Source organism: Crocodylus siamensis, chromosome 4 (genome assembly GCF_052110815.1).
Source record: "Crocodylus siamensis isolate JL-2025a chromosome 4, ASM5211081v1, whole genome shotgun sequence".
NCBI lineage: Eukaryota > Metazoa > Chordata > Crocodylia > Crocodylidae > Crocodylus > Crocodylus siamensis.
Genome location: NC_143398.1, coordinates 8,033,423 through 8,102,948, shown reverse-complemented (window position 1 = coordinate 8,102,948; position 69,526 = coordinate 8,033,423). Strand labels below are relative to the sequence as shown.

Genomic DNA, 69,526 nt, shown 5'->3' with positions numbered 1-69,526 from the left:
CGTAGCGATTTCTTGCTCCTCCAAGCGATTTCTCCAGGGCAGGAGCGATCCAAACCAACAGGGTCATTCTGCTCCATCTGTCCGGGGACAACGTGTCGCATGTCGAGCTGGCTCAGCTCTTCCCATGTTCTTAGGTGAGATAGCAGTGGACTTGGGCTCCAGTTATTCCAGCTCTCAAAGCTAGATGGACCCTGAGGCTCACCAAAAGCTGCAGAGTAACACAGTGAGATTTCTGGGGAGGCTGTTGGGTCTTAACCCCCCGCCCCCCGTCTGACTTCGCCCGTTCCAGCTACCACTGCCCACGGTCTAGGTTACTCGGTGTCACTCTCAAAGCTGCTGATCCTGGTATTACAGAGCCGCACGACTTCCAAACACATGACGGGAGGGGAGGGGAGCTTACCGCACAGGGCGCCTGTTTTGTTTTGCTGTGCTCTCTCGGCCTTCACATTTATTTTAGGGCACCAGGGCAGGAGAGCTCATAATCGCCCATGTGAGCACATGACAGCAGAGTTGCACCCTCTGTGCAAAACATCGAAAAACTGGCTTATCTCCTGATAGCTACAGGCCTGAGTCTGCAACCGTCCTGCTCATCCTGAGTGGCATTTTCCACCCATACAGAGTCACAGAGAAGCAGTGCTACTGGCACAGATGCAGACAGTACCTGCAAGCCCCCGGTATAGGAGTTTGCACTACAGTACAAAGTCCTGCGTGTTTGTATCAGCCCCTCTGTGTGGGTGGATCATAGGCCATTGGCTGAGATTCTCCTTTAAGGCTGTCTAAATGCAGGATTTGAAGGCACCTATCTCAATGGTATGCTAGGAATATATGTCGGTGCCCCTGGGGCAGGAGGATATAAGGATATAGGTATTCCCAGGTAGCTATAGACTTGTCAGTGATTTGCCAATGGGGCGCATCATTCAGAGCAGCTGAGAATCTGACTCCCTTTGATTCCCCTGGAGCCCTACTGATTCCCACCAGCTGTGGTCCTATACGCTGTGTGCTTCAGGGATGGATGGAGAAGCCTATCAGTCACAAGATATTGCCATTAGCATAAGGCAGAATCAATAGCATGAAGTCTTTTCATCAAGAAATAAATGGGTAGATTCCTCAAGGACAGAGAGCAGAGTTTGCCATGACACACACACATGTCCACAGAGGGCATGAGCCACCACCTCCTGCCTCTGTTGTTCAGCAGAGCTCAGGCAGCCTGTTGCACCCCAAGTTCAATCAGTGCTGACTCCACCACCTGCCCCTACCCCTAGTCATGCCTTCAATAGTGACTTTCTGGGTAAAGTGCTTTTAAAAATCTACCATCATCTCAATTTTGCAGATGGAGGAACTTCCCTTCTTGAGATGCAGAAAGGGATCTTGGAGTGACTCCAAGATGAACACGGGCCGACAATGCGAGGTCACGGTTGGCAAGGCTAACTGGATCTTGTCGTGCATCCACAGGTGCATCTCGAGCAGGTCCAGGGAGGTGATCCTCCCCCTCTATGCGGCACTGGTCAGGCCGCAGCTGGAGGACTGCGTCCAGCTCTGGGCACCGCACTTCAGGAGGGTTGTAGACAACATTAAGTGGGTCTAGAGGAGGCCACCCGCATGATCCTGGGACAACAGGGCAGACCCTGCAATGAGAGACTGCGGGACCTGAACCTGTTCAGCCTCCACAAGCGAAGGCTGAGGGGGGACCTGGTGACTGTCTATAAACTCACATGGGGGGACCAGAAGGGTTTGGGAGAGACCTTGTTTCCCCTAGCACCCCCCGCATAACAAGGAATAACATCCACAAGTTGTTGGAGAGGAGGTTTAGATTAGACATCCGCAAGAACTACTTCACGGTCAGGGCGGCTAGGATCTGGGACCAACTTCCTAGGGAAGTGGTGCTGGCTCCTACCCTGGGGGTCTTTAAGAAAAGGCTTGATGTCTACCTGGCTGGAGTCATCTGAGCCCAGTTTTTCTCCCCCCCCAGGCCGGGGGTCGGACTTGAAGATCTACAAGGTCCCTTCGACCCGACGTCTGTGATTCTGTGAGGCACAGAGAGGGGAAGGGGCTTGCCCAGGCTGACCCAATAGGCAGGACTGGGAGTAAAACCCAGGTGTTTTGAATGCCAGGCCGCACTGCCTCCCTGCAAACAGCTGTTTCTGCATGCACAGAGGGGTCAGAGATGGGGAAAAGGCCTAGTGCGTCTTTTGGTCCATCCTGCCTGTAGGGGAAAATGATATGTTGGCCAGTGTATCGTCCATGGGTTCACCCACCCTAGCTGATGGGTCCTCCAGTTCGGCCACTACCACAGCCTGAGAGACTTGCCCCAATAGGCGAGCCTTCCCTTGTTGCCCCTCTCCATCTGCCTTGTTGCCCAGAGAACTTGAGTACCAGAAACATAGGCCCTCTCCCTGTGATTTCAGGTGCTTAAATGCAATCACAAAAATCCCCTGTGACCCAGCAGCCACCCAAAACCCTCAGTCCCTTTGTCCCTTGCGTGAAGCTTAGCCCGTACCTTTTTTCTTTGCAGAAGTCACCAAATCCCCTCTGCTTACCCCAAGCCTACAGCAACTAGACGCACGAGAAGGGTTTTAGCACATCTTACCTCGACGCAACACATATTTGCCTCACTTTAAAGTGTGACCAGCTGTCTGACTGAATCCTTTTCATATATTAGAGAAACGCCTGTGACATCCCAGAGCTGAGTCATTTAAGGTTTCTTCCCTTTTTTGTAGCAACTCCATGTTCCCCTGCTTTCTTTCTCCTTTTTTTGCTAAGACAGCCTGCAGAGACTGGTAGAAATGGCAAGGGCTGTAGAGTAGAAGGGAAGAGAAGTGCTCTTGTCAAGAGTAACCTTTAAAGCTTTCTGGCCTGGAGGAAGGTCTCCTTTTGCATCGGTGTGGCCTATATTGCTCACAAAAAAAAGAAGCAAGCTAGGACTTTCCATCGGCACAAATGTGCGCTTGCTGCTTTCCTTGTGCAGAGGCTGAGCAGTGAAGACACTGAGTCGAGGCAACCTTTATGGAAAGAGTTGTTCGCAGTGATGACTGCGCTGAGCAAGGCCCTCCACATTATCTCTACCATATTCTTGCCGGCCTGCTGGGATGACATGCCTTTCAGGCTCTGCAGATGGGTGAGTTTACTGTCAGGAATGTCTCTAGAAACCAGGAATGCCTGCCGAGGGGGCTGGACATGCCCCGAGGCATCCACAGCCTCATTCCTCCGGCCTAAATTAAAGAGTAGGTTGGACAGGTCCCAACACTCAGGACTCCCCCTCAGTTATGACAGATGCAATGGTGAAACCTTGAAGGGCTGGGGTAGGAGAAGGTGAGCTGCAAGGAGTCTGCTCCCCAGAGAGGAGGCTCTTCCACCCTTCATACAGAGATGAGACAGACCACAATGCAAGCCTCTGTGTAGTAAGCTCCCCCAAAACAGCCCCCTTACATCCGTAACAATCGGCTTCCTACCTTTTATTACCAAATAGCCAAGATTAGACCACAGCTACCAGCCCTCTCTCCTGCATTCATCATTGTAGCCTGCACGTAGCAGACTTTGTCCTTTACCCTAAAGTCACATTGCAGGGTCAAGTCAGTCAAATATCTCCTTACTGGACACAATAAATCAGGGCCCTACTTCCTCCCAAGTAGCTCTCTTTATCTTGCAGTAGGCAAATTACCCCATGTTGGCTTGAAAGATGCTGGGTTGAGATCAGCGTAGCATGGGCAGTGATGGAGTACAGACCTCAGGGAAAGAAAGTTTTCTAAGCGACCTTGGAAAATGACCTGCCCTGGATTATGCTAACGTAGGCAAAGGTTTTTATTTGACCAGCTAGCCCAAGGCCAAAGTTATCAAGACTTTCTGAACAGCTCCGGCCTGTCTGGTAAACAGGGGAGGCAGCCTGCACATATGTTGTGGCTAGTGCTGTTGCTGGCTCTGGGGAGCACACAGGAGCGATAGTGTTCACATATGCCTGCTTGGTCTGGGTAGGCATTGAAACGCCCCATATTGCAGACAGCATGATAGGGAAAAGGCTCTGATGCCCCAGCCCGAAGGCTGCAATCCCTCCCTTATCTGTGGGACAGGTGCAGGAAGAAGCAGCAGCAAAGCATTCCTGTGTCCTTTTCTGCCAGTGCTCCTCCACCATGCACGCAGGGACAGAGGATGGGGTTTGGGGGCCAGACCAGAGCTGACGAACATTGGCACTCGCTTCAATACACTTCACTGATGATGGGCCAGCTGGGGCCCTGTCCCAAGAAGCGTTGGGTGAGACGTTGCACTCCTGTTACTCATCGTCAGTGTAAATCCAGAGCAGATCCATCAGTCAGGCTGTAAAGCTATTGCAGCACGGTTCAAAGAGCTGTGCGGTCCCGAGAATGGCGGTGGGTTTTGCAATGGGGCACTGAAGACGGAGCTGTTTGTTCTCACTCCTCTATGTTGTCAAGAAGAATTATGGAAACCAAAGACCACCAGGACTTGCAACCACTACTTAAAATGTTGTCAACCCAACCCAGGAACAGGGTAAGAGTACCCATCTGCGCAGGTTTTGGAAGAGCCCAGAGAAGCAACCCAAATCTGGATACTAACCCAAGAAAGAAACCTATTCTCCAGAGATGTTCTGCATCAGTGACCTGAAGGGTGATCTTCATTAGTGGGGAAGGAGGGAGAGACGCTGTATTGTGTCCACATGGGTGACCAGAAACCTGCATCTCCACCACCTCTGTTTGTTCATTAGCCTGACGGGTAGTCCCGTTTTCCATCCATGTCTAGGATTCAGGAGTGGCTGTCTAGTGCCCTCCATCACAGCTAGCTGGCCTGCTTCCTCCCTGTGCTTGTTTGGGGAAATTGGTGAGGAGGGTCCACTGGCCCAGAGATCTTCAGCCATAACTGGGATGAGGCAGTGCAGGGGCAGGAGGCAGGGGTCAAAGCCTCCCTTCAGTTCATATGAATCATGGCTCTATTGACTTACAACCATAGAGAAGTTGGGCTGGAAGAGACCTCCAGAGGTCATCTAGTCCAACCCCCTGCCTGAGGCAGGATCATCCCTATCCAAGCCATCCCATACAACCATGACCTAAACGCTACATAAGCCTACCATCAACCTGGACGCAACACAGGGCTAGCGTCCTAACCTGCCACAGGTAAAGCAGGGGGATCATGGCAGCCCATGTCCTGCTTCTGTGAAAGGTGGTCAATATATATATGGGCTGCATTGGTAGGAGTGTTGCCAGAAGGTCCAGGGAAGTGATTATTCCCCTCTGTTCAGCACTGGGGAGGCTGCATCTGGAGCACTGGGTCCAGTTTTGGGCCCCCCACTGCAGAAAGGACGTGGACACATTGGAGAGAGTCCAGTGAAGGACGACAAAATTGGTTAGGTGTCTGGGGGACATGACTTATGGAGGAAAGACGGAAGGAACTGGGCTTACTTAGTCTATTGAGAAGGATTTAATAGCAGCCTTCAACTCCCTGCAGGGGGTTCGAAAGAGGATGGAGCTGGACTGTCCCCAGTGGTGCAGAAGACAGAATAAGGAGCAATGGGCTCAAGTTGCAGCAAGGGAGATTGAAGTTGGATATTAGGAAGAATTTTCTCACGAGGAGGGTAGTAAAACACTGGAACAGGTCACCCAGAGACGTGGTGGACTCTCCATCTTTGGAGGCTTTTAAGACCCAGATAGACAAAGCCTTGGCTGGGATGATCTAGTCTTGCTTTGAGCAGGGGGTTGGACTAGATGTGACCTCCTGAGGTCTCTTCCACCCCTCATTTTCTGTGCTTCTATGAAACCATGGCATGAGCTTGTAGGAGGGGGAAGCTTGTGCGAGACAAAGTGGACCTGGATGAAAGTACAAGGCAGGACAATGAGACCCCCTGTCACTCCTCAAATCGGGTGATCACATCAGACGCAGGGGTCTCACTGAGACGATGAACTGCTCTTCGGAGAGGCAAAAAACAGCAGAAAAGGAGCTGAGCATAGTTGTAGCAGCAGGGTCTGAAACAAGAGCTGTGAAATGTGGGAACAGCCCCATGCACATCACTGGCATGTTCATGCAGCACTCAACCTGCAGGAGACGAAGGCCATGTTCGTTCTGCAGCAGCTCCATGATCTGGAGCATGTGTGAGGCAATGGATGAGGCCACTCAGGACTAACGGCACAAATACGTGGCTGAGGCCACTCCAGGACCTCCCAAAGCAGCTGCTCTCAGGCATTCATTTCTGGCCTGCATGAAAACAGCCACAGCGGGACTCCGGCAAGTCCTCACCAGCATATTTCTGCATTTGAGGTCTGTGCGGGGGAGCAAATCTGTATATTGTGTTTGAGGCCTTCCTGGCCAAGACATGCTGTGGTGTGGATGTGCCCTGTGTGTGCCACGGGGAGGAGGAGAGTGCAGTAGACCCATCCCACCCATGCCCAAAGGAGGTTCAATATGGGGGACCCAACCACTGTCCATGAAGGCAGCAGGGGATGGGGGGACTAAATCCATCGTCTCCATGCTGCATGAGGACAGGGCCACAGGGGAAGCGACTCAGTGTTGTGGTGGATCTAAAAAGCCAGTCCGAGGCCTGCGGGCACACGTGGTTTTGTTTGGACTGCCTCATGGGGTGAGGAGCAGGTTGCATAAAATACCAGTTAAATATGCAACAGCTCATTTATTTCAACTAAAGGCAAAGCAGGCCAGACTGGCAGATCAGCCTGCTCAGAAAGAAGAGGGCAAGAACTGCATTAGCCCAGAGGAGGAGGAGATGAGCCTGGGCTGACCTGGATTGACCCAACCAGCAATAGCTCCTTTATGAAGCTGGCCAGGCTGAAGGCACGTGAGGGCCCACGCTTCATCAGCCACAGGGGTGAGAGCTAGAGATAAGCCAGCACCAAACTGGCTGCAAGCCTCTCTGGACTTTGTGCAGATAGAAACCAGCTGTGAAGTTTGCTCGGGGCTATGAATATTCAACTGCCCCTTCGGCGAGTAATATGTAAGTAGCTCTTATGCATTGGCGATGGTCCTAAGCGGCCTAGCATCCCACTGTTAGGCAGCTACAGCTGAGTGCAAGGTGCCAAAGAGAATCATTTCACAGAAAGCCAAGGAGTAGGATCTGAAATCTGCCCTATTTTCACCCAGAAAGGGGAAGGGGGAACACCGTTGCAGTTGTTCAATCTCTGGTTGCTGAGGATCTGGCAACACTTCCGTCTCCAATGAAAACCACATCCCAGCCCTTCATCTGCATTTGCAGAAGCAGCAGATGGAAGAATTTTAATGAAGTTCAGACAAATACCTGCCCTATTTTGACTAATAATCCACGTGATGCCAAGACCTACCGTGCACGAGGTATAGTTGATTTCGGCATCTTCCATGAGGTCCCCCCTATAAATATTCAACCCCAAACCCTAGTTAAGCAGCTGAGAAATGAACCCTATAGTGGCTCCATTAACCCCAGAGTTATCACTTGCCATGCTCCAGTAACAGTTTTGTATCTACAGTTTCCTTACGGCCTTCGAGCACAAGGGACTATCTGTCCAGACAGCAAGTTCCTCAAAGGACCGTCTCCCGTCACGTACACCAAGCATCCTGCCGTTATTTGCACTACTCCTACCAGCTCTTTTTTTTTTTACTGGACGTGTCTGCTGCACCATCCCTTGCCATTAAGGTCAAAAAAAAGACAGGGGAATTTACTGAGGGACTGTGGGCCCATCTATACATGCAGTTAATGCAAAGCAATAAACTCTGGAGTTTATTGCTCCTGGGCATGTCGTTTGAACACGAGTCCTCTGGTTTACTGTGCTGCAAAGGGTGCTCCAGTGCAGGGCTAGCTGGTAAGCAGCCCCCGTGCTGAAGCACCCCCATGCCCTAGCTACCAGCTACGGTTTTCAGGGCCCTAAATGCCTATCTTTAGTTCCACAAGGTTGGTCAGAAAAACATCCGGGGCAAAACCATGCAGCACGTAAGGGCCAAACCTGAGTTTTGTGCCTGACTGTCGGGAGTGGGAAAGCGGACACTTCAGGGTGGGAGCTCCCGGTCTGGTGCCAATTCTCTTGCCTATTCCTGCCTTCCCTGGTGCTTCCCGTTTTCTTCCAGGGATGCTTTTGAGCTGCCTAGGGGACTGACTTGCATGTAGTCCCCAATCCCTGGTGGGAGGGTGGGAAGCGGACACTTGGCAGGAGGAGACCCCATTCCAGGGACAGTTCTCCCACCTGGCCCGACCACCCCGGTGATGGCTACCATGGGCCTGAGCTGCACCCCCGCTTCTTCTCCAATCAAAGTGGCAAACCCACTGCTACAGAGTAAAAAAAAAAAAAAAAAAAAAAAAAAAAAAAAAAAAACCTAAAAGCTAAAAACTCATATTTACAATGACTATCCTGATGCAGAATTAATCAGTTTACTCCAGCTTGATAGGGGTGCACATGTAGGCACGTGACGTTTTACTGCAGAGCAGATTAATTAGTTGCACAGTAAGCATCTCATGGAGTTCCAGAGTTCACTAGAGATTGCAGACGTATACAAGGTCTTGGGGAAAAAAAAAAATCACCCATGATCTTTTGGTGTTTTAGTATCTGTCTGGTGACTAACCGTAGATACCCACGTGTGAGAGTTTTGAAGTGTTTAGGTGCTGAAGATCCCCCAAGTTTTCCATGAGAGCAGAATTTCTTCAGGGACGTGTCCACTGACCCCGCAATCGTGCAACACACCTCTGGTTTGCTACTCTCTGACTCAGAAGTGGCTGCAATTCAGTGGCAGTGGCTAATCCCGGCTAGCACAGGCAAATCTAGCATGTAGAACCCCTTAGACTTCAGGCCTACCCCGGGGAGCTCACTTTTCTTTGTAAGGTCTAGATATGACCTTTCGCTGCTTAAGACATATTTTGCATTTGGACTACGTGTATGAAATGCAAACATGCCTGGATCTCCCGAGTGAATTTTAACAGCCCCCATAGCAGCAGGACATTGCCTACTGTTGCCCCCTTGCTTTACCTCTGGGACAGGTTAGGGGGCTAGTAGTTGTGCAGAGGGGTTGATTATGTAACATCAGTAATAAGTTAAACAAGGATTTGTATCAGGTGGTTTGGATAAGGATGATCATGCCTCTAGAGGTCTTCTAGCCCAACTCTCTGCTAGAGACCCCTTCCAGCCCTGCTTTCCTATGATTTTAAGATGCAAGGAAGCATCTATTAGGCACAGATGGGAACTGGTAAATAAGACCAGCGTTTTCCAGTAAAGAACCATACCAAGTCTCTATTCCAACAAGATATTTTATTGGTCCGGCAACTGCAAAATATACAAATTTCTGAAAGGCATACCCTGTTTTTAAGCTGACACAGCTTTTGTCTCAGGCAATTATTCCAGACATATATACAGAATACATTTAACATACCACAAATTTAAAAAAAAAAAAAAAAAAATCCTCCCCAAAAACTAACCTTCTCTCCAAGCTTTGCAGAATACATTAAATAAATAAACACCACTTTGCTATCAAAATCATAAAAAAATAAATTCAAGTATCACAAAGGAAAACAAGTCATTGGTGTGGTTCATCAAATTCTTTTTCCTCACTCGCCCCTGTACTCTAGATGGCATTGCCCAATAATTGTGTTTTTTACAAGAAATCAGGACTGCTGTCATGCTTCTAGTGTGACAACTAATTTCTCTTCCTTCCAGCATCTTGCTCAACTCACCACCACTAAGTGTGGGGGGGGGGGAATCCATCTGCTAATTTGAAGCCATAAATAAAATCTCCCTTCTGACTAGCCAGATTAAAACAGTTAAAACAACAACAAAAAAACCCCCAAAAGTATTTTATGTTGTTTGGAGATCACATGTTTACTGTATATTGATAATGGGGAGGGCTCTGTGGATGTCGTGTTTGCGTTCGTCTCCTCCTGCTATAGGGAGATAATGCAGCAGTCACGCTCCTAGGGAAGTGGTTTCAGAAGATACAAGTCACTTGCCCTCAGAAAAAAAAAAAAAGGCTCTTAAAAAAACCCAGTGAATTTAAAGGGCAGACATTAAAACATGCACACGCACGCACGGAAAGGGGACTCTGCATTTAACATGGCTATTTTAAAAAAGTGTCTTCTCCGCTTCGTCTATACAAGAACGTGTATATGCGAACGACCTCGCACAGGCAGGTCACCAATATCATCGATGGTCAGATATGAGTGGAGAGAGCCGGTGATGGCCTCTGGCTGGTGCTGCTCGAAGACATACAAAGCATTTGCACTGTGCAAGGCTAAAGCATTAGGCACTGTGGTTTGCCTTTCCTAAGCAAAAAAAAAAGTAGCCACTTTCCAGCAGAGCCTCTCTGCTCCCATCTGCAGAAATATCACTAGCTGTTACTGGAAGCAAGAACAAAAGGAAAGAGAGAGACAGGGACAAAAGTTGCCCCAACCCCATTATCCCAGCTGAGGGTCCCCCCCGCTTAGCTAACGGACTGTAGAGTGCATCCTTTCGGCACATGATTTAGTTGCACATTACGACGAAGAAGTATTGCTTGAGCTCTACTCTGATTTTTTGTTTTTTGGCTCTGCGCTTGTATGCTGGACAGGACGCATGGTAGGCTCCCACTGAAGCCTAGGGGTGAGCAAAACAAAATAAAATAAATGTATGTCCTGGGTGGAGGGGAGAAAGCTAGGACTGCTTCAAACAAAGTCTCCCCGGTGCTTCTGCCGTGAGGAAGGAATCCCATCTGTGGGGAAAAAAAACAAACACACATACATGCACACACAGACACGCACACAAATTTCTGCACCATCACATAGTAGTGGTTCACCTTGGTCTTAAACCCCTTAACCTAACCAGTGTGCCAAGAAGGGATTTGCACACACAACACTTGGGCACCCGCCAGTTCCTACAGCTGCTCTATAAACAAAAAATTAGTAGCTCACACCTCACCCCACCCTGTTAATACTGTCCCTATCCACTGCTTTGTGGCCTTAGCTCTTCAGCACATGCAAGACAGGATCTGGGGATTTAGGCTTCACCTGCCAAGGGCAGGATTTGCCGAAAGAAGAAAAATAAAATCATGCTCCTGCCACACAAAGTGCAAAAACCAAGAGATTTTTAAAAAAAGAAATGAGTGTCTCCTATTGTGACTTCTTCTAGATCTACACATGCATTCCTCCCTCAGAGAACTTGCTTCTCTTGGAGAGGCCTCCGTACGCCTCAGACTCACGTGTCTGCAAATGCATCTAGCTTAGTGTGGACACCTAGTTTTGAAAAGGCTGCCCTGGTCCTGCGGACATGCAGGCCAAAATCCATCTAAAGAAGGGGAGGGCAGGCAGATGGATTACAAATGAAATATAAATACAGCGCGCGCTTCTTCGATCACGTAAGTCTCTGTCCGCACCCCACCCCACCCCACCCCACCCCTCGCCCATACAACCCAAATTCAATTCAAAACAGCAACAACAAAAAAATTCAAGGGCTTCCCACAATACAAGCTGAGGTGCCACTTCAAGTCAGCCAGTGGCCAAAAATCACCTCCTAAGCTAGCACCAGGGAAGCTGGGTTTTATGCTAAAGGCAGCTTAACTTGGTTTCAGGAGCAGATTTACATTCTCTGCAGATCCCTTTCATAGTAATACAGATAGTGTATTCTTTTTCCTCCATTTTTTTTTCTTTTTTTCTTAAAACCAGCTGCAAAATTCGGCTCCAACAGTCAAAGATTTCACACCACTGCCTCCGCCTTCTCTGCAGTCAGGTCACATACATCAATGAGACTGGATGCACACAGGTTCCTGACCACTGCCAGTCTCTCAGGAGCCTGATACGATGGAAGAGAAGATTTAAAAGTCCTCCCCATATTTCTCTGCTACCCCTGCAACTTCCGCGTACCTCCTCGCAACCCCAAGACGAGCCGGTACCAGATGGTCGTCCCTGCGAGGAGATCACATCGCTTACAAACAAAAATAAAGTTCGGAAACTCTGTGCACTAGAAGCACTGTACAGCTTGCTACGGTAGATCAAACACCAGAGAGGAAACACAAAATGGCCTAAGGATTTGATGTTGAATCCACTTTTTTCCCCCCCGTTTCAAAATTCTCTCTCTCCCCCATTCAAGAAAGTCCAAGTTTGCAGATGAACAGCTATGGTAGAAGCAACCAAAGGTCGACCTCGAGTCGAATGGAGGAGTATGATACAAGCAAGCTTCAGAAATGATGATGGAGTGGAGTTGGCTTCTCTTGTCGGCTTTCACTGCCCTGGAAGAAATCACGATTGCTTCTGAGAGTTATTCATGTTCTGCAAAGAGAGAAGTGGAATCAGGGTTAGATTGGTCCTGTGACTCCAAACACCAAGGATAACAAGAGACATGGCACCATTTTGAACATGCAAAAACACTGGGCAAGAGAAAGTTGACATAAAGGGATCTGTGCAAAAGCACCCAGCAGGGAGGCAGATCACGCAATGCCTCTTGAAGGAGCAGCTAATATAAAACAAGACTACCCCAGAGGGTTTGGTTATACGCTGCCAATGCCTCCCCCTTGCCCCCCCCAGTCTCATGGGTGTCCTGTCTTTATTGAAATTGGGAAGATCTCAGGGCAGAGCCTGACGCTATATGCACGCTGGGTGTATAATACTTCCAGATCAGCCCACTTTGCAAAAGCATAAACGGCCATAAGGCCCAAGAGGGTGAAAACTTAGGCCCTGGATCTTTGTTTCTCCAGGGCTACAAGCACATTCGTGGATGCTCAGTAATAACTTGTATTTCAACCCACCCACCCTATGGTGCCAGTCTGCAAGATGGCACAGGGAGGTGTGCATGTACTGGCTGTTTCAGCTGAGCACAGGGGCTCTGCTTCCCTTAGCCCATGGCACGGTGGACTACAGACTGAGAAGGACCAACTTTGCAAACCCTCCCGCCACACCCCATTTATTAGCAGTAAGGTCCCACATTGTTCTGGGGTCCATCTGCCACCCAGCTACAGACTCATCCCTTCAGAACCACTATTGCGAAGACATCCAGCGAACATTGGGGTCCGATAAAAAGGCACTTTCTAATACATCACAAGGACAATGGAAGTCTCCACAACTACATACACACAACAGTGACAACACATGAACACCAGAGAGAGCATCAGAAGGTAAAACAGCACCCGCTAGACACTGGGGGTTGCTGAGGGTTCCCCACAACTGGAAGCATTTTTCCCATTTACAACATCACAGAGGACATTAAAAAAGGAGGAAAAGACTAGGGAGTTTCTTAGGACAACAAGGTGGGGTTTTTTTTCCCTTCATCTATATGGCCACATGGACCCCTTAACAGAAATCACAGTTCTTATTGGGTTTATAACATGGGCTCAAATGCAAAAAACAAAAAGCGGGTTGGGGGGGAGCTGAGATGCTCTTTTTATCTAATGAGACGGGGTCAGATCAGGGGAAAAAACCACAGCATGCATCAAGCCATTTACCTTGGAAATGTTAGTAAAGAGAAAACTTTGAGAAAGTGACAGACAGTTCGTCTTTAAGCATGAAAAGTGAAGGGGAGAAAACTTTTTAAATTGGATTTCTTACCAAAACATGCATTTAGGTTCAAAACATGTAAATGCAGAAGAAACCCACACAATCTCATGTGCGACATTAGAGTAAAAAAACCACAAAAAAAAGCAACAGCTGTTTTTCCCCCATGCTCTCTGATGCATGAGCACTTTCAAAGTACTGTTGGGCTTTTTCCTGCTGAGCTGCTGGCTGAACATGGCCATCCCATTTTTATTTTATTTCCTGCCTGTTTTCCAGGTGACCTTGTTGTCCATTGAACCATCTCCAAACCCTTCCTATCATACTCAGTTTGAAGTGTCAGTGTCTGGGAACCACTACCCAACTCTTGCCTTTGCAAGTTGGCCACTCTTTAGATCCTCAGCTGCTGTGAAGGGTAGGAGTTGAATTGATTTCAATGGCACATACGACGTGGCATCAGCACAGGATCTGCCTTAAACACTAGAGCTCATGGGTGGAAGTAAGGGAGTGAGTTACTACTGTCCGAAAAAGGGTGGGCAGCCATAATTACACGCTCTTACGCTCCAGCGCAAGCGGACATCCTCAGGAGACGCCTACCAAGACGCATCCATGCTATATATTGGTAGGCAGATAGCGGTCTAACACAGGCATTAAGAGGACTCAAAGAACATGCACGTGACATTAGCTTAGACACTCAAGGCTTCCCCTTGTATTTGACCGGGATATTTTAGAATCAAGAGCGGATCTCATATCCAACCACTGCTCAAGGCAGGATCATCCGTCTCATCTACCTTCAGCAATAAGCATCTGAGCTAGATATCTGTAAATGCCACCACCCGGCCAAGCTCCAAACCATAGTAGTCTGGGCTGCCCTAAATTTTAAGTCTCAAGAGCTGGGGAAGGCCATGGGAACTTTATTGAGCCAGCTGGTCCTCCGAGTTTTTTTGCCTGGCAACCTGACGCAGCTGTCTCCAAAGGGCTGCAACCCTCTGCCCTGGAGGGAACAACTATGTGAGGCTCGGCCAGTGTCGCACAGCTAAAGGTCCCTCTGTTCCAGGAATACGTTTTCTTACAGACCCAGTGCCCACAAACGGTGAGGACAGCAAAAGAGCAGCCATGCATGCCATGCCAAACAGATCCAACATAAAAAAAAAAAAAAAAAGAGGAAGGCTCCTATGCTCAGCCTTTAATGCGAGACCTAAGCACCCCCAAAAACAAGACCCAGACACGACTTTTTCTGACCTCTCACTGATCTGACCCGTTCCCACCTGCCCTCCAAATACAGAAGCTGTTAGTCAGGCCGCCTTTCCAAACCGGTCACAAGGTGAGGAGGAGATGGGAAGAATTAAAATGAAGTTCAATCGGTATGCTGCAGCGGCTGCGTGCTGCCTCAGCTAACAGCAAATCCTGGCATCTTTAGCCCGCAAAACAAATAAGGGCAGAGCTGCGTATCGGCCTGATCCAGACTGTGCTTCGGAGAGCAAGCCGATCCCCGCGTGCCATCACGTGGTGCCTGTTCCCTGGTTACCTACAACCAACGTGTGCCAATTAGGTGCCTGCTGACTACTTCACTATTGTTATTCTGCACCAGATCTAGACAACCCAAGAGTCTTAAAGAAGAAACAGGAGCACAGCTTATGCTCCTGCTGTTTCTTTGAGCCAGAAATCTGACACTGGTAAAACAAGGAAGCTTCCCTTTCACACTGAACTGGCTTTGTCCTTATTTAATTTAATAACTAGGGATCCTCCAGCAACAATTCAGAGCACTCACAGCCAGGGCTACTGCAGGACGTAGGGACAATGGTTACATGCTCAGGTATAAACACCTGCAAGTGACATGGTCTTGGCTATACAATATTCCAAGCCAACTTGGATGCGCTGTGCCCAAAAAACCTTCGTTCCCAAGTGGACGGACACCAGGACCTGATGGCAATCGGTCCAACTTCAACCACTCTTCCTTGGGACACAGGATGTAGAGTGCTGGAGTGACCTGAAGTAGGTCACTTTTTATAAAGCCTTCCCAGGAAGCCTCTTGGGTCCAACCCCTTCCAACCCATCACTCTCTAAAAAGGAGCCAAAAAACTGGTTTTGGGAAGCATCTCCATGAGCTAAGCATACAGCTCTTCAACCAGGATGTCTAGCTCCCAATAGACAATACTCCCCCAACGGATGGCTGAAGCAGATAATCTGCATCACCTTCTAGCTAGAAAGATACCCCTTTTTCCTCAATCTAGTTAGATGCCAAACTGTCCACAATAAGCCACACAGCCAACAGGAAGGGCAAACCAGGTTTACAGCAGGAGGTGCAAATACAGATGAGAAACCTTAGCAGGCTGCAATCCCATTGACCAAACAGTTGGAAAAAGAGCAAGCGAGGGAGGGAGAGATTAGGAGGCAAAAGGCATGCTTCTCATCTCAACAGAGGACGGACTATGGAGGTTTAATGCAAGACGTTCGTGCACCTGAACAAACAGTACCAGGGCAGCGGCAAGATACAGAAATTCCCCCCATGAAAAGAACAACTCAGAAACCACAGAATTAAAGTTTGCATCTCTGTCTACTTTCACAACCCCCAACAGCAAGATAGCCAGTGGGATTGAAAGAGGTACAGAAAGAGGGAGGGGGAAACTCATGAGAAGATACTTACAGACATGCCTTCCCTAGTAAAGGCTGTAGGGAAAGAGAGAGAAAGAGAATGGAAAGAGAAGCGTCAGTAATGCAGTGCGAGGAGGGAGGGGGTCACCTGAAGTCAGCAAGAGGCAACGAAACAAAGAACAATTCGGATCCTAATCAGCTGGATCGCTAGCATAAAGGACTCCCACAGCTGGAAGCGCCATTAGCACCCCTGCTAGCACTAGTTGAGAACTAAGTGTTAATACGAAGCAGCCACCAGACAGGACCGCCAGCCGTTCATGCCAGTTCAGAAGAGCATGAGCGTGCTGCCTTTCCTAAAGCTACTTCTAGGGTTGACCTATAAGACAGAGGAGAGGACACAAAGAAGTTAACATGGACCAAAGGGGAAAGGAAGCATGGCTAGGCACTCGTATAAGCCTACCACCTGTCCCGTCTCAGGAACAGAAGGGAGAAGCTCATGTATAATTGAGGTGGTCTTTAAAAGGCCTGTATAGGGCACTTGGCCAGAATTTCACAGGGTTGAAGGAGACGACTCAGAGGAGTTTCTATTATTAAGGGGTGGAGGGGAATCGAGAAACGTCCCTGGAGGAGCGCTTCAGGGCTCTCCTGCCCACTCCAGAAGTGCCCCAGGGCTTTCAATAACCCAGTCCAGCAGCTAATTCTTGCCAGGCGGCAACATAATTATAGTCAAAGCCAGTTCAAAAAAAAAAAAAAAAAAATCAGCCTCAGCTGGGCTCTGCTTGAAATGGCAATTCAGGTCATGTCATTGCCTTACTCTTACCTAGACTGTTTTTATTTTAAATATAGGGAAAGTAGGGAAGCAGTTATAGCAAGAGGATGGTGTCAAGAATTATTTCTTTATTGCAATACCTACAGTTAAATTCTTGCCATATAAAGGAACAGCGGGAGCCCAGAGGAGGAAGGATGGGAGGGTTTAAATGGATGATCTAGACAGGGGTGGACAAGCTAGCCCTAGGCTTCTGCATCGCGGTGGATGTCCAGTAACTGAGATTCAAGACGGGGCAGGAGAGGAACATGAGTGTCGACCAACACAGCTGCTCCCTTCGGCCTGGAGCTTTCTAAACTATACAAAGGCTAAGAAACGCAAGGCGTTTGACAACCCTTGTTCAGTGGATGATTTTAAATGCAAGGGACAGCAGTAGATGGCACGCTATTGTGCTGCTATGAGCTACTTGTTTTCAATCACAAAGACCAGTCCCTATATTTAGAAGCAACACAAGGACGACGACACCACCAACACCAACACCAAGGAAAAGAATTCAACTAACTTGTCCAGGCAGCTGGGTGGGCACCTCCTGGGGCATACAGACTGGCAGGGCGGCAGAAGAAGAAGCCACATGCTCCTCAAAGCTGTTGATGCGAGGTTTTTTGGTAGGTTCTGGGCTTGCTAGAGGGGTAACACTATTGCGTCTCATGAGCGGGTTAGGTCCCTTCTTTGCTTCCTAAATTAAAGCGAGACAAAGACAAAAAAGGAAGAAGGCGACAGTTACGAAAAAAGCCATTTTAAAAATTGCCCTCTCTTCCTCCCCGCCCCCGATTAACAGCGACTACAAACAAAGCTCTCAGTTGATGCATTTGTATCTCTGGTCACCAAAAATAAGCGTAGAGAATAGGAGAGACTGTCTAAAGAGAATTAAAAAGACAAACTACCCTGCATTGCAAAGGGAGATTCCCTCCCCCCTGCTATCTTCCCCTCATTTTATGGGCGCACACACAAAAAAAGGCAACAGCTGGAAAGGATGAGGACTATATAGTGTAGGTCAGAGTGAAGAAGAAAGCCCTTCAGTCTCCTTTTCAAAGTTTCTTCTTTTGCCCCAAGGAGCTAGGTGAGCAGGGAGCATAAAAACCAAGAGGAACAGAATGAACTCATCGAGCTACAGAGAAACATTCAGCAATTAGAGCAGCCAGTGAAGCACAACAGCGAGAGGCTTGTGCTCCCTGGTGTGAAATAGCAGGGCAGCTACCAGGAGCCCAACCCGAGCACTATGCACTGGCCTAAGCTTTAGCGTCTCACTTCAAGTCTAGCTGTGGAGTTTCCTGCAGCAGCTTTCAGAGGACTCAAAAGCACTTGGCATAAGCTACACGAAGAGGAATGGCTTCATGCGCTGCAGGCTGTGCAGCTGCATCTAGGAGAAGGCTGACATCTGACAACGCTGTATCTGGTGTCAGCCGGAGAGTGAAGAAGAAAGGAAAAGCCACCCCAAGTGGGCAACTCAAAGAGACGGTCTCACCAGCCCAGGTGGGCTAAGACTGCCACTACTAAAGAGTAGGATGGGATATATTAACTAGCTGCAGACTGAAGTATATGTCTCACCCAGAAGATCCCAAACCACCAAGCCTGAGCACGCCGCCTTTGGTACCAACCCAGAGGAAGTGTGCTGTCTATTCAATAACCAGCACTACTTCCTGTAGCACCTACATATATATATTTTGCAGGGGGCGGGGAAGAAGGGAGTCTCCCATCCAAACAATGGCTGGACTTAAATCTGTTTGGCTTACCAGGCCCAAGAGCACAACACCAGATAAACTAGTCTCCCCCATGAGGAGATAATCCCATTCCTCTAACATCCTCTGGCTCAACAAACCCATCCCCAACTACGAAACTGTTGTGGTCATTCCCTGCCTCCTTCTCCTCTTGCTTTTATCACTTGCGCTGCTGGCCTCGGCAATCTGCCTGCTTCAGTTTCCATTACAGTCATTCAGGGGTGATCCAAAGACCAAAGAGGAGGTCCAGCACTGGCTAGAAATCTCCAAGACTGGTAAAGACAGAATTGAGATTTCCAGAAGTCAATGCCTCTCCCTGTTCCTCAGGGGTAGGATACCATCAGCCTTGCAAAGCACTTTGAAAAGTTCTGTGAAAAAGCTAGATATCATTATGGCCCAAGGAGAAACTTTTCATTGGCCTCACTGGGCTTTGGTTAAGGATCTGGGGAAAGTGTTCGCAGTGGATGTGACAACCCGTCTTTTCCAACATTCAGAGCACCATGCTGCTTACTGTTCCTGCTCTTCGCAGCACAAGTGCCCACTAAATGACTCCCCCACCCCTCTGCAACCTCTCCAGAGGTCCTTGTTGCCAGCTAGCATTAGGAGAGGGAGGGAGGGAAGCGAAAGCGCCACTCACCTCTGACCGTTCTCTGTGAGTGTTCACTGCTTCAACGTTCAGACAGATGGACTCAACCCGGCAGCCTGGAGAGGGGAGGAAAACAACAAATGAAGAGGTGGCCAGCACGAGTTCTGGTAGGGTTGGTATGATACTTGGGCCCAACCACCCCCGCCAGGATCAGGACGGCACTGTGCACACTCAAAGGTGCAGGTCCTGCTTCCCCACTGGGGCTTCCAGCTTAATTTTTAAACAGGATGCAACTACCAGTAAATGCTTCGCTGAAATGTTCGAGCCGATGTGTCAAGGAAGTGTGGGTCACTTACCATAGGCCACGGGGGTCAGCTTCAGCACGGTGTGGAGGGGACATTTCAGGTAGGGCATTTCAGCTGCAGAAACAACAGGTGGGTTATCAATGGGATGGGCAACATAATCCATTTTCCAAGGGGCTGAGCTATGCCTCAGCTGCAGGGGCTGGCAGGGCAGCTCTTCCCTTCATGCAAACTGGAACGCTGCCTCAGCCATGTCTGCACAGACAAAGCCTGCACCTGGCTGGGGCTGCGCTCTGCAGCCAGCCCAGCATCCCATGTTGGCAGGATCTGACTGAGAGGCCAAGCATCTCTCCTCAACAATGGCGGGGGGGACCATTAGTCTCTCAAAGCAAACTTGGGGGAATAACACTGCAGCAGCCCACAGGCTGGACTAGAGGCCAGCAGCTGGTGGGCTGAACTGCTCATCCCAGGACATAGCCGGGATTCAGGTGATAAAGCTGTTTAAAAACACTGAGTGTCTGCAGGGTCAGGGCCACAGGACATGCTATTTTCTTCCAATCGGTTTATAAGAGCTGCTGCAAAGTACCCCATCCCCTTTCCCAGGAGCAACGTACCTGCGCTCTTGTCTAGGAAGTAAGCCAGGAGACACCGCATCACTGCCTGGTGACAGATCACTAGGACGTTCTCCTGCCTCTCCAGCTCCATGATGACCGGTTCCAGGCGCTGCACTAGATCTTGGTAGGACTGCAAAACAGAGAGAGATACTGGAGATAAACACAGAGGGCAGAGCCCAGGTCTCTCAGGACTCAAAAACAGTCTTCATTTTGGTTTGCCAGCAGGGATCCTAATTTAGACCAAGCTACGCTTCTCTCCCGCAGACCTCTTAAAGTCTGGGCTGCTTCTTGTGACTAGGCAACTAACAACATTCTGCATTGGCAATGCAAACACGAAGGGTTTGTTAAGCATAATGAATCACTACATGTCTGAAGTTTGCTTTCTCATGAGACATTTTAAGCTCTGGAGGCCTGAATCATCTGACAGATCTCCAAGGACTCTTCCACTCAGGCAAAACCAAGAGTGGCGTCTAGTGAGAATTTTAGAAACCCAGGTTTAGCATCAGTCATCCATGAGAAATAACTATGCGTGTGAAGTAAGCCTGAGTACCAACAAAGATTGTGTGTTCCCCAGGAGTTTATTTGGCTCATGCTTATTGGTCCCTTCTCCATAAATAAGCCAAATGAACTCAACGCTTGCACCGACTGATATATCGCTCCCCAAAAATGCCTGACCAGCTCATTCTCCCAGCCGCTCGGCCAGAGAGGGAACTAGAGAAGGGAAGTAAAGCAAACTCCTTCCCTATGAAAGATGTTCAGGTTCGCTATACAGCTGGATTCTAATGACTTTTCTTCCATCTCCATCAAGTCTGGGAGGGTTTCCTACAGACCTACCTCTCCAGAAGGGTAGCGGTAGTAATATTTGTCCTGATCCCGCAAAGCAAATTCTTCTGGATACTGTTCCTTGATTTCTTCATAAGTCATCTCTTCGCATACACCCTGAACAAACAAGATGCCACTGGAGTTATTTACTGAACTCTATACAAGAGAGCTGCAGGTTCCCGTTACAGCAGGTGCCAAGGGGCTTTAAAACAAACACTGTTCCAGCCTGAAGAGCAAAACTAGCACTTTAGCGATCTAAGTAATCAGCTCTGCAGTGGCACTGGGTTGCAGCAGTTTTAACCTGGTAGGTCTGAGGCCAAAGTTACTGAGCAGTTTGGCAGCTTCCATGTAATCCAGAGCCAAGATCAGGGGCAAAGAAGGAGAAGCCAGGAAGCATGTGGCTCCAGCACTTCTGCTCGATTTAACCTGAGAACGGCGTTCACCCTTCAAAACCAGACTGGGAGACAATATTCCATCTTTCTGCTTCCTTGCCATTCCAGGCATGTGAAATTTCACTGCTTGTGAAAGCTCAGCATCAGCACCGTCCAGAGCTGGGCACTGAGTCAGCTTCCCCATCCCAGTGCTACCTGGGTACTTCAGTCCTCCTCCTCCTCTGCTCTTGCAGCTAAGGCTCTCATGGACATAAACAGCCTCTCCAAAGCAAGCAATGATGCATTAAACTGGGGAAGTGACTCCTAAAGCCTTGCCTCCATCACCACATTTGGGAAGAGGCAAAAGGCTGATGCTTTAACCCGTGGACAGTGGGAATGAGTCTCAAGTAAGGCAATTAAGATGCTCACCGCATCGATTTCATTGAGTGCCTTCCACTGCTCATAGGGCAACTTGAGGGCTTCTGCTGTTTGGATTGTCCTTTTCATCTGGCTGGTCCAGACTTTGAGGTCCTTCAGGTTCTGCTCCTCAACAAATTTTTTCAGTGCAATGGAAAACTGTAGGAGGTAGAACAAGAGAGGGGTTAGTGATCTGCATCCTGTCTTCCCCATCTGCTGCCAGATTCACAAGTGCTTGTGTACATACCAGAAGGTCTGCTGCTTTCAGAAAAGGACACATATGCCGCACCAAGACCCACCCAGAGAGCACAGGCAGCACGTCTCATGCACAGCACAGTACACAGCCCATGCGCCTAGTCAAGTTACACCCACTTCCCCAAACACAAGAGGGATTTTTCCCCTTACCTTCTTGCCCCTGTTGGAGAGACCCGAGTCACCCCCTATCTGCCCCTTGAGGTTGAATTCACTCTCGCCGTGTCGGCAGAGGTAAATGGTGCGGGGCTGGACGTGGATGTTCATTAAGTAGTAGACGATTCTGCTCTGGATGTGATCCTGGACCCTGTTCACAAGGAACCTCCGCCCCACGTCGATCACTTTGATCAGAGAGAGATCCCTATGGAAATCATGGCAAGGATCAGTGGTGACATGAACTGGGGACAATTCCACAAACAACATCTCAGAGCCTGGCTTGTGAAACATCTCGGTCAGGATATAATCCCAGTGTTAAAGGGATCTGCTGTTGAGAGAGATGTCATGACTTCCCCCTTTACCTAGGTAGTGTCAGTGGAGTAGTGATTTTAATCTCCACATGCCTTGCAGTGGATTGTGCTCTCTACCTAAATCATGGATCAATTTAATCTCTTTTTTAGTGCTACGAGATCGGGAATGAGGCAGCATTCCTTTATGTGGTTCCCAAAGCTGGAGACAGCTGAGGCCTAGAGCACATGGCTAGTGACCACAGTACTTCTGAAGGGTCAGAGGGCAGGCTGCCCAGTCCCCAGACTGGATGTCACAGGACCCAGGACTGACTTGTGAACAAGCACAGAAGGTAAAAACTGCAACCCTGCAGGCAAGGAAAGACCGTATCTGGAGTCACGTAGGGTGGCAAGGTTCTGGTGAGAGGATGTGCTAGCTGGGGAGTTGGCGACCCAGTTTTAGGACCCTGTCCCTATCCCATCCATAGACACCTTCAATACAATAGTGTCATAAGGTTCAGAGAAGCACCCAAAAGCTCCGCTGCGGTGCTGAAGCTCTGCAGTCTGCAAACATAGGCAGAAAAGTCTCAAGAAACCAGCACGATGCTTCGCAAAAGGCAGTGAAAAGTCAGACCTTCTCAGTCCTCAAAAATGAGGTTGAATTTACAGTGAGGAATGGAGACTTACACAAATTTTATTCTAGCACATTCACCTCTTCCAACTGAGCTCTTTATTACTCTTTTCTCTGAGGACAAAAGGCCTTTAAAAGTAGCCTATTTAGAAGTCAGCAAAGCTTCTTACCGGTCATAGTCATCTGGGTCAAGTGGCTGGTAGCTGGACTGGTAACAATTGATTCTCTTCATAAAGTCCTCCATGGCATCAGTTGAGTTACAGTCCCTGTAATCTGGGCTGGATAATTTAACTTCCTGCAGCAATAGAGAAAGCAAATCAATAAGTCTTTAGAAAGCTTTCAGTGCAGACAGTCTCCAACCAGGCTACAGATTTAGAATAATCAGATTGTTTCAATATCGGGTATCAAAGTTATTCCTAGAGTCACTGGCTGGGTCATTCACAGTTGGCATTTGGCAGTTATAAAAGATAATGCCAGGGAGGGAAGAGGGGGAGGAGAGGATCAATGTAAATGGCTGGCAGCAATCATGTCAAAGTCCTGCTCCCTAAAGACATTTCCACACACTAATAACTTTACAAGTGACATCAAAAGCAACGGAATAACTCATGCGAGTTAAGCGCGTACGCAGGATTGGGGCCTTTTGTTATGGCTCTGCTTTGTCTCCTTGTGTAGCATCTAGAAACCATCTGTTCAACATCCTGCACAAAGGAAAGCTGTATGTATCCAGATTTAGTTTTGGCTCCATTAAGGTATTATCTAACTAGGGGTTTTCTTATAGCTATTTTTTTCAAGGTCTGGCTCTGGGATCCAAACACTACCTTCCCCCATGAAATCACTGGGAGCTGCACTTGTAGAAAGGTAGCGAGATGCACCCTCCTGCATGCTATCCAAGTGCAGCCTCACACGCAACTCAAAGCCATGTGTTTCATAACATTATAGGAAAGTAGGGTAGGAAGGAACCTCATCCGGTCATCCTCCCAGGCTCAAAGCAAGAGGGCTTGGATGCCTTCATCCGGGACAAAGTGCCTATCCAACCTGCTCTTGAAAACTCCCAAGGTGGAGATTCCACGGTTTCTCTAGGTAGCCTAAGTACCTCCTGATTTCCAACCCCTGCACATTAGTCCTAAGTCCTGTCCCCTGTAGCCCCAGAGAAAAGTTCATCTCCATCTTCTCTACAATCACCTTTCAAGTATTTGAAGACTGTTACCAAATCTTCACCTCAGTCTTCTCTTCTCCAGACCAAATAACCCTAGTTCTTTCGGCCTTTCCTCATAAGTCATGCCTCCCAGACCCTTAATCATTAACTAGTTTAAACGGCACTAGTAAGGAAGTGCTATACAAAGGGGTAAAAGGCGCAAGACACTAACACAGGACGCAGCTATACCGGAAACCCCAGCACTGCTAGAAAACCTGCCCAAGGAACCAACATCTATTGAACTTAAGGCACCCTGCCAAGCCAGTGCCATTCCAGACACTGCACTGGGAAAGTTTTGATAAGGCTGGAACAGTGCCAGATGGAGGAAAGTGCATTATAGTGAAATGTACAGGTAAATCAAGATGTACCTATCAGCTCTGACGACTAACAGCCAACAGGTCTCCTCATATGATCGAGGAGCTATAAGACAAAGTACACCTTTTTGTCAAGAAAGTTGCATAGTGATGAGGAAATAAGCCTTGTGGGGATGCTTTTACAACAGATGCACATGAGTGATGTTTTCAAAGGCACCATGGTTGCCTGGGGACTTGAGTGTCAGGGTATGCCAGTGAGATTTTTAGGCTCTTAAATCATGCATGCATGACATATATGCACTTGTTACCCATTATTACATTTACTGCATTAAAAGTATAAGGATATGCAGAGCTCTGAAGAGACTGAACGCATCTGCTCTACGCTGATATCTCTGTGTTGCCACTTCAGTCAGAACTACGTGAAAATATCTCCCCAGACAGATTGTAAATCGTCAGCCGGTATAACCTGGCATGGCACTGCTGAATGAATACGCTGAGTGCTGGCTGGGGCAGGGGTGAACCTGTGCGAATTCTGATTTTAACAAGAAAGCAGCAGCTTTCTATTCTTACCATGACATTCGTGGCAACCACCGTGGGGTCGTTGCAAACGGATTCGATGAAGAACACCTAGAAGGCAAAACAAAAGCCAGCTGAGGACAGATGAAACATGTGAAGTGTATCACATCCAGCCCTGTTCCCACCAGCCCATGCAAGTCGGTGTGAAGAAGGTTTCAGAACTACGTGCGTTTCCCTCCTCGCTACCTCATCTCTACCCCTCTTGGCTAGGGATCTTGGCAGTGTGGGAATTTTATAACTACCCTGAGACTCAGCAGAACTGGGTATAATTCCTTTTTCCACCACAGAGTTCCCCAATCCTGGACAAGTCACTTCACCTTGGTTTCCTACCTGTAAAATGGGGCTAATGCCCCCTGTCTACCTCCCGTGGGTGTTCTTAGAATAAAGAAGTGAGTACGGTAGTATGGCAGTACTCAGCTAGTATGATAATGGGACCATGCATTCATGCAAGAAACGAGTCTGACACATACTGACCTTGAATCTATTCTCTTTGGCAAAGTTTAAAATCATTCCTCTTCTCTCTTTTGTTGTATTGGTGGCATCAAAAACCTTTAAAAAAAGCATCCAGAGAGAAGTCACCTTCTGAAGACATTAACATACCTCTTAGGGAGTGCAGCCCTATCCTGACACAATATCAGCAGGCGTTAGACTCAAAAAAACTCAAGTAACTTTGGCTCAAAGGGAAAACTCATTCTTTGGCCAACACAGTGTTTCCACCCAACTCCTTTGTGTTTTAAAGATCAGAAATATGCAAGTAAATGTCTAGAAGGGAGACGAAGGGTGGAGAGACGCTATGGGTTTGGATGAATTCAGTCAAGAATAAAGCATTCAAAATGGTGGAGTGGGGACACTGCTGGTTATGAATCTGGACACCTGGGTTTTATCCCAAGCTTTCAATGTGGACTTAGGGAAGTCCCTTTTTCTGTGCCTCAAGTTTCTCCCCCTCTGTTTAAAGAAGATGTGGCATTCATGAGGATAACTGAGGGGCACTGGGGACTATGATGACCATAAGAAGCTGCAATCTGGAGTCTTGCTATAATCATGGCGACACCCCTGTTTTGAGGGCCCGACCCACAGCAAATAGGTTGCCGCAGGAGAGTTTCAGCAAGAGCTGGTCTCTGTCTGCACTTTCTGGGGAAGATTTTGAAGCAGGGAGATGGCACTCTCCAGTGCACTGCAATACCCCTCTGAACTTACCGCAATCTGGCCACCCTCCTCTGACAGGTACGATTTGACATCTCTCAAGGCAGCTAAGGCACATTGTCTGCAAGAAGAAAGTTTCTCAATTAACCGGAGATGCTTATGAAAGCCGCCGCACGGGCTCTGGGGACTCAATGTTCTAAGGCCTCTGAATTTCCCCTCAGCTTCCACCTACGATTCCTAGTACATGCCAAATCAACATCCGTTGATCTACAAATCAACAGCTGCGAATGCAAACCCGCATTGTGTCCCTTCCTGCTCAGTCTTGAGCAAGACACTTCGCGCTGACGAGCTCTGGTTTCCCCCCTGGCAAAATGAGGAATCCCTTCTTGCACATGATATGGAGTAATAACTGCAGTAAGATGAACAAGAACAGCACTGCAAAGGGCAAAGGTTATTTGAGACCTTGGCAGATAGTTGCACCATCATGTTCTTACAGGCCCTCGGTCACATTAAAAGGAACCTGCGCTCCATTCACCAAACGAACACCCAAAAGACTAACTGGTATGTCCGTGCACTGAAGAGGTACCAGCCTCCAAGGATAAACTCCTACAGGCTTGATGTGGGTGCTCAGCACCTCTACAAAGTCAGGCTCCGAGAGGGATATGTGGAGCGAGGGTGGGAGATCTAGGAAGAGAGACCCAGACACTGGTCTTGGTTACAACAATCCCAGAGCAGCCGGCAGGGTTTCTTGTCCCAGACTTAAGGTTGAGTGATCAGAGCAGCTTGGAGGCAACTGCAAACTTACTTCCGGACTTTCATGGCCTCCTCATTGTCGGGGCGGAAGAAGTCATAGGAGCTGTAATGCTTCACGGCTTCTCGGCGATACTCTCCTACATTGAAGACTGAAAGGGAGCAGTGGAAGAGGGGTCAGTCAGCATGACAGCACACAGGTACACGGCTCAGTGAGCTTCACCGGCAGGGGCAGGTATGCGACGGGGTGTGTGCAGAACCCAACAAGGGACTGACTTGGGCAGAGACAGCATCTCCAAGAGACTCCAGTCATAAAGAAGAGGCGCGCTGTTGGGTTCAGCAGCCAGTGGTTCCCCTGAAAGCAGGTTAGGTGACCGTGGTCTCCTCGAGGAGGATGCATAATCACTCATAGGTGGAAGGGTCAGGAGGTATGTAAATGGTGCGGGCTTCCCCGCCATCGCAGTTCGGTCAAGAACTGCATCTTCTCCAGAGAGCTGGGTGCAAGAGACACCACAAGCCACAAAGCCCTGGGGCATTTAGCTCCACACATGCATTTTGCAGGCCATGAGCCTTTAGGGCAGAAACAGTCACCCCTGGCCTCACCTTTTGTTGGGACACCGATCCAATTGAGGTAGCGTGTCAGCTTCTTTGAGATGTAAGTCTTCCCACGAGCAGGAAGGCCAACCATAACGATCACGGTGGGTGAATTCGCTAGCTGCGGCCCACATGCTACAAAGAGGAAAGAGGGAAAAAAAATGAATCATAAAATAAACTCATTGATCCCCGAGCTCGTTTGGCTTCGGGCGTGCAAGGGTTCATAAACCGAGTGTGCAACGTTCCCTTGGTCCTTCAGCAGGAGGGGGAAACTGAATGCCTCCTTTCCGGATGCCCCATCTTCCCCTGGCTCCCCTGCTTGGCTCAGACAACTGGCATTAGTCATGAAAGCCTCCAGCTGCAAATCTGCTGATTCACTTTTTGCAACACGAGCTGCTGAATGAACACGTCCGAGAGCAGGGGCCACGTGCACTGGCCAAAGGAAATCAAGCTAGGCCCACCTATGCATTGCTTCCACTACCTGCGAGTGCTGAGAAGTGGCTGATCATCCATGTGCTCCCCTTCCCCTAGGCACAGACATGCAGGGCAGGGAGCAGGTCAGACCGTGCAAGATTAGGAGTCGGGGTCCTACTGCCTGCTGTGCCCCAAACTCCTTCTGACCTCAAGCAAGCTACTGCCCCTCGGTTTCCTCAATCACAGGGGAGGTTATATTAACCCCATCCCAAACGTGCCCCAGGGCTAATTCAATAACAAGCCAGAGAAGGGCAAACTACTAGGATCGGGTTCTGACGTGCAGGTTGCTGGAAATGTCAAAGACAGGTTTCAAGGAATTTAACATCTTTCCTCAGGTCTCTGGACGGCGAACAGGCCTCCTTGCCCCCACACAACCTTTTGGTAACCCAGCTCATCTTAAATACAAAACAGCGATTCACAGAGATTCAAAAAGGTACCAGCAAAAATGAGACCACGTGGCACCATCTCTGATTCTCAGACTGAGTGATCGGGACTGAGAGGTGCCCAAGCAGAGCTGTCGGCTGCTGCCAGTGCCAAGATGGCACAGCGCATACCCAAGGGCATTTGGGCTTGCCTTGGAGGATCAGCCGGCAGTCAGCTGATGCCAAGCTAAACCTCGCCTGCCCTGCTGGGCTACGTGACTTGGCTCATTCGTCCTCAGCTCCCATCCAACTCCTATGTTCTTCTCACAACCAGGTCCTGGGGAGCAGGGCACCTAGGTTAGCCTGGTGACACCGGGAGGGCAATCCTTAGTGCCTCAGCATGAAACAACAAGTGCTTAGTAATGCAAGGCAAAGTGGCAGCACAAGTTAGAGCCAGGCACGGGGCACCATCCTCACTCCCCCTCCTGCCACTCTGCAAGTGCATCTCCACCCAGACCTGCAGCACCTCCCTGCTGGCTGCAGCCCTGTTTGTCTGCACTCAAGAGTCACAAATAGGATGCTGATTTGGTGGGAGGGGGGGAGGACTAAGTGGGACAGCCAGGTCTGAGATGTACGGGTGCATGCGTGTGCTTAGATGCATGCATGTGTGCATATGTTGAGGCATCTGTGCGTATATGAATGTATGTGTGCTTAGATGCATGTGTGCACATATGGATGCATGTGTGCGTACTCAGATGCAGGCATGGAGACATTTCCAAAACCCTGAAAAAGGCCCTTCCCAAAGAGCTCTGCAAGAAGGAGTTAGCCGCTTTCCATCAAGGACTCGCACAGAAATGCCACTGAGCCTTGAAAAGGGACAGAAATAAGGCCACCCCCTTCCAGTGTGGGTGAGGTTGCTTAAAAATGGATATTAAAGGGTGATGACGGTCCCTTCCTCTTCCACTGACTACACACAAAGCATCTATTGTGGAGCCGGTCATTTTTGGAGTATCCGGTGTCAAGGGACTGATCCTCAATTCTTACATTAGAGTGCAGCCGGGTACAAGGGACAGGTTAACTGTTTAAATGCCAGCCCCTATTTCATTCAACCCAATTACATCGCCAGCGAGTAGCAAAAAAAGAGTCACCCACCCTGGCGATCTTCGAAAACTGTCTTGACGCCCACCTGGCTGGGGTCATCTGATCCCAGCGGTCTTTCCTGCCCCAGTGCAGGGGGGCTGGACTCGATTTTGCAAGGTCCCTTCCAGCCCCTCACATCTATGAATGGGGTCCCAGATCTTCGCCCTCTCCACCTCTGCCCCAGGCATGTCTCGAAGGCAAAGAAGATCTGGTCCAATTGGGAATCTAAATGAGCTGGAAAGTTTCTAGCCTACTACGCTACTTCTGGCCGTGGCTGCATGTGCTTCTGTTTACGCTGCCCTCCGCACCATGGCATAGCTGCCTTTGCCACGATAGCCACGCTGGCCCAGCTCTGTCGGAAGAGCCCCCGGTGAAGATGCCGTGTGCCAGCAGTAGGAGATTTTTTTTTCTGCTTGCTTAGCTAGACCACCACACACGACGACGGACAAAAGCCCTCTTCCGTCCGCATCGCTGTGGCCACACAAGGGGTTTTGCCGACATAGCGATGTGGGCTGGACACCCCTCCGACAGACCCAGCTATGCCAGCAATGCTTTGTAGTGACCCGAATGGTGGCTTCCAGCGTGCCCAACCTCTTAGCCTTCACATCAAGCGTAAAACCAGCCTTAAAAATACTGGTGTTCTGTATCATCTATATAGGCAACTTATTGACCCATCTCTTTTATAAACGAGCTCTTGAAGGATATTCCCTCTCTACCCCGAGTCTCCCCACACTTCAAGGCTCAGTCCAATACCCGTCAACTTCGGTGGTATTTGGGACCAGGCACTTATTCCACAATGACCGATGCTACGTGGTCTCTGGATGGCTTAAGAATAAATAATTTTTCAGTATCGCACCAGCTTTCTTCTCCTTTGTGTAACACGATGCAGGGCAAAAGTAATGGGTATAGAAAGAAGAAGAAAACATCAGCAGCGGATGGAAATGATCCAAACAAAGGATAAAGCAAAGAAGGATAATGAACGAGAAAATCCATGCAGCCTTGCTCTCCTGAATCCCCACATCTGCAGACGCTCGCCTTTAATGCTTCCCTGTGGATCACAAAGTCGCCACGTTACTAAGCGAGGATGGCTCATCTCGGGGATCGCTCGTCTCGGAGCATGATGCAGCATTTCGGGAGTTGCCCGCCTTTTGCTCACATCAGCACCGCAGACTTCTAACCCCCAGCCCGGGAGGGTCAGAGGTGAAGGGAAGAAACTTAATTTGCTCCCTTCCCCCACGGCAGACAAAGGGTCCCATGCACTGGGCCGGGAAGGATCTGCCAAGAGCGCTCCACATTCAGGAATAAATAGATGCCTCAAAGGGGAAGGGCATCCGAGGGCTTGCTCTAAATACTCCCTTCTCCTCACGCTCCACTCAGTTCATTCAAGCAGACTCTACGAGTGCCTGCTGACACAAAGCCATACATCCACGGGGTCCCATCCTGAGAGGGTACTGGGCCAGCAAGCAGCTCCCTCTGACTTGGGCACCTGGGTCTTTTCATCGGCTGGCCTCAGTGGGGGGTAGGGACCTGTTTAACAATGCACGCCACAACTTCAGGGCTGATCACGAGGGCTCCCGAAAGAGAAGCCCCAGCAAAGAACCGGTCCCCTTCGTCACCGAGACCCTGAAGCCAACACGCCGTCTCCAAAGAGCAAACCAGGAAAGCTGCCACTGTAAAATAAGACAATGGAGCGCAGCGTAACCGAGGCACGTGCTGCCTTCAGAAGATGCAGCCAGCATCTTTGGCAGCAATTTATTATAGATGCCTCCTAATAGGCAGAAGCCAGTCTAAGCACGTTGCGATGCATTGCGGTATCCACCGCAGGGTGGGGAAGAAAGGCAACGCTTCCTTGGATGAGAAGCCCGGCATCCAAAAACCGGCACTGGGATGGGAAATAGGATAAAAATGCCGCGTATAAGGCACCTTTTCCCAGGCGATCACAACGCCTCACCCACAGTCTTTTGAAAAACCAGATAATGCACAGATATGCCTATCTCTGTGCAACCACAGAATGATACTGCCAAGGATTTCCACGCCTAGGCGTGCAGGTATACGCTGTACGCCCATACTCGGGGAAGGCAGACCCCCAAGCCGTGCTCGGATCCAGAGAGCACGGAGCTCGCATGCGTGCGCAGGCACCGGCATCCCCTATAAGAGGCGAGGGGAGAAGGAAGGTACCAGCCATTCGTGCTCCTGCATTCCCCACGCCCCCTCCCCCAGCAAATGGCTCTGCCCATTTAGCCGCTGCAATAACTTGACTTCACAGACCCTACGTGAGAGACGTGCAACTTGACAGAAATTGAATGGATCGCCAGGCACAGCCCAGATTAAGGCATCACTTTGCATCCATTCAGAGGCTCATGATGAGAAGTCAGACAATTAGACTAATTGTTTCACAGGCACCGACACAGCATCGGAGCCACCAGCCAGGGAAGGGTTTTTGATTTATGCTTAAATAAGACACTCTCACACCCCCCCTTCACCCTCCCACCCCAGGATTTTATTCTGTTTGCATCCCAGAAAAAATCCCTGCTGTGGTTCAGGTCTGCCCAGCAGCCTGGACCAGTTTTGTCGGTGCCCTTTGTTTCATTTAACCCAAACAGTTGCAAATAAGGAAAAAAAAAACAAACCAACGAGCCCTTGATGCCCAGCTGCATAAAAATTGAACCACCGCATCCCATCCAGGATGGGACCCGTCCTAGGCTAGGGGAAAAGGACGACTAGATGCATCGTCCCATTTCCTAGCGCCTTCACCGAAATCTCCATCAACCAGAACCAAGTCCCTTCTCTCTCCAGCAAGAAGCTGCATCTCTCTCCCGCGAGGATCTCCACGGATGCTGGAGTAACAGGCTCAAACCCGAACACGTGAACGGCATATCCTATGGGCGAGGTAGCTAGCTTCTCCAGGACCGGAGACCAGCTACCAGATGTCCAGCCCTGCTGCTGAGAGCCATTTCCTATTCGGCTCGCGTTACAGCCCCGGCATGGCAGGATCAGACCCCAAGCCCCCGAGGATCCTCCCGCCCCTGCCAAAGCCAGAGGGTCCGGCTCCCTCTCCTCGCCACTGGCCTCGCATAGCTTGAAATCTCTACTTCCACCACCAGAATAAGTGTCCTTTTACTCACACACACACACAGACACCCCCGCCTCCCCTCTCTCTCTCTGTCTAACCACCAAGCAAGCCAGTGCCGGGGGGTTTCCCGAGCCGGCTGCTGATGGAGGAAGCAGCAACGTGCGCCCCACGAGCATCCCCACCCACGAGGGTGCAAAGGGGCCTCAAGGAGCTCAGCCCCCCCCCAAAAGCAGCAGAGGGAAACGTCCCACCAGCTGCTGGTTGGGACGGGCTCCTCCCAGCCCCCCCAACCTGAAGGGAGCACCCGCGGGTTTCGGCGCCGGCCCCGCGCCACGTGCAGCGCCGGGCGCCCGGCTCACCTCGGCGGGGCGGCGCGGGGCGGTGGTCGCTGGGCAGCCAAATCTTCTGGATCCGGCTCTGCGTCAGCTCCATGGGCATGGTGGGCGGCGGGGAGGGGGCTGCGCCAAGCGGGGCACGTTTAGACACTGCGCTACGGCTGCTCCGGAGTGGCTCCGACTCGCGCCCGGGGCTCGCCGGCAGGGCAGTGCGGCGCCGCGGCCCCGGCTCGCCTCTATGTAGCAGCCGGCGGCCCGCCCAGCCCGGCCCGGCCCGGCCCAGGCGGGGCGGGGCGTCGCGCGGCCGGACAAAGGGGCGGCTCCGCGCCGGGGTGCGGGGCGTCCCCGCGGGCGCGGGTGGCCGCTCCGCGGCGTCACAGACCGCCGCGCCGCGCCGCGAGAACAATGGGCCCCGCTCCGCAGTGCGGCCCGGCCCGGCCGCGGGGCTGAACCGCCTCCGCCCCGGCGCCGCGATGCCGCCCCCTCTCGGGGGGGAGGGGGGTGTCCCAGCGCTTCACCCCGCTCCTGGCGAGCGCGGACTAGGAGTCGGGGGGGGCGGGACCGACCCGTGGGGTGAGCTGCGCGGTCGCCTCATCATGAGTAGTCTGGATAACAGGGTCTGCTGTGTAACTGCCTAATAGACACAGACACCATTATCTCTGCCGTTCCGTTGTTATACAGGACACACACACACATATACAGGGCCATCCCGGGGGAGGGGGGGTAAACACACACACACACACACACACACACATATACAGGGCCATCCCGGTGGGGGGGTAAATCAGGGCAACCAAGCTGGGCCCTGTGCTTTGGGGCGGTCCCCCCCCCCCACCAGTGCTACCCCCACCCCCGCACAGGCTGGTATGCCCCAAGCCCTGCACACCCCTTGGGACGGGGGTGTGTATCTGTGTATGTGTATACATGTGTATGTGTGTGTATGAATATACTGTATATCGGGTTGTCAGCCCGGGTACGTGGTAGTGTGAAAGATCCCGCGGGGACGTGGGGGCAGGTGGGGGTGGAGCAGGGCCCTGGCGGGGCGAGAGCAGGGCTGCGCAGAGGCCCGCTGCCACTTGCCCCCCCCCCCCCCCCGCCACTCCACATCCAGCCGCTCGCCACCCGCGTGGGGGTACACATATTAAAAGGTTGAAAATCCCTTCCGTCTGTGCGTGTGTACATATATGTATACATATAAAACACATGCATACATATACGTGTGCACACCGGCATCTAAACACATATTAAAAGGCTGAAAATCCCTTTTGTGTGTGTGTGTCTGTGCATAACACACGCATACGTATATGTGCGCGCACATGCATAGGCCACGTATATACCTGTGTGTGTGTGTGTGTAAAAAGGCTGAAACCCTTGCGTGTGTCTAGACGTCCGCACGTACGTACTGAGGGGGGCCGGAGCGGGGGGGGGGCGCGCAATGGCCGATCGACTTGTCGGTGATACTACACCGCCGGCAGAGAAGGGGTTAAAACGCGGAGGTGCGACATGTGGGGGGAGGGGGCCGCCGCCCGCCCCGGGGCTCTCCCCCGCGTGCGCACCGACACCGCGGCGCGGCTGCGCGCGTGAGCACGCTGCGCACGTCCCCGTGCGCGCGCAGGCGGCCGTTGAGAGACGCTGCGTGCAGGGCCCGTGCCGGCGGTTGTGTCACGCGTGGTCCGGAGCGGGCGGGGCGAGGCGGGGCGGGGCCGGGCACGTCCCTCACGTCCCGCATGAGCGAGCGGGGAAGGCGCCGCCGCCCGGTCCCGGCGGGACGCGCTCGCTGCCAGCCCTGCCCCGCGGCGCGCACGCCGCTCCCTCGTGCCGGGCCGGCCGAGCCGGGCCGGCCGGTGCGGCCCGCGGGCGGCTGCGAGCTCGGAGCCGGGGCCGGGCTGCCGGGGGGAGAGCAGGCCCCGGGCCCCCTTCTGCACCCCTGCAGCGGCTGAGGAGGGAGCCCAGCTCGCCCCAGCCTCCCTCTCTACACACGCACATGCATCTGTGCATACCCGTACATGCGTCTAAGCACAGATATACACACATTTCTACATCTAAGCACACACACATGCATCTAAACATTCACATACATGCATACATATGTGCACACGTGCATCTAAGCATTCACATACATGCATACATATGTGCACGCGTGCATCTAAGCACACATACATGCATACACACACATGCACCAGCATATACACACATGCGTACGTGTCAGCACACATATACACACATTCCTACATCTAAGCACACACACATGCATGCATATGTATGTATACACATGCATCTAAACACACATGCACACGTACATCTAAGCCGGGGCGGGCAATTCTTGCAGGCGGAGGGCCGCTTGCCGAGTTTGGGCAAGCCACTGAGGGCTACGTGATAGGCAGCCCAGGGCAGGTAAATATTAATTTTCTAAATTTGGGTTGGGGGGGCTCGTGGGCTGGATAGAATGGCCTGGCAGGCCACATCCAGCCCACGCCCCGCATTTTGCACACCCCTGATCAAAGCACACATACATACATTTATCTAAGCATATACATACATGCATACATATGCGTACGCGTGCATCTAAGCACACCTACCTACATGCATATACACATATGCATACATGTAAGCACACCTACAGATGAATAGGCACACATATATGCACACATATGTATGTATATCTACTTGGGGGTCCATAAGGTACAACTCTACCCTGCCTTCTAGTAATAAGAAGAGAGGACTGATGCTTGTATGAACGCAACTGATTGCCTCCAACAGAACAATAATGCAGGGCAGGGGTCTGTATTATCCGTCCATTCAGGAGAGAAGGTAAGCACCCTTCATTCTCTTTGGATCCAGTTGTGAACACAGGGCTTCAGCCAACCCCATCCAAATGTAGTGGTACACTCAGCTATCAGCATGTACAAAAGTCCTTCTGTTAACCTTGAGGAGCTTTGGGTCAGGCCTGGATTGAAAAAGGCACACGTGACAATCTCTCATGCAAACCAATAATAAAAAATGCAGGATAATGGAGGGGGAACCCAGCAGCTCTTAATACTGTCCTCGGCAAAGTTAGTTTCCTGCAGGATTAATGACCGATTATGATGAGACTCAGACCACAACCTAAAAGGCCCTTAAGGGTCTGGGCTCCCAAGGCATTAATGTACAGGAAATGTCCTGCACCAACCTAGTTAGCACTTAATTTCTAAATGGATGGGTTTTTCCCAGGGCCGGATTAATGCCAGTGACCTTTTCCATTGAAAACCATGCATCAACTTGAAATACAACTGCCTTAAATCAGAACAACGGCGGGGAGGTAGATGTGGATTAGCACTGCAAAGGAGGGTAGGGAAACACAATTAGAGAAAAGTCAGGAAAATATACCTAAGTTGTGAGTGGCACGCTGCCAGCAGTCCCAAAGGCACTTCTGCTAGAGTTTTAGCAAGAAGCAAATTGGCAATATTGGGCACCAGGAGTCTGTTTTAATAGCATTTAAAATAACAAATTAAGCCATTCTGAGGAACAGGCTCAACTATATTTCAAGTGTTAATTAGTTTTACACAATGTGATTCACCCTCCTTTTTCTGAATATGTGTCTTTTTTGTAATAATGTTGTAGAGAATATATATGTCATTGGCCTCAGGTTGTTTTGCAATAAAAATACAGTTGTGTTTCTAAAAGGTGACTCAGAGTGATACAGAAAGCATGCCAGACCCACCCCCCAAAAAAACATTTCTAAAGGTAAAAACTGAAAAACAGTACAGGAGTTGGAGGACTTGGCTGGTAAAAAGGAAATCTTGTGTGTTTTGTGCAAAGGGAGTTACTGGTAGCAACGTTGAGGATGGGGGGTTACGTGGACCAGTAAATTAAACTATATCTTAATGCACATCTAAATATAAATTATGTATATTCCTTGCCATATGCGTAGGATACTCATCCTATAGCTGCAAAGTCCCAGATTTTGCTTTGGTCAGTGGTGACAGGGGCAACAGATCTCTTCCATCGTGCCATTGGTTAAAGAGTTTCCCAGATCATTTTTTCCTAAGAGTCAAAATGAGTCTGGAAATAGTTTATATCGTGTCTGGAATGGAGTAGGCTGATCAGATGCTTTCATCACAACTAACATATAGTAGCACTAGCGTCGGTACTATTCCCATTGAATCAGTATGGCTAGACACAGAGGTTGCACATAAACCGGGTTAAGTGAGCGGAAACTGGTTTAAACCTGTAACAGAACATAAGTTCAGTGGGCATAAACCAGTTCCAAAATGGCCCAAACCGGTTTGAGATAAACCTGGTTGAATGTAGTATATCAGACTTAACTGATTGAAAGCAAACGGGTTTATGGAACTTCTGTCTCAGACCCCTTCCTGGTTTAAGTTCAACCAGAGTCCCCCAGCATCCCAGCATGCTGTGAAACCCTGGGTTGGGCTGTGCTGTCTAGTGCAGTGGAGCAGGGCTGGCCTCGCCCCTCTGCTCCCTAGCCAGAGCAGGGCTGGGGATGCCCACCCCCCTAACTTGAAGGGGTCAGGGAATAGGTTTATTCCCCACTGCTTCCCATGTCCCATCAGCATGGACCCCAGCCAGGGTCTGCCAGGCAGCAGTAGCCCCTGCCAGGCATTTCTCTGCTCACTGTTCCAGTGACGGGGGCATGGCCAGCCCTGGCAGCAACATGAAGCAGATGGAGGCAGAGGTTTAATTCCCCTCTCCATCCCCTGTCCCAGCAGCCTGGACCCCAGCCGGGGTCTGTCTGGCCGGAGGACAGCAGCCTGTGTTAGGGCTCCCCCCACCCTCTTTGCTGCTGCAGGGATGCTGGCTGACATGGGTCCACTAGGTAAAAGGGGCAGGGAGGGGGTTTATTTCCCCTCACTCTTCTCCCCCTGGGACCCCAGCTGGGGTCTGCTTGGCCTGAACAGAACATCCCCTGGCAGGCATTTATTCCTCCACCCCCCATCGCCCCTGGAGCAGTGGGGACCATGGCCAGCCCCAGCAGTAGCCTCAAGTGAACTGGCCAGGGAGGGGTTTAATTGCCCTCTCCGTGTCCCACTGGCATGGACCTGAGCCGGGTTCAGCAGCCCGTGTTGGGTCTCTACCCCATCGCTGCTGCAGCAGCAGGGGTGGTGGGCATAGGCAGAGGCTGACTGGCATGGCCCCTGAGGTGAAGGGGGCAGGGAGGGGGTTTATTCCAGTGCTCGCCCTGCGCAGGGAGCGATCAGCAGAGGTAGCGGTCAGGGCTAGCAGAAGGAGGTGGTTCCCCAGGGGCAGGGGACACAGAGGGGGAATAAACCTCCTCCCTGCCCCCTTTGCCTCAGGGGGCCATGCCAGCTGCCCAATGCCTGGCTGCACACCTGCCCCTGCAGCTGCGAGGTGGGGGGAACCCTGACACAGGCTGCTGCACCCCAGCCAGGCAGACCCCGGCTAGGGTCTGTGCCACTGGGACAGGGAATGATAACCCCCTCCCCGTCTCCGTTTACTTCATGCTGCCATAGGGGGTGGCCGTGGCCGTGCCCCTGCCAATGGAACCACAAGGGTGGGGGTGGGAAATGCCTGGCAGGGGTGGCTTCCCCTTGTCCCTCCAGGCACACCTGCAGGCCAGGGTGGGGGTTTAAACTCCTCCCCAATCATACTCAGGCCTGCCCCCCCCCCCAGACAGAGCTTCCCTGCAGCCAAGGGCTCGCTCTGTCGCCCCCAAGCTTCTGGCCTTAGCCACTGCAGGTATGTGCCTACATTTCTTGAGTCAAAAGTGAATGTATGTTCACTTGCAAATTTGTTCAATCTGCGCAGGTCAGACTAATCAATGCTCTACTGAGATCCCTTCTGACTCAAACAACATCTATGAAAACCTGCAAAGACTGAATCAATTCAGACTCTGTTTTTTTTAATGTCTGTCCCTAAAAGTTTTCCTTTTATATGACCTTGAAGGGAGGGGGTGGGGGGGTTGTTTTTGTGTCTTTATGATTTGCAAAATTTCTTTCTCCACCCCCCCGCCTCCCTTCTTATGAGTGTTTGGCCTTTTGGGTTTTTTTGTGTTTTTTGCTGAGAAATTCAGCATCTGTTTATCCTGCTTTTCCTAAAAGACTTTACAGATGACTGCAGAGCTGGTAATGTGACGACGCCGTAAGAACCCTGGAAGCAAAACCTGGCTGAATCCAAAGTCATATCCCCTTGCACTTAGTTTGCATACAAATTATCAAACCCTGATTTTTTTTTTTTTTAAAGTGCAATCTAAAGTTCGGCTCACATCTAGGCCCCTAAAGTAACAGCCTGATTCTGCAGGGTGCAAAGCCCCAATTTCTCCCGCTGAGATCAAGCAGCAGACACGGGTCGTTGTTGGCAGGACACTCCTGCTATGCTGAGTCACAGAAGTTGACAGAGCAGAAGAGAAACGACCAGTTTCTGGAAAGGAACTTCTCTCTAAAGTCCAGCCGCATGACGACCCAGCTCCCTGTAAAACTCCACGCTTATCGCATGTGTAAATAGGCCATTGCTTGCAGCTTCCTTGATATAAGAACCGCGAGCCCTTCAGCCAATTCCCTTTTAGGAGGGGCAAGGTTGGAAATCCCTCCGTGGTGACCATCTGTGCATTACTCACACCACAGTCATGCTAAATTCCCAGCATGTCACTTGAGGTGAGGGAAGCCTCTGCTGAGAAAAAGGGAAGAAATTCCTCTCTGCCACTGAGTCCGAGGGACTGGAAAACAAGGGAGGTAGAGAAAGAGGCAGGAGGAGGAATAAAAATAAGATCTATGATGGGACATTTGTGAAAGAAAGATGCATGTGGTTTGGACCCAACAGACTTCCCGGCCGTGCATGTGGTTTGCCAGATCCCATGCTTTCAATCATAGCACCACCGGAGTAAAAACAACACTGCATGGGCTACTTCTCTTTCATCAGCTAAGAGAGAGACCACATTAGCCTCTTCTCTAATGCAGAAACAGATGCCTTGTCCCTATCTCTGCCATTTCGATCATGTACCCCCCCCCACACACACACACATACCCCCGCTCTTTGTTGATTGTAAAGGTTTCTAAGGTAGCATTTTAAATTGTACTTAGGGAAGGGGTTGGCTACAGGGTCTGACTCTGGGGGGTCCTCCTTGCTAGGTGTTATTCTAGGGGAATCATTTGGAGCTATTTTCATTTAAAGGAAAAAAGAATGACAATGTTCTGTTCAGATGCTGTCAGTCGCTCCCAGCTTCACCCATGGGAAGTGGTGGTCTTCCCCGGAAAGTCAAGTCTGAGCCTAACAGCCCACTGGGCTGGCACAGGTAATGCATGGCCAATGCCACGCAGCGTGATGAGTCGGGCATCGCCACTCCCCAGGCTGAACGGCACGTGACCATTCGCAGCTAGGTGCCACAGGGCAGCCTGTGGCCAGAGGGAGCCTCAGTAATCACCCTGTTGCCCACCACATCTCCTCCCCTGAGAACAGATCTCGTGAAATGGGTGCATTTGCAGAGGGTAGAAGTAGGCCCAGATCAAGCAAAGACCCCTAATGCAGGAAGACAGAAACCCAGTCGGAAATAACTATCCGGCTCGGGAAAAGCTAAGCTTTTAGTCCTGATCTTGTACACAATAATCACTCCCTTTCTCCCCTTCTAGCTTAAGGATGTTGTTCTGTGTAAAATACTCTGTGGCAGAAATTAATCCCTAAAGCAACACCGGACATCCAGTTCCTGTTAAAATGAATGTGAATGGATGTTCAGCATCCATCTGGATGTTTCGAATATCCCATCAAGGTCAGGAAGTGCTGCTGGGTGGCCAGGACTTTTCAAACCAAGCCTCTTACTAAGATGCCCAAACGCACCTTGAAATGCCTCGGGGTATTGCAGCCTGCTAGCCTAAGGCATACACAGCAATACATATTTTTCTCCTGTTAAAAATAAACTGGAAGCTTTACTAATATGCAAGGACTGCATGATGAAATTAGGTTCATGATGAAATTAGGTTCCAGACCCCATTGGATTTCAAGCCAGTCAGCTCCTTAGAAAACACTAGCCCCAGTAATATAGTCTTGGTCGACATGTTGAATTCTCTCTCTCCTGTCTCTGCTTTCAAAAAGACGCGAGAGACCTAAGCAATGAGCCCAGCATCCAGCCCCAATTTGTACATGCTCCCCTACATTTGTAGAAGCCCGAATCGGACTTTGTACTTGGCAACTAGCTTCCCTCTCTCTGATATGTGAAACCAAAGCTGAATTGTCCAGCCCTATGGAGGAACCTGGACCTCCTTATTCCTTCCTAGAGGAAGAAAATCTCTCCAGCGATCATCATCCATTACTTAGAAACAAAGAACAACGGTGAAGATTTTGGAGTTCTGACTCGTATTCTCATTCCCAGCAGAAAATTACAAGGCAAGCATAAGACACGTCCAGGTTCAGTGGTCTGAAGACTGGAGGTCAAAAAGTCATCCTAACTGACCCACTGGATCGACTAGATCTCTACTGAAATGTCTTACCAACTCCAGCCCTGCGTCACTTAGAAGTTAAAACGCAGGCTTAGTTCCATAGGCAACAACACACGTTTAGCGCACTGTTTGCCACAATAAAAACCAAATCCATCAGAGTAACACAATCATAGAAAGGCAGGGCTGGGAGGGACCTCAGGGGGTCATCTAGGCCAACCCCCTATTCAAGGCAGGTCATCCCTGTCTAAGCTGTTCCAGCTCAGTGTTTGTGGTATATCTGCTATTAACTATTTCCAATATCAGAGATGATAATATGCAAAGTCTCAGTGACTCAGGGGGTGCTTTACATATTTATCACTGCATTTCTCTGGAGTGAACAATGTTTTTGCTGTGCGTGCAGGGCGACATCAGGGCATAATGAGAATATTATACCAAACCCCATCCCCGGAAAAATGGCTCCAGGAGCTGACCATACAGCTCACAATGAGAAAATACCAGTGCCAGGCTAATGTGGAGAGACATTATCATATCAACAGGGGACAACTGTAATTAGCTTGGGCTATACTTACAGAAGCAGTCCAGTGTCTGAATAATGTTGTTACAAGATACTTAAAGCCAATGTGTTTTCTTCCAAATCCAGGAGAAGTGACTGGCAGTAATATCATGAAGTTGCAGAAGAGGAAGGCAGGAAGACTAGGCAAAGATACGGTGCAAGTACAAGCCAGGCGACCAGGGAATGAAGCTCAGATTTTGCAAAATGCTTCAGCATGTACATGCTTAAGTGCTTAGCTGAATAAATGCTTGATTTCCTATTGCAGCTCTCACAGTGGTTCACTGCCAACTCCGGAGAGTCACCAAGCCTCTCTGGGGCCCGGCTCTGCTGCAGTTAACTAGACTTCTAGGAGTCGATAGGAAACTGCTGACCCCAGTGGAAGCAGGACTCAGTTGCTCTACCAGTAAAATGGGAATAATAGACCTGTCATCCTAATTTCAATTCCCGGAAGGAGAGTGGAACAGATAATCAAACAGTCAATTTGTAAGTAATTAAAATACAGTGAAGCAATAAGTAGGAGCCCGCCTGGCTTGTCAAGAACAAATCATATCTAACAAGCCTAACTTGCTCCTATGACCTGGTAGTGCAGGCCCTGCTGATGGGAAGAAGCAGTAGATATGACATATCTTGACTCCAGCAAAGCCTTTAAATCGGTCTCACTTCACATGCCCATTAGCCATCTAGGGGAACAATGCCTAGAGAAACAATTACAAGGTAGGTTGGAAAACCATATACAAGAGTAGTGATCAGAGGCTCACTCCCAAAGTGGAAGGATTTATCAAGCAGGGAGCCACAGGGGTCTGTCCTGGGTGCCATGACAAAATGAAGAACACACTTCCTACATTTGCAAAAGACACCAAGGTGGGACGGACTGCAAGCACTTTGAAGGACAGGATTAGCAGCCTGAGCGAGTCTGACAAATCAAAGAAACAGTATGAAACCGACAGGATGCAACCGAATAAGGACAAGTGCAAAGTACGGATGATCAATCAGTTGCACAAATAGAAAATGACTTGTGAGGCAGCAGCTCTGCGAAAAGGGATCTGTGGGTCACCAAGTGAGTGCAAGTCAGCATCGTCTTCCTGTTCTGAGAAAAGCAACCGCTTATACTAGAATGCTTCACCTTCCTTAGGTACGACAAGCCCGTTTATACAATCTAATCAGCAACTGGCTGGAGATCTCCATCTCATTTTGGGACTCGCACCTCAAGAAATGTAAGGACCACCTAAGAGTCTTCAGAGATCTAGAAAACATAACCCATGTTGAGGACAGATGGAAAGCAGGTAATAAAGCAGGCATGGGCAGAGCTAAAATTTTAAAGGCGGGGGGGACATGTGATGCAGTACATATACGAAAATACATCTTTTTCTCCAGTCAAAAATGAACTGGAAGCTTTACCAATATGCAAGGGCCTAGGGCTGCATTACTTAGTTTGGGACTAAAGCAAAAACAAATCACATTTTTGGTGTGAGTTAAAAACAGTCTGCAAGGCTGTGAAATAGGAGCTGCATTACTAGGGGCAGCAAACAGACAGCAGAATTGCTAAACAAAGGACGGCTTGATCGGTGGAACATCAAGACCATTAAAAAGCAGAATGGGTCGTTAACACACCAATTCACGCAGATTTGCAGAAGTTTAGGGCTGGAAGGGACCTCCTGAGATCATGGGGTCCAGCCCCCCTGCTCTGGTTACTTAAGCTCACTTCCTAAAAATATGAGGATGCTTTTGTGAGAGCCTACATATTTATAGACTCTACCAGGAAAGCCTTTGCAGTTTTCATGGTTTTAAATAAAATAAAATAGAAATTTGCCTGTGGGATGAAGAGTTTTCAAAGGATCAGGCAGATCAGGGGTTCCCAAACCGTGCTACCCATACCCCCGGGGGTACACAAGATATCTCTGGTGGGGTACATGGGAGGAATTGTGTCATGGCAGATTTAATTTTCATTAGAATAATAATTGGCATTTAAGGGGTTAAAATATAAAACATACACTGGCGGGGGTACACGGGCAGCTGGCAAATCTGGCAGGGGGTACACAACAAAAAGGTCTGGGAACTTCTAAGGTAGATGATAATGAGCCATGACGTTGACTGACCTCCTCAGCAGGGCCTGACAAAACTGCTGCTGTCACTGGCAGGAAGTTGGTTTTAAACCCTGGGTGGAATAGGAAGCAAAGGGGTGGGGGTGTAAAATTGCACCCGTGCACCCCCCTGAATCCGCCCCGACACAGGGCATGGCAAACAAGCTGCAGGGAGACAAAAAGGAGCAGGGGTATGGCTTGTGGCGGTGCAGGGGGTATGACGCGGTGCAGAGAGGGTGGCGCGTTGCGGGGTGCTGTGCCGGGAGTGGGTGTGGGCAGCACTTACCACTAGCACGCGGCTGTGAGGCAGGGCATCCCCGCCCGCTCCCTGTGCAACGTATATATATATATGAGATACACATCCTCATCAAGTAGCACAGGGTCAGAGGAGGGGCACACGGAAGTGCTCTGGGTTAGGATACAAGGCAGTCGAGGAGAAAGAGACTTAACGGTGGGGTCTACTACAGACCTCGCAACCACGGGGAAGAGCTCGACCAGGAGTTCTCATGTCAGGTCACGGAGGTCGTTAGGTCAAAGGACGTGGTCATCGTGGGGGACCTGAACTTCCCAGACATCTGCTGGGAGGAGCAGGCAGCCAAGTCTGACGGCTCACGTAGGTCCCTAGCCCTAATGCAGGACCTCCATTGAACCCAGGAGGTGCACAGCCCCACCAGGGGAGATGCCTTGTTGGACCTGGTGCTGGCCACGGGCGACGACCTGGTGAGGGGGCTGCGGGTGCTCGACCACCTGGGCGACAGCGATCATCGCCTGCTGGGACTCACCATCCAGTGCAAGGTGGCAAAGGCCTGCAGCAAGGCAGCAGCCCTAGATTTCAGGAGGGCGGACTTCAATGAGCTAAGGAGAATAGTCGGGGACGCACTGGGTCCCGGAGGGGAGGGGAGCCGGGTGTCCAAGAAGAGTGGTCGCTCCTTAAGGAGACGATCCTCCGAGCCCAAAGGGAGGTCATCCCAACACGGATCAAAGGGGGCAGCAGGGCGCAAAAGCCCCCATGGCTCACCAAAAGCATCCGGGAATGTCTCCTAGCTAAAAGAGAGGCGCACCCCCAAAGGCAGGGAGGGGCCATCCCCGGGGAGGACTACACTGCGGTTGCTCAGGGATGCAAGGGAGGCCAAGGCGGAGATGGGACTGGGACTAGCTTCCCAGATCAAGGACAACGAGAAGTCCTTTTTTAAATACACAGGGGACAAAAAGAAGGTACCCGGTAACATGGGGCCCCTGCAAGACTCGCTAGGAAATGTGGTCGTCACACCAGACGACAAAGCTAACATATTTAATGACTTCTTTGCCTCCATTTTCCTGAGCAGGGACCAGATCAGCCCCCCACCGGGCCCCCTCAGGCCCCAGGGGAGGCGCACCCAGGCCAAGGGTCAGAGCGGATCTAGTCAGGGAACGTCTGGAGGGACTGCATGGATTTAAATCAGCTGGTCTGGACGATCTCCACCCCTGAGTGCTGAGGGAATTAGCTGAGGTCATTGCGGGACCCCTGGCACGGCTGTACGAGTACCCGTGGTGCTCTGGTGTGGGGCCGGAGGACTGGAAGGGGGCCAGTGTGGTTCCCATCTTCAAAAAAGGGAGGAAGAAGTACCCAGGAAACTATAGGCCAGTTAGTCTTACCTCGATCCTGGGCAAGATTTTTGAGAGAATTATCCTGGCACATGTCCACGAGGGGCCGGGCCCGGGGGGGCGGGGGGCGAGATCGTGCTTAGGGGCAACCAACACGGGTTCATTAGAGGCAGGTCCTGTCAGACCAACCTGGTGGCCTTCTACGACCAGGTCACCAAATCCTTTAGACGTAGGGATAGCAATGGACATAGTCTTCCTGGTTTTTCAGAAGGCCTTCGACACCCACAATTTTGAAGCGCAGGGACTCTGATACACAAGACACACAAATTAGCACAGTCGATTAATCGAGTCTGCTCCAATACACTATAATTACCGTGCATCAGAGCAGCCTCCCAGCACATCTACAGGTGCCCCAGATGAGCTGGTGAAAGCTATGGCTGGGTAACGTATATGGAACTGAAGGTTTGGGAAACATGGAGAAATCTTATTTTCCAGCTTGCTGCATCTTTTTGGTTAGAAACTACTCGCTTCCTTCCATCCAATAGAAAGCATTTCAATTAAGAATAATCCTGCCAGCTATTGGGAAGCCACTTGGCAGATGCTTGGCAAATGCTGACATCCCAAAGTGAGGCTGGGATGAGTGGGAGACCAACATAAGGGATATAAACTCTATTATTTTTTAATTTGCTGTCTCCCCTTCTGATTCCTGCCTCCTGCCTTCCAGCCCCCACAGATTTCCTTTCATCTCCATCTTCGCTCATATTTTTAGGCCGGAAGGATCCATTATGGTTCTCCGGCCCAACCACCTCCATATCACAATTTCACCAAGTGCTTCCCACTGAGCAGGAAATTGCTCTTTCCATTTTTATGCCTTAGCTTTATGTATACATTGGATTTGTCTCTCTCTATGCTCCGTGTCACCAATCCCACCTTCAATGTACCATTTATATCTCTTAGCCCAAGTTCTGCTAAACAGAGAAGGAAGCCATTAACTTGTGAACATATTATTTAGGGTTACTTAGTATGGAGAAAAGGGTGGATTTCATAAGTCTTCAAAGACCTGAAGGGCAATTAATTATAGAAAGATGAACATGGGCTTTCCTCTGTGGCCAGAGAGGACAGGACTAGGTTCAATGGGCTCAAGTTGCAACAGAGGACATTTAAATTGGGAACAAGGAGGAATTTTCTTCCTGAGACGGTGGTCGAGCACTGGAACAAGCTGCCTAGGACAGTAGTGGGATCTCCATCCCTGGAAATTTTCAAGAGTGGGTTAGACAGATGCTTGGCTGGGATGGCTTAGTTAGGGACAATCCTGGCTTGTGAGGGTCCTCCCAGCCCTACTTTCTTATGGTCCTATGTTTAGGTCAATGGCCCTAGTCATCAGGCCCTAATCATTGGCTAGGGCCAGTGGCATACAAGGCAGTTATGTGACCAGTATCCCATCTAGCCGTCTTTGACTTCCCAGGCTGACCAGGTACCATTTACAGCTGATCAACTGGGAACCAGCCATCTTTGGCATATATTTGAGCTTCACCCTGGACTCTGAAGTTATAATGAGATGTCTTGATCACTATACCATCATGTCCCCTCTCCCAGCTTCTCTATCCCCATGAATAAGCAGGCATGAACTCGGGCAAAATAGTTTTTCCCGGACCTAATGCAACTCATTTAAAATACCAAGACAGCATTTATTCTAGCATGATAGCATCTGGCTACACGTTCACAGTAAATGGTATTCTCCTTCCAGGGATCCAGCAAATAAAGTGCTGTCATCTGGGATGTTTCTAGGAATGAAAGCTGCAGCCCAACTGCTTCTGGTTTTTTACAGCCAGTGAATAAGCCGATAATTAATTTAACGTGACTGCCTCCAGCTCTACTGCACACATCGGGCCTGCGCCTGTGCTGCCTCAATCCAGCCATCAAATGTCACAGTGTGATCATGCATGGGTGACAGCAAGCAGCCAAGGAAGGTCAGAAGCCAGATCTCATTGCAATGGCCAAGACCAACATGGCACAAGGCAAGAGATGCTGTACATGGCTGAGCTAGTACTCCCCTTGTTATAGGCCCTGCATGACAAGAGCCCAAGGGATGCACTTGCCTTCATCTCACTGAAAACACAAACCAGCAGCAAATTACATCTTAACCAGGCTCCCTGCTCGTCCTTGTTCATTGCTGGCTGGCGAGAGCCCCTAACTTGAATCTCTGCCCTTGCCCTGGTGTGATCTAAGCCAGACCAGGTTGGGTGTGGGGCCGTGTGAATTAACCAGGACACGACTTGGCAGTTCTTAGAAAGAGTTTTGAGAGCCAGATTTTCTCGTGCTAACTGAGCATGGTGCCTTACTCCATGAGCAAAACTGAGAACAAAGGTGAAAAGGGCAAGAAAACCAGAGAAGCCATGGGTGGTGAAACACCCAATGGCCGGGCCAAGACAACACAGCATGCAGTTTTGGAGCCCTCGGGTCAGTAATTCAATCTGGCGTGCAAGCAGAACTCCTTCCTTCCCCATTAGCAAAGCAAATCGACATGCATGATGAGCGACGAGGCACTAAAATATCAGCAAAATGCTCTGGCCACTGCACACACCAGCATGAGCCCTGCAGAAAGCAGCTGTGGCTGGAGTCATCGGGCCATATCTGACTGAAGGGCTCGGAGACAGCCTCACTGCCGCTGCTCAAGAGCGGTGTAGGAAGCCCCGGCGTGGGGGAGGGATGTGGTTACAATAACAGTGTCATCAGTTTAATTCAAACACCCACCTTGGGGAGCTCGTTCTCTAGTGTCTAACTACGTATTTTTAGTCTCAACCTCCTACTTGATCGCTGAGAAACAGGCAAAGGCTAGTAATTGGGTAAGACCCACCAAAATTTCTCCCAACTCTGCAGCAGCCGATGACATGCTGGTCCCCAGCGGGACCAGTTAGCCATTTCAAAACCAGTCTGCAGCCCCTAGTTTTCTCTAGAAGCAGAAGTTTTATACCTGGCAAGATCAGTTCAGCTTATTGTAGAGGAACCCTGCTGCAGCGACCCAGTCGGAGCAGCCCTGGGCTGGCAGGCTGACCCCCCAGGTCTCCTGCCCACCTGGGCTGCTCCGACCCGGCTCCGCATGCTGCGGAGGGGCTGAGGCTTGGCACCGGGGCTGCCTGCCAGCTGGCCCCACACTGACGCACCCTGTGCCCCAGCCAGCTGAGGCAGCGTCTACATGTGGGCTGCTGCACAGGAAAAAGCTCCACTGCAGGATAATACTTGCAAAACGAAAGTACTACCCCGCTGCAGCGTGTATTCATTTTGTGCACCCTAATAGGGGTGCATGCGTGGACTCTGAGACCACTTACTGCGTGGTTCGTTAGTCAACTGCGCAGTAAACCTCTCGTGTAGATGCGCCCAGCAAGCAGTTGGCTGCTTTCCTGTGCACTAGGAGTGTCTGAATTTCAGCAGCGCTGATCTTAGCGGCTGCTCTGAGTATCGCTGATGTCTACCGAGTGCAATCTAGGTTACTTAGCTCTTTGTCATCAGCACCCACATACCTGGTAAGAAGAACCCACATGCAGAAGGAGCTGACTTTTAAAGTCTGAGCTAGCTACTGATTTATTGCAACACGCTTTGTAAAGCACTGGGGGATCCCCGGGGATGAAAGCAGCTATAGGAACAAGAGGATGATTGATCCCAGAGCTGTGCTGACATTAATGATGCTAATGTTTATGCAAGGAAGTAAATACAAAGAGGCATGGGGTTGGGGCTCTGCTGAAAAAAAATCCAGCATCTGGGGGAAGTGGCAGATGCAAAAGATCAGTTGTCGGGATGGGTACAACATTATTTATGAGCTTCAAAAGAGCCGCTGCAAGTGGAGAGTCAAGCTAATATATAATATATACATGCACACATATATTGGACATGATGACCTATGGTGGATAAAGCTTTTTAAAATAAACAAGTCTCCTTTTAGGCAGGTCTCTTAACAGAACATGTTTGGTCCCACTGAATGCTTTTAGCTGAAAATCAGGGTTTGAATTATACTTTGACTCTGGGGGGGGCTCTGCAAAAAAACCCAACCTGGGCTGCCCATCATGATACTCTAATAAAATCAGAGACCCCCCCCACTCAGGTTTTGATTTTCACATCTTACAAGGGGGGCTCTAGTCTCTTCTGGGGGGAGCTCAGCCCTCCCCAAGCTCCCCTGTAATTCAAACTCTGCCGAAAATATAACAAAAAGGCAAATCAGGAAGGATGTCATTAAAGATTTACAAATGATGTACACCCACCACAAGGAGGCACGTACCACCCAGAGAGAAGGGGATCATGAAAAATCACTGAAGCGCCCAGAAACAAAGGTGGGGGATTTAAGACAGTAATAGTAGGACCTGTAGGCCTGCAGCGGATGAGTCAGCCCTGAATTAAGAACCCAGTCACATAATACCAGGAGCAGCATGAACTGCAGGAATCAACATCTCTCTTTGAAAATGATGGACCCACACAGCAGATGCCTAGTGCTGTGCTGGACCTTGAGTACCTCTATTTAAAAATGACAGGTCCTTGCACTTCCAAGGGAATCAGAGCTGAGGGAAGAACTTAGGAGCTGCTGGACCCCGCCACCCACCGGAGACCACACAGAGGACTTCTGTCATGTACTAGTACATATCGAGCATCGCCAGATGGAGAAGAGCATCCCTTTGCTGTCAAAAATTAACTAAGTAAGAGCTGGCCAAATACTGCTCTGTGGAAGTTTTCCCCACAGCAGATCTATTTAGTGAAGCCAAGATTTAACCCATTCGGTGTTAGGCCACTTTGCTACTCACCATGTTGCTCTGGCTCCCCTGGAACAAACAAAATCTTAGGATGTAACTAGCCAGTAGGCACACTTGCCAGTGGACACCTGGCCCAGGGACATAAGCTACACGTAAACTGGTTTAAGTGATCAGAAACTAGTTTCAACCTGTAACAGAACAGAAGTTCAGTGCACATACACCAGTTTCAAAATGGCAGAAACTGGTTTAAGATAAACCTGGTTGAACGTAGTATCAGACTTAACTGATTTGGCTAAAACCAGTTTATGCAATGTCTGTCCCAGACTATGGAGATGATGGGAAAAGCTGAAAAGTGGAGTGAGGATGGCAGGACACTGCGGGGTACACGCAGGCAGGAGATGATGTGAGTGCAGCGGATGGGGTGGCAAGGGAAGGGGAAGGGGAAGGCAATATTGCTTACTGTCATAAACTGATAGTGATTCAGGAGATTCTGGTACCTGCAGAAGGAGCACTCACTCTGGCCGCATCTACATGAGACGCTTACTGTGCACGAACCGTGATGTGGCAGTACTGTACAGTAGTAACGAGCTACTGAGCAGGTCAAACTGATTTATGAAATTTCTGTCCCAAACCTGTTCCTGGTTCAAGTTAAGTCACAATTCCTCAGCATCCCAGCATTTTGCAGCACTGGGCTGGGCTGTGCTGTCTGCTCCAGAGAGCAGGACTAGCCCTGCCTCTCTGCTCCCTAGCAGAGTTGCCCTGTCCTGTCCTGCTAAACTTACTGCTGGCTGCAACTGTGGACTACAAATCCCAGAGGCACCTGGAAGGAGGAACAACCCTGCAGAGTCCAGCTGCTGCAATTGTGGACTGCAAATCCCAGAGACCTCGGGGGCAGCAGGAAGAGGAAGTGAACACACAGTCCATGCTGGCTATGTGTCAGAGAGCTGTGCTGTAGCGTCCCCCGCCGTCAGCTTCTGGCCTGAGCTACTGCAGACATGCGACTGCATTTCCTGAATCAAATGTGAATGTCTATTCCTTTACTTATTGGTTCAGTCTTTGCAGCTTAGGCTAACCTGCAAAGACTGAATCAATTCAGCCTCGGACTTTTTGACTGGCTGTACTTAGTCCTGGTGCCTTGCTCCACACTGAGTCTTTCTTTGAATTCCTATGGATCTTAAATGATACTTAAAAGGCCTCCAATACATGTGGCACCCTTTGATTTCAGTGGCAGTTGCATCCATTCATCTAAACCCAACATTTAAACACACTAGGACAGGAAATATTTCTCAATCCCAGAGATTTCTACAATGGGTATGTGCTTATAAGAGGATCTCGCAATGCCCTTTGAAAGTTCCTGAGTTCACAATATAACACAAAATCAAAGCATACAGCAAACTGGTTATTTCATATGGAAAATATGCAAAGTTTGACCTGTTTTCATCGGGGTAATTTGATTCAGTTGGTCACACCCACACACATATGTGTACACACACACATACACATGCATAATCAATAGGTGGATGCACAACTCCAGGCTTTATCTAAGTGTCATAATTCATGGTGGGTGAGGAGGAGGTCAGATCTATCTTGAGAGTAAGAAGGCTAGGAAATTTGGGGGGCCAAAATATTTGGTGACCGCAACATGGGGGTTGGACTCGATGATCTATTGAGGTCCCTTCTGACCCTAGTATCTATGAATCTATGAATCTATGTGCTTGGAAGTCATGTCAGCTTTTTCAAGCTGTCGGAGCCTTCTAAATAAAGCAGACTCTTTCTCAGGACGCTGTTAAGTCTGCCACATAAAGTCTGCCTTTCAGGATCTCAGTTTTTCTAAGCTCAATCAGATCACACTAATCACTGGAATGCCAAAGTCAAACAACAGAGTCTCCCTATCAGGCATTGCTTGAATTTTCCTAGTGAAGTAGCTCCATCACTCCGGTTTATCCCAGCTACTTTTAATTTGCATTTATTTAGTCTACTTTCAGTAACCACTAATTTGGAGATCTGACTTGAAAACAAAGTGAAAACTGTGCAAAAATATTCATATAGCTTCATTTCTACTTTTCATTGACATTTTCTGCTCACGGGAATAAACAGGAAATTTCTCTGGAATTTTAAGACGAGCAATATCTACCGTTTTCAATATCCAATATTCAATACCCAATATATTTCCTCAGAGGTATTTCAGTTGCCCAACCTTAAGAGCACACTGTGAAGAGTTATTTTGAAAAGCTCATCTGCATGTTTATCTATTCTGCTCTGGGGCCTAATTTGTGAGGATACTACAGATCTGAGCTCTGGCACTTCAGAGCCAGGTAGATGAGGATAGGTAGATCCTGAGTCTCTTGGCTCCAGAAATAGAGATGCCTGTCACTTTGAGCTAAAGTGTTGTCATCTGCAAAAAGTCAGTAATATAATGTAGTTATTGCATATGTAGTACCTATAATAAGGTACCTATTGCATATAATATAAACTGCATACTAGCAGTTTATAGACATGCTAGTCAGGTTGTTATTATATATACAGTATTCCTGTGATGACGAGCAGTCATGCACTACTGTTATGACTCTTGCTTCAGCCTTTCTGGTCACAAACCTGAACAAGGAAACCATGCTCCACTGCCCGAGCACTTTGAACCTTAAAATGTCTTTACAGTGAAACTTTTGATTCCCAAGTACACAGTCGAGTTCGAGTCTGCACCGTGGTTTTCATGAACACTGATCCCAGCCCCCTGTTTGCCAGGCTTCAATCTCAGGGTTTCTATCCCATGGCAACCCAGGAAAAAGAAAAGTCATGCTTACGGTTTCACATTTCAGAGCCCTGCAGTTTAACCTGAGCACACACAGGCTCCAAATACGGGAACTGTTACTCAACGGCCTGAGTCAACAGCTGACGACTGTTCTTCCTTGTGCCAATCAGTGTTGGTAACCAGTTCCCCAATAAACTAGTTGGGCAGAACCCATCTCAGGATAGGACGTTCCTTAGCTTAACATTGTTTGTTCACAAGTTCACAGCCTACAGGAAGGTGCCTCTGGGGGTCAGGTGTATAACTCCCATTGATGGTGCCATACTGGGGCACTTTGAAAAATCCCAGCCCTCCGCACCATGAGATTTTAATAATCAAAGCATAGATGACTTCTTGTTCTATACTCCCCTGCTAAAATATAGGTCTTGCAGATATAGGACCTGCAAAGGTCTGCGGTTCCAGAGCAAAAGGATAGATACGGTGGGGCTGAGCAAACTCTTCACACTGATGACTGACCAGCCTCAGTGCTTATGAGCTTGGATTTGGAGATCTGACGCTGTGACATCGTGCCAACCCCACCAATATCGGTCCCTTTAATAGAGCTTGGGTTGCAGAGATCACATGTTCCAGCCCCCAAAAGTCTGGGCTGCTGGGAGATAGGCTTGTGTTATACCAGTCAGCCAAGAACAGGATCACTGAACTTAATGGCTGAAGCCAGAAGACATTCTCTGCTCTCACAGGCTAGGCACAGACATTCAAAAAGCCTGAGGCAGAATCAATATAAGTGACATGGTTTTCTGTTAAGTGGTGTAATTTAGATTGGTAGCAAACAGATCTCATGTTCACCCTTTGGCAGCGGGAGCAGCTCTTAGATGGGGTTCTGCCATTTTTAAATCTATATGTCCCAAATTTCTGTTCTTGTATGGGTACTAGACCAGTTTTGTGGGCTGAACCTCTATTCTTTTATGGGTATTGGCCAGTTTCTGATCACTTGCACTGGTAAAAGTGTAATGTCTTTACCTGGCCACACAGCCTCTGCACTGAAGGCACTTTTGTCTTTATGTCTTATGCCGTAGGATGGGTGCATGGCCAATTAAAAAAATCAGACGTATACAAGTCAGTGGGACTGGATGATCTTCATCCAAGAGTGCTGAAGGAGCCGGCTGAGGTCAGTGTAGAACGCCTGGCGAAACTCCTCCACAACTCATGGCGCTCTGGAGAAGTCCCTGAGGACTGGAAGAGGGCCAATGTTGTGCCCATCCACAAGAAGGGCAGGAGCGGGGACCTGTGTAACTATAGGCCGGTCAGGCTAACTTCCATCCCAGGGAAGATCCTGGAAAAGTTCATCAAGGAGTCTATCTGTGATAAGCTTGCAGAAGGAAAGATCCTGAATGACAGCGAGTGTGGCTTCGTTGTGGGCAGGTCTTGCCTTACCGACCTCATCTCCTTCTATGACCAGGTAACTGGACACCTGGACATGAGAGAGCAGGTTCACAGTGTATACCGTGACTTCCAAAAGGTCTTTGATCTAGTATCCTACAATGTCCTCGTGAGAAAGTTGGAGGACTGTGGGCTTAACTCCAAGACAGCCAGGTGGGTGAGAAACTGGCTGCAGGACAGGACCCAGAGAGTCGTAGTGAATGGATCTGTGCCATCCTGATGAGAAGTGGGCAGCCGTGTCCCGCAGGGGTCGGTGCTCAGTCCAGTACTTTTCCACATCTTTATTAACAATTTGGATGTGGGGCTGAAGAGCTCGCTGGCCAAGTTGGTGGACGACACCAAGTTATGGGGAAGCGTGGTCATGCTTGAAGATAGGCTACAGATACAGGCAGACCCAGACAGGCGAGCAAGTTGGGCAGATCAGAACCTGATGAAGTTCAACATCAAGAAATGTAAAGTGCTCCATCTTGGGACAAGCAACCCCCAACACACCTACACGCTTGGTGGCACCAAACTGACTGGCACCATGAATGAAAGGGACCTGGGAGTAATAATAGACCACAGTATGAATATGACCTGGCAGCGCGATGCTGTAGCCAGTAGGGCAAATAATACTGTGGCATGCATCAATCAATGCATCTCCAGCAAAGCCAGGGAGGTGACTCTTCCCCTCTGCTCAGCATTGGTGAGACCGCAGCAGGAGTACTGCATCCAGTTCTGGGCACCACACTTCAACAAGGATGCGGACAAGCTTGGAGTCCAAAGAAGAGACACCCATATTATCAGAGTCCTAAAAGGCAAATCATTCAAGGAAAGGCTGAGGGATCTGGGACTCTTCAGCCTGAAGAAAAGAAAGCTGAAAGGAGACCTGGTAGCAGCTTACTGCTACCCTAGGGGAGCACATCAAGGGTTCGGTGAGCAACTGTTCACCAGGGCACCCGAGGGGAAAACCAGGAGTAATGGCCACAAACTCCTGGAAGTCCGATTCAGGCTCAAAATGAGGAAAAACTTCACAGTCAGGGTGTCCAGACTGTGGAATAAGCTCCCTCCAGAGGTGGTGCAATCACCTACCCTGGAGATCTTCAAGAGCAGACTGGACAGTCACCTTGCTGGGGTCCCCTGACCCCAGTTATCTTTCGTGCTTGGTGCAGGGGGCTGGACCCGATGGTCTCCCGAGGTCCCTTCCAGCCCCTTGCAATCTATGGATCTATGTGGAAACAAAAGCAGCAGCCCACACAAGCAGTGTAGCTAGGATGACTGGCTGTATAAGCTCCTCCGAGAAGCATCCACACCGTGCACACGTAGTGACTTGCATTGGGAATAAGGTCAAATGGAGTTAGCAGATGCTGATAACTGGCTTAACCAGAGTCAGATAATAGCAGTATATGTGCAGAAGAGGTGCCTTCAGCTATGTGCACAGGCTTCACAAGGGCTGCAGGAGGATTTGGCCAGTTTCCCAGTGAGATTACAGTGACATTCCAGGGTGACAGGTTATCCCCAGCTGCTAATCTTTCCTTCTCTCACTTTGATGTCTTGTCTGAAGGGTCTTCCCTGTGTCTAGAGCGACTGCTTCTGGAACCAGGGAAGCAGCCCTGATAGCAACTGTACATGTGGCCAATTCTGAAGCATCTTGGCAGGCACTAAAAACAAAGCTCCCTGTATCACATATTAACTCTGTATTCTCAGGAAAGCCAATGGCTCTCCAAATCTTATTCAGAAGTGCAGTGGCTTTGCAATTTCCCACTGTGAATCATCATCTCCCAAATTCAGGTGATTAATTTTTCACACTGAACTTCATCATGCACGTCCCATATTAAAGCTTGTTAGGATGGGGGCTTTTGGCTACGTGCAGTGTTACAACAGCGAAGCTATGCTGGTATAAATAAGTCAGGACCTTAGTGATATGATACAGTGAGATCTCCATTGCATGAGCCAGTTTAGAAAGGGCACCGCTCTTTTTTCATTTTCTGGAAATTCAACAATGGCAAGTGTAAGGTGCACAAATACAGAACGGCAGAAAATCGCTGGCAAGAAATAGCAGGGAGCAATGGTGGAGCACAAACTCAATATGAGTCAGCAGTGTGATCCTGTCACACAAATGCAAATGCATTTTTGGGGTGCATTAACAGAGCATTGTATGCAAGGCACGAGAGGTGATAATATCACTCTACTCGATGCTTGGTAGGCCTCAGCTCAAGTAATGTATCTGCTGCATTTTAAAAAAGGATGGAAAGAAAATGGAACCCAACCCGTTTTTTTGGGGAATGAATCCCCAGGTTAATAATTACTTCTGGGAGAGCCTCCTTCTATTCCACCTATGTTTTCAGCTGCTCAGTGCCTTCCTTTTCCTCTCTCTTCCAATCCCATTGATAATCAGAGAATTTGTATGAAGAGAGACAATTATTTTAAGAGTGCCCCAAAGCAAGTGGTAAGTGTAATCCTTAGGTTAGGGTGCATAGTACCTAAACCATTGCCCATAGTGTATGACTAAGTGACTGGCAGAGAAAATTACTTCTGCCATTGTACGGAGGCTGCCGCCAATCACGTACAGACTCAGCCTCATATCATTAAGCCTTTTTTCCCCTGATAGCAGCTCTGAAGACTTTGACTTGGTGTCTCAGACTAGATCCACCTCTCGATCTGAACACGCTACCAATACCACGGGCACCATCTCCCCTACAGTTAATCCAGAATGATTCCAGTTTGCCTTGCACACATTTTACCCATCTTATTTTATACATCTCTCTGCAAAGCCTGTCCTCCGTATGACTGACCGTCAAGCACACATACAAGTTATATCCATGGAAATAAGCCCTGGCCTCATTGCCGCCACCTTCAAACAATGTGGCATCAGCTACCTAACCATCGTGAGCAACCCTACAGTAACAAGTCAGTGCGGGCACAGGATCCTGGGAAAGTGGGAGCCATGCAACTGTTGTCATTAAGCTCCGGGAATGTGAAACGCAGGATATTTACTGATGTGTAGGTTTTCAGGGACCTCCATTTTAAAATGATGGGTCCATGCTGCAATAGGCTACCAAGGGAATCGCAGCCAAAAGAAGACCACAGGAGCTGCTGGATCCCACCGCTCACAGGCGGCCACACAGAGCCCTTCTGCCACGTACCAGAGCAAGTTCACCACAACGGAGGGGGAAAAAACGTGCATTGATCATCTGTGCTTTCAAAAATTACCCGGGAAAGAGTTGGCCAAATGCTGCTCTGCAGAAGGCTCTCTCACAGCAGAGCTTTCCAGTGAGGCCAAGATTTAATGCATTCACTGCTAGGCCTGCTGGCTACTGCCTACCACATTGTCATGGTTTTCCTAGTACAAATACAATGCTGGAATATAACTAACTGATCTGACCAGCATGGTTGCAAGCCCACTTGCCAATGGACACCTGGCACCCGGCTAGCAGTTTGAAGCTCCACAATGCATTTTTGCCTATAATTCCTGCAGGTCTGACATGAGGCTATAAAAGCTCTTACCCTATCTTGCACTCCTGGGTTTCAGTGGCAACTGCGTAAATGAATCCACACCAGTATTAGACCAAAGAACCTCGCTCAACACCAGGAAGGGGGTGCAACAGGATCTTGCAATGTCCTTTGAAAGTTCCTTAGCTCACATGCCCAACATAAAACCAAAGAAAAAGCCAAACACGTCATGAAGTTAGCTAGAATCATAGAAAAGTAGGGCTGGTAGGGCCTTAGGAAGTCATCTAGTCCAATCCCCTGCCTGAAGGCAGAACATCGCTGTCTAAATCATCCTAGACAAGTTCTTAAAAAGTTCTTTAAAAGGTCACAAACAGCCCTCCCATGCAACCACCAGGCATAACCCTCAACACCTCAAACACACCCTTCAACTGGCCACAGGCAATGCAGGGAGACCAGGGCACTGTCAGTGTCCTGCCACTACGAGGACAGAAAGTGGTTTGTTAAAATACAATCCAGAGATCCACGAAAGAGGGCAGTGCCCACTGCTACAGAGGAAGACAACCCACCCATACCCCCCATTCATGCCAGTTGGACCTAGGGTGGCCACTGAGGCATCCCCAAAATACAGGACATCCCCTTGGTGAAGGACAGGCCCACCAGCCCCCTCAGCCAATCAACAGTGAGGAGCAGGGCCACTACCGGCTTGGCCGATCAGCGGCAAGGGGTGGAGCCACCAGGCCCCCTTGGCCAATCAGCAGCAAGGGACAGGGCCACCACAAAAAGGCCACCTCTCTGGCTCCGAACCCTGCTCTTCCTGGTGGTACATTACCCTACCTCTAGGCACAGCCAATAGAATCACAAGGACAAATGATTGATATGCATTTCCACCAATGAACTGGAAATCAGGACTTTTTGCAGTCCACTGCTCATTCAAAAAAAGGGCAGGAGACAAAGAGTTTAAAAACAGGATGGTCTAGTATAAAACAGAACCAATGCTCCCCCCACCCCCGCCTCATCTGACCGTAGGGTAAAAATGTCATCTAGATCCCAAATGTGGTAATTAGTCTGACCCTAAGTTAGGGTTAACATATGTCCTGTTTTGGGTCCTCCCATCTCCAGCCAGGCATTTTGGTTTTTTTTAAAATATCCACAAATGTCCAGGATTTTGCTCTGCCTGCACTCAGCATCAAAGTTTTTCCTGGCCCTTTGCGAGGGGCCAGGGCTACAACAGGGCAAGGGGGGTACCTGCCCCTCCGGTGGGAGAAGGGGGTTCTTTGGGGGCAGCAGGGCAGAGTGGGAGGCAAGGGATTGCGGGTCAGGAGCAAGAGACACCAGCAGGGTTGGGAGAGCTGCAGCTTGGGAGTGAGGGACACCAGTGGGAGTGGGAGACTGTGGGTCAGGAGCACAAGGCACAGGCAGGGTCAGGGGGCTGCGTGTTGACAGTGAGGGGCAGCAGCAGGGATAAGGGGGCTGTGTGTTGTGAGTGGTGGGCAGCAGCAGGGCTGGGGGGCTATGGCTTGGGAGTGAGGGGCAGGGGCAGGGCATGGGCATATCACTGCCCTCCCCCCACAATCATATTATCCCTCCCCCCCACAGGTGTCCTCTTTTTTGAATCTGGATATATAGTAACCCTACCCAAATGGAAGAGCAAAACCCTTTAGGCAGGACTCTCTGAATTTTTCAAGTCCTAGAAGGAGCACACCCCAGCCAAATACCCAAATTCCCATGCCCAGCACTTAGAGAAAGACAAGAAAAAATCCAGACACTAGTACAAATGGGGAAGGGAATGGGTGGGGAAAGGGGAAAATAGTCCAGATTTACAAATCTGTGCCAGTTCCAACTAGTTGCAATGCTTTGTTTCAATATTCTTAAAGTAAAACCCGCTCTTTTGATTTCAAATGTCTATTTGTTTGGAAACCATCCAAAACCATCCAAAACCTGAAAAAAACACTCAACTACCCTCACCCCCTCCATAAAAATCTGAACAAAACATGTCATTGATCCTGAAACCATTTGTTTTTCCTACACTTGATTTCACTGAGAAAAATTGTTTTGTTCCTACATGTCCTATGCACTTGTAAGAACGTACATCCCTTTTTACTATGGTATCTATTTTGTCTTCATTGAAACAATGGGAAGACCAATGCCTTACCCTATGACAGCGTAACTGAAGGTTTAAATGTGTATTCATGTTTGCAAAAAGGAAGGTGAAATGCTCCCTTTCCACAGCTGGTTCAAATCACCCCTGAAGTCAAGGTTGCTGCTGAGGCCTTGTCTCTATTTACCTTCCTCTACTGGCCATTCTGGTGGCAGACGGCAGAGGACATACTCATTTATGGACTCCTGGCAGCTCTCCATGACTCCAGGACAGCCACTGGGCCAGCAAAGCTCGCAAAAAAGCTGGCAAAAGGCACAGACGTGTCTAGGTATCCAGGCGGTAGCCATCTTGGGCTAGAGACAAAAGGAATCAAAACTCATGGCAGGGGTGATATCTTTGATTAGACCCAACCTTGCTAATAAAGACCTTTTTTTTTCAAATATCTAGTTGGTCTAATCAAAGATATCACCCCTGGCATGAGTTTTGATTCCAGATGTGTCTACACATGCCTTCTCCCAGCTGCTGGACAGTGGCATGAATTTCAGGGCCCTGCCACCCCAGAAGGTTGACTCAAAGAGCCTTGTCTGCCTATGTCCTTAGACCAACACAGCTACAACCTCCATCCTCTCCTCACACCTGGCAGGCAAAGTGCACTGGGTAGATGTGGTATCTTTTATTAGACCAACCAAATAGATGGAAAAAAGGGTTTTTGCAAGCTTTTGGCAGACAAGGGTCTTTGGGTCAATCCGATATCTTTTATTAGACCAACTGATGCCAGTTCAAACTAGTTGCAATGCTTTGCTTCAATACTCTTGAAGTAAATCATGTTATTTTTTATTTGACCCAAGAACTCAAGGTTCTTTGGGTCAATCCGATATCTTTTATTAGACCAATTAGTCTAATAAAAAATACTGGATTGACCGAAAGAACCTTGTCTGCCTATGTCCTTAGACCAACACAGCTACAACCTGCACCAGGGGTGGGCAATTATTTCAGGCGGGGGGCCGTTTACTGAGTTTTGGCAAGCCATTGAGGGCTGCATGACAGGCAGCCCAGGGCAGATTAATATTAATTTTCTAAATTGTTTAGGGGCCCTGCAGACTGAATAGAATGGCTTGGCGGGCCGCATCTGGCCCACTCCTGACCTACACCCTTGCAAGCTTTCGGGCTCAAACACCCTTCATCAGGCATACGGAGACTCTACCCCCTCTCCTGACACCTCACCCATATATCTTCATTTCATTAGGTGAACAGGCCATTATCACATTGCTGCTAATCACCCAGGCCTGTGTAGATGTGCAAGTGCCAGTGGTTTCCTTTTTAATCACAACCACTTTCCTGGACTTCTCTTTACCCTGTGATGCAGCAGAGCACCAGGAGTGCCAGTGCTCTAGCGACTGTGGTGACTAATAGTGACACCCCGCAGGAACAGTCCTTTGCAAAAACTCAGCATCCTACAAGACCAGGACTCGATGACTTCACCAAGTGAGTCATGCCGGTAGGTTTTCAGACGCAGGAGTTTCTCTAGGGAGAAAAAGCAAATCAGTAAACCATACGTGATACAAAAGAGTGAAAAAGAAAGAAAGAAAAAGCATAGGCGTTTTCAGGAAGAAGAAAAAAAAAGTCAGTAGTTGTTTTAAAGCTAGTCAGAGGACAGCTGAGGTTAACCAGTGAAGCTGGGTGTTCAGCCAGCACGATACATCAGACTAATGAGAGTCAGGAGACCAGCAACGCCTCCACTCCAGCCCTGGTGTCACCTCTGGCCAAGCGTGTAACCTAGGGCAAGTCACTTCCACCCTCTGGGCCCAATTCCTTGTTGCTTTACACGCTGTGCAGTCCTTTATACCCATGGATGGAAAACACTCCTGACTTACACTTGCGGGCTCACAGTTCCTGGTGAACATACTTCCACTAAGTGCGAGAGCGGTGAGTCAGGCCTTCTGTGTCTGTGTATGCTCATACTCCATAGAAACAGCAGCGGGGGAATCAATGTCTGCACAGGTCATTTGAAGTGTCAAGTAGCGTGTAAGTGCTAATTACCAGTATTATGTCCTATCTGCAGTAATGGGGTTTTAGAGTACCGTGTAATGATGCAGTTATAAATGCACTGAGAACTTGCACCATTTTGAAGAATCAGACTAAGCTATGTATTCACAGCTCCTTCTGCTTAATTAACAACTGGTCTGGCCTGCGTAGCGGGGGCCAGACACTGCAGTATCAGCTAGTATTTCCTGCACAGAGTTTGTAACTTCTGGCTGAAGATGGGTTCAGTCTTCATCTGAACTGGTTCTCAACAACAAACATTGCCACCCTCTGCAATGGGGATTTACGTTGGGAATGACATCCTCTTTCCAAACAGCTGAATAGTTTTAAAGGTGTTGACTGAAAGAGGAGAACACGTGTCCTTTCAGTCGGAGATGACAGGTAGCACGTTGTGTCTCCGAACTGGTTCTACCTGCACCCTGCCCAGAGGATGCTGGCTTTATCACCATTGATCACCAAACAAAGGCAGTCTTGTCACAAGAGAATGCTGATCTGCTTCTGGCAACGAGATACTCCCCACCCCGTTGTGTTTATAGACAGTGAAGGCGGCAGTGCCAAATTCCCAACCCTAGAGACCTTTGTAGATGTTTGCCTATAAACCAGGTCCAGCCCAGGCAGCGGCAGGGCAAACATGCCCCCATATTTGTCCTTCAACAAGTCTGACCTCTGAAGCAGTCCCAGCCGAGAGGGGACTTCCATCCCCATTTCCCATTCCATCTTTTGGCCTCCCTCCGAGTATCAGCGATAATGGGTGCATCCAGGGCACAGACTCAGGCACTTCACAAGACTCTGAACAGCCTCCACTTCGACCCCTTACACACCATTAATGAACCAAACCTTGCTCGACACTGCAAGGGCTGCTCCTCCAGAGGTACGGGACCCAGTTTTTGTGGCACCGGCTCTCCCGAAGGACAGAAGCTCTCGCAGCAGAACTGCGTCCACGCAAAGAGTCTTCCCAGTCAGGCAGACAAGGCCTGCATCTCACAAAGCTTCATGTTCCCAATCCCATTGAAGAGATGGTAACCGAGACACAGAGAAGTGAAATGACTTGTCAATGCTCTACAGCAAGACTGAGCGGTAGAGCTGGACAGCCGACTGAAGAACCCTGACTCCGAGGCACCAGAATATATTCTCTTTCTCGTTACTCAACGGCAGTAACTTTGGTGTATGTCTGAACAGGACCTGTCCTATACTGATAGCAAACCTGCCCTGTCACCCAAAAAGGAAAGGCTCCATGCCCCCGTTCCCATTCCTCGTGCCCTCCAACTTCCAGCCGGTTCCTTCCAGAAGTGCATATGAGTTTCGAATCTAGATCCCAGTATCCTTACAGCTACTTTCACTGAACGCTTGATATGTGCAATCTTCCAGAATCTCAAGTTTTGGGGGTTTTTTTATCAGCTTTCCTAGCCAACTTTTAGAGGAGCAATCAGATCAAACTAGCCGCTATAATGCCTAAGTCAACAAAGTTTCCCTACTGGAGATTGATTCAATTTACTAATACAGGGCAAAGATTTGCATGGATGGGATTTAACCGGCTGTTTTTAATGTGTATGTTCCATTTATTCTATTTCCAAGCTCTGCTTACTGGAAATCTGATGAGAAATGAGGTCAAAATGGTGCAAAATGTTTCCCTGATTTGCTTTTTGTTTTCAATAAGATTTTTCCAACCCTTTCCAATCAGATCTAACATGTATCTATCGATAGCTATCTACATATAGCTATAGATATATAGACCTATATCTAAACATAGATATAGATACACGCACACAAATTCTTTTTCTGGAATTTTTGGACGCCTTAAAACAATACTGAGTGCTTTTCCCCAGTGTATGTTTTCAGAAGTATTTAGATTTCCCTCCCCATAACTTTTCAGCTGTCTGGGGAAAACAAAACACCTCCTTTGGATACTGCTGGGATCAGAAAAGGGGGCACTTGGAGCCTTCACCTGATTTTGCTGGACACAATGGTAGCTTGACACTTCAGAGCAAAAACGAGGGTAGAAATCCAGTCCCTGTGCTCCAAAAACACTGTCGCCTGCCAGTTTGGCTGGAGAAGGGTCTCTCTCAGGAGGTTAGCACTGTGAGATGCCTACGCCGGGCAGCTGCAGATGACTGATCCCATAACCCAGCGGTTGTTGACATTTTTAGGTTCAAGGCACCCCACGGAAAATGCTAGCTCTTAGTTTTCACCTGATTTTATGACTAGGGAAAAATAAGAGAGCAATTCTTCTGTTGGGAAGAACTCAGAAAGTCCACGGCAGGGCAAAATGCTCTTAAAGCTATTGGGCTTTTTTACACGTGGAAGCGCCACAGCGCTGGGCGCTTCGAAAAGCAGCCGGCACTGCGGTGCTTGCAGTCGTATAAGCGGCGAAATGCAGGTCAATGCTGAGAAAGCAGCAGCAGCGTGCTTCTTAACTAAAACACGTTGGAGGCGCTTTAGTTCAAGCGCGCCGGTGCCATTTTCTGTGCGCTGACGCGCATTTCACCGCTGATACAACTGCACGCCGTGCAGCGCGGCTCGCCTGCAGAGCAGAGCCGATTCGAGTCTCTGGCGGCGGATCTCTGGCGCGACACGGGGAAAAAAGTATGTATATAAATGCCCATTTTTGATTCTGATTGGAAGGCTCCAGGTTTATCTTGTGAGTCGTGTTTGCACACCTAACAGGGCTAACGTTGAGGAACACCCCAGGGCACCCTTGAAAGGAGCTCAAGCTGCAGCACCCCGGCTGAGAATCAGTGGCATAACCTAATGGAAGTGTATCCACATGCTAGTCCACTAATACTGTAACGAACCGATATCCCGTGGCGGTGGACAGGGGAAATATAAACCACTCGTACTGCTATTGCTCTAGTCTTTCTGGTTGCATGACGGAAGAAGAAAACCACTCTGTGTTAAACAATTATCTGCGCTTTCTGATCTGAGCAGGCTGCAAATAGAAACTTTATATTCCAGAGGAAACAGCATAAGACTGCCGATGATCCCAACTCCCCGTTTTCCAGGCCCCAGGCTCACGGCTCCTGTTCCCGTGGTGCCACAGCAGGAACAAAGTCATCGCTACGGTTTCACGTTTCAGCGCACGGGCTGCATCCAACAGACTTACAGAAAGGCCTATGTCAACAGATCTGGAGACGGTTGTGCAGTGTCCGGGTCGGTGTCTCTTGCCAATGTCCTAATAAACTAATAGGGTAGTCTCAGGAAGGACGTTCCTTGACTTAACCCCTCTCCAGTTCTGCACCTTACATTTCCTGAGAAACCTAAGGGAATTTGGGGCCCAGCTCCCATCGAGTATTTCCTGCTGCTGTAATCTTTCCTGCAGTCAGCATCAATATTTATGAAATTGGGTTTGGCTGCTTTGCTGCTGTGCTATCACCCATCATTCCCCTCCAGTGTAGTCCCCCCTCAGCGGCTGGGTGGCAGGGTGAAGACGTCCGATTTCCCCATGCACACGCTGCTAGGACTTTGAACTGCTGCAATGCAACACAGACCTGTGCCTGGCAGCTCAGCAGGGGGTCCTTGAACCAAATGGCTAGAGCCAGATGTTGTCCTCCTCTGCAGCTGCCCAGCCACTGCATGCAACCTGATCTTAGAGAAGGCATCCCGGGTGCGAGAGGAAGGAGGAGCTGTCGCCAGGACCCCTGCCATGTGAACCCATCTGAGAAGTGTATGTGTTTTGCATAAGAAATAAAGTAAGCAGAGCAGAGACTGAACCGTGACTTAGCAGGAGCCACAGGTCCCAGGGATACAAGAGTAGAGACAGTGCCTCTTGTTCTGTGCAAGCATAAATCTCCAGAAGGCCTGCGTGCTTATTTGTCCAGTTTCCCATTCGGATTACACTGACATCCCAGGATGGCCGACTATAAAGATGGCTTTCCTGGGGTTTTTAACCCCCTTCAACTAGCAATTTTCATCCTGAAAGACTGCCACTGAAGAAGCCCTGATAATTTAACTTGCAGCCAACTCCGAAGTCTCTCTGTACTGGCTAACCCCAAAGCTCCCAGTGATGGTCTGAGCATCCGAAGCTCACTGCAGCCCAAGGCACTCACTAAATCACATATCAACTCTGTAGTCCTGCACATGTTGCATCTCTGCCAAGTTTTCCAAATGTTATTCAGCGGTCTGGGTGTTTTGCATTCTCCCAAGGTCCATCTCCTTCAAAATCTGTGTGGTTCATTTTTCACCCAGATGTTCATTATCTATGTCCTATGTTGGATTTTGTCTACACCACAGCTGCTAGCCACATACAGAACTGCACCGACTTCTCTGCAGAGCTGCAAACAAAATATGGTCTTTGTGATACTACCCAGAGAGATTCAAAAATGGCAACCAGATATTCCCTGGAACTTGATGTTCAGGCTTTGTGGCCATTAAAATGAGGTACGCGTCTGTGAACGCCACTTTGACTGTAAGAGCAACACAGGTGGGGCTGGGGCATCATCTCAAACGATGCGTCTCTCATGACTACAGAGGTTCAGAACAGTTTTGGCATGACCTGGACAGGTTTAGTAGGCCTAAATTTTTTTGCTATCTTATTTTAGGCCCTGTACCTCCATCCCAACCACCGTGCAGTTGGAACGCAAGGTGCGAGCACGCAAGAACCGCGTGTCTGCAAAGTCAGCCAGTCATTACACGATGCCATTTAGCATCTATGCAAATTGTATCTATGCAAATACAACCCTGCTCCAATGCTCTCTTCTAAAAACAAAGTGGCAGGAGCCCTTCAGGTCTCATGGGTAAACCCACAGTAATAAATCAGTATGTGCCTGAGGTCCTGGGTGGGAAGAATGGGGATGTCTCTGACTGAAACTGGTTTCCATTTCAAAATCTCAGAAGTTTGTGATAAACAGCACTGAGCAAAGAATCACAGTTCTCCCCACAACCTCCTCCATGCTACAGCCAAGGTCAGCAAGGCAAATTTCTGCCAGCCTTGTACCCGTCACTGCAGGAGAAATGAAGAGTTTCCTCCAATGGTATTTTTAGTCTTTTGTAAAGTGAATTTTGCAATAGCGCAGATCGCTTCTCGGCCCTTTGAGCTAAGATCGAGCGTAAAGGGGAGCATCTGAATTCCTAGACCTGTGGGCCTGGTGCTTGCATGTTGATGCCAGTCCAGTAAAAATTACGAGGCATCACTATCAATAGATATAGGTAAGGATAAATATGGGTATTCAGCCTAGATATGCAGGGTTTGGAATTTGGTTCATAATTGAGTTGGGACAGATATAGAGATATAAAAACTTAAAATAATTTTGCAACTGTGCTGATCTGACACCCCCTGTTCATCTCCAGAGCGAAGATAACCCAGACAGGGTTTAGTCTGCAAAGTTTGCTTATTTTGCACTGTCCCCTATCGATGTGTCCCTCAGCCCTGAAGGAACACCTCCAGAGAGGAGATCATATCTCCTCTACGGCCCCATCCAGCCCTGGCTCTCTCTGGCAAAGCTATTCACGCTTTGTTCAACACAGACGCCAGTCTCTGAGTATCTGGATTGAAATCACTGAGTCGCCTTGTGCCGGTCTCCAGTCCATACAGACGCCAGTAGCTGCTCACTACTAACCAGGGCTGGGTTTACATCAGTAAACACAAAACTCAAAACAGCAGTTCTGTCTCTTGATTACACTACATACCGATGGCTAAAATTTCATTTTTAACGAATTTTTGTGCTTATTTAATGTGTATTGCTTATCATTCAGTATACGTGTAGCTGTCTAGTGTGCTAGAAAGCAAAATCAGGCTCTCGCAGCCTAGCAGGGGAGCAGCTTTGTAACAAGGCAGTTCTCACATATTCCAGAGCTAGACATGGGGGGGGTTGTTTTTTTTGTTGTTGTTGGTTTTTTTTGGGGGGGGGGGGGTTTGGGAGGGGGGAGTAGACAGCGCCTAATGAGAAGAGAAGCGACACCATCTCCCGTGCGTTCAAAAGATAAGACCGCAGCTGCAGGGATGCACTTGTCCTGGTACCTAAAAGACCCAGTTAGGGATGGAAAGACTTCCGCTGTATGATCACATCTTAGCAGGCACCTGGTGCATGAAACACACGTGGACGGTACCTCCATTGGCACGTGGGACCAGACCCAGCACTGTACCTAGACTCCTGGAGGCCCCAGGAGAACTTTTAATACCAGCCCCTGACATCACCAGAGATCATAATGATTATAATAATAACTGGCACCAAAAAATTACCATTTTCGGGCCCCCTTTCTGTCCAGACCCCAGGCAGCCACTCAGTTTGCCTATGCCTGCATCCGGCCCTGACTGGACCAGCAATCAATGAGCACTAGCTAAGTACACAATGCAGGGACTAATGGTATAATGGTGGTATAATGGTGTTCATCGCTCAGCAACTCCCTCCAGGCAAGACCGCTGCAAACTGAAGCAAGAGACCCGCAGAAGATGCTGCCAGACGTCCATCTTCGTACGTGCGTCCCTGGGGTGCAATGTGTGGTGAGAGCCCTTGTCGGCTTCCTTGCTAATTGTCATATGCTGCTGCCGTGCATCGGTAAAGGTCTCCACGTTATCCACCAAACGTGCTGGTGATCGGTCCTTTCAGGGATGCTGCACCCCTTCTTCAGCTATTACCCTGCAGCCACAAACACATCTATGCCTATGCTGAGACTCTAACTTAGGGTATATGCCCAGGGGCACCATTCAGCTTAAACCAGGGGCAGGCAATGATTTTGGACAGAGGGCCGCTTCCTGAGTTTTGGCAAGCCATCGAGGGCCGCATGACAGGCAGCCCAGGGCAGATAAATATTAGTTTTCTAAATTTTTTAGGGGACGGATAGAATGGCCTGTTGGGCCACATCCAGCCCCCATGCTGCATTTTGCCCACCCCTGACTTAAACCACTTATATTAAAAAGCCCTTAGCTCAATCCCTGATGGGAGTCCACCTCTAGAAGCTGTCCTGAACCTCTGGGCTTGAGATTCAGCTCCCCTTACCTCCTACAGCATGTTCACAACTCGCCTGGGCTGCAGGCTGCAAGGTCAGGAAGAAATCTAACAGCGTCCGGCTTCCAGCCCTTCAGTGCCCTGTTCCCTATCCCACTGGCCAAATCAGAGCTAAACACAGAAGCAGGACAAACAGCTGAAGACCGATTCCTAGAAGGAACAAGAAGCTCCAGCAGGGCCTTTCTAGGAATGAGTCTGCCCAATGGTTGTCCGTCCCGGGTCTGGCATGCACCTGCAGCCAGGTAAGAGATAGACAGGGAGGGGAAGCTCATCTGGGGCAGGTTAGTTGGTACAGACATACCCAAAGATCCCACGGCCCCATTTCCACAGTGTCTGAGCACTTCACAGCCTCAGACGTATCTGCCCCATGAAACTGTGGCCCCATGAGACAGTTCCCGTCTGTAAAGTAAAATAATAGCAGTGGCCTGTGGCAGAAGGCAACCACAAGACTTGCCTACGATTTGCCAGAGGGTGTCTATAGCAGAAAAGGGAGCTGAACCCAGCCCCCAGTTAGAGATTTTGCCACCACCTT

The 69,526-nt window shown here is 49.4% G+C and overlaps 1 protein-coding gene and 1 long non-coding RNA gene across 5 annotated transcripts; one reads left to right on the top strand and one right to left on the bottom strand.

Moving 5' to 3' along the window:
• Window positions 1-9,197: 9,197 nt before the first annotated feature.
• PFKFB3 (6-phosphofructo-2-kinase/fructose-2,6-biphosphatase 3) lies at window positions 9,198-33,362 on the bottom strand. Of its 4 annotated transcripts, XM_090041574.1 has the most exons (16): window positions 32,975-33,362; window positions 27,576-27,701; window positions 27,028-27,124; window positions 26,277-26,343; window positions 25,554-25,628; window positions 25,074-25,130; window positions 23,165-23,289; window positions 22,074-22,281; window positions 21,681-21,827; window positions 20,893-20,997; window positions 20,059-20,188; window positions 19,499-19,561; window positions 19,194-19,258; window positions 17,341-17,514; window positions 16,065-16,087; window positions 9,198-12,202 (listed from the first exon to the last, which is right to left on the bottom strand). In XM_090041574.1, the coding sequence occupies exons 1-16, from the start codon at window positions 33,051-33,053 to the stop codon at window positions 12,196-12,198; spliced, it is 1,548 nt and encodes a 515-aa protein (XP_089897700.1). In that variant the 5' UTR covers window positions 33,054-33,362; the 3' UTR covers window positions 9,198-12,195. The 4 variants fall into 4 exon arrangements, with proteins under 4 accessions (XP_089897700.1, XP_089897701.1, XP_089897703.1 ...); XM_090041575.1 differs by lacking the exon at window positions 16,065-16,087; XM_090041576.1 differs by lacking the exon at window positions 9,198-12,202 and having other exon boundaries at window positions 16,061-16,087.
• An 879-nt stretch (window positions 33,363-34,241) lies between these two features.
• On the top strand, window positions 34,242-42,358 carry LOC149865457 (uncharacterized). Its single transcript, XR_016442149.1, has 3 exons — window positions 34,242-34,345; window positions 35,657-35,761; window positions 41,978-42,358. It is a non-coding gene; the product is annotated as an uncharacterized LOC149865457 (long non-coding RNA).
• Window positions 42,359-69,526: the final 27,168 nt, after the last annotated feature.

Bases quoted from the DNA above. Each gene is read 5' to 3' on its own strand.
- PFKFB3 (XM_090041574.1), bottom strand. From the start codon at position 33,053: ATGCCCATGGAGCTGACGCAGAGCCGGATCCAGAAGATTTGGCTGCCC. The intron at 27,125-27,575 runs GTGAGGCCAGGG...GCTCCCTTTCAG, and splicing joins GATCGGTGTCCCAACAAAAG to TCTTCAATGTAGGAGAGTAT. The intron at 20,189-20,892 runs GTAGGTCTGTAG...TCTGTTTTGCAG, and splicing joins ACCGCTACCCTTCTGGAGAG to TCCTACCAAGATCTAGTGCA.